Source organism: Pinus tabuliformis, chromosome 2_2 (genome assembly GCF_031772625.1).
Source record: "Pinus tabuliformis cultivar Carrire ecotype Pingquan chromosome 2_2, CPIR1, whole genome shotgun sequence".
NCBI lineage: Eukaryota > Viridiplantae > Streptophyta > Pinopsida > Pinales > Pinaceae > Pinus > Pinus tabuliformis.
In genome coordinates, this window is record NC_142300.1 from 1,088,432,447 (window position 1) to 1,088,504,535 (window position 72,089).

Sequence of the window (72,089 nt, forward strand, 5' to 3'; positions counted from 1 at the left end):
TTGGAGTTGCAACCTAGCACAAATCAGAGACAATACTTTTTATATTTTGTCAGTTGAATTGGTGCACGCACAATACATAGATCACAAGGCTTAACCTTGGATAGGCTTGCATTCGACCCTACTGGAGTACAAGTGCATGGCCTAGTATACACAGCACTATCACGTGTCAGAAACATAGAATCATTGTATTTGCTTAATCCTCTTAAACATAGTAACTTCAAGGTCAAGCAAAAAGTAAATTCTGAAATGCAATGTTTGCAAACCACTGCAAAATGGCAACTAGAATATGACTGTTCATCAATACAATCATTGCAATCCATCTTTATTCTTTCATTCAACACTCGCAATCTTCATGCGCATCTTACTGACATATGCAATGACCATGACACAATGCAATCTGATATCTTGTGCTTACAAGAAACACATATGTTGTTGTCTATGCAAAATGAATACTTCAAAAATTTCAATTGCATCTCAAGTTGCATTAAGCATGAAGTAATGATATTGATAAAGGAAAATATCATTATCCTTGAACATACCCATTTTGAAGACTGCTTTGTAGAAGCATTGTTTGCAAAAATAAAAGTTCACACATTAGAAATTGCAATACTCAATATATATGCATTGCCACATGCAAACCTAAACAATATCCTCAACGTCATTGCAAAATCCTTATACCAGTTAGATCTAAACAATATCATAGTTATACTAGGGGACTTCAATATTGATATGGTGCATTGCAATCAAAAAACAAAGCAGCTAGAAACCTACATGCAAAACTACAATCTTCATTTCCTAGTTGACAAAACTAATAGCATGCACAAATCATTGATTGACCATGTTTGGGCAAATCTAGGCAATATAAAGTATAGAATTTTCGTATTGGATGCATATTGGTCTGACCATGATATAATATCTCTTGTCCTTGACCTATGATATACACATGAAACAGTTTACAAAATTCCAAATTTTGACATTTTTGCAATATCTCATTGCTTTTACCATATCTATTTTACTAAAGCATACTACAATATCTTTTTGTGGTAAACGAAGTGATAACAGCATACATACTATGCATTCTATTCTACATTTACATATATGGCATTCTGTATTGATCAATGCAACTTATGCCAGAGACAGCCTTTTCAATTAACCAACAGAACTATGCTATCATAAATTTGCAGATATGACCTCATCTATTTATGCATGCAGATTCTGCTAGTAAAACCCTTTTCAATTGAACAGAACGACCAAGAAAAAAGAACAACAACATGCAACATAAACAAACACAGTATATTCTTTTTGCCTTTCCTTTTCTATGGATCTTGTCTTCTTGTTCAAGTTTTACTTTTATATGTTCTTTTGGCTTGTACTAAATATGTCTTGCTATTCTATAACATAGCATAAAACTTGAAAAAGGAAATGAAACAATTGAAGAAATAGAATGCATAAGCCAATTAGAAAGCACAAACGAACCACTTGTTTTGCAAAGGTATGTCTATGAGAACTACACAAAAATGGTAATTTGTATTTAGAATATTAATGTCTACTATATATGCATTCTATTTTTATTTTTACATATGTATGGTTCTATGGTTTTAATGTTCTTGTTCAGTTTTTACTTCTACTTTGCACTAAATATATGTTACTATTCTATAACATAGCCTAAATCTTCAGAGACGAAACGAAACAATTGAAGAATTAGAATCCATAACGCAATTAGAAAGGGCAAGCCAACCACTTGTTTTGCAAAGGTATGTCTATGACAACTATACAAATATGCTAATTTGCATTTAGAATAATAATGTTCAGCAAGGTATGTCTATGACAACTATACAAATATGCCAATTTGTATTTAGAATGTTAATGTTTAGTATATATCCATTCTATCTTTACATATGTATGGTTCTATGGTTTTAATGTTCCTTGTTAACTGTTTACTTCTATATGCTCTTTGAAATTGAACTAAATATATGTTCCTATTCTATAACATAGCATAAATCCTGAAAAAGGAAAACAAACAACTGAAGAAATAGACCACATAACTCAATTAGGAAAGGCAAACCAACCACTTGCTTTGAAAAGGTATGTATGGCAACTATACAAATATGCTATTTGCTATTTAAAATATTAATGTTTACTATATATATCTCCTCTTTTTACATATCTATATTTAAATGTATATATGTCAGATTAGGCCACCAAACCCCCCTGAAGCTTCTCAACACCAAAGTGTTTTCCAAAGAACGATCTCCCTTTTTCAACGAAACTGCCAATGTTTGCATTGGCAGTTTTGTTGAAAAAGGGAGATCGTTCTTTGGGAAACACTTTGGCGTTGAGAAGCTTCAGGGGGGTTTGGTGGCCTATCGATGACAGTCATGTTCAGTTTTTGCTAACTTCATTAATATTTTTTGCAAAGCTGTACAAGACAATTGCAAAAGCCAACTCTGGTAAGCAATTGCAAATGATGGAAGAAATAATAGATGTTGACAATTACAAATTCAGATTGCAATGCATTTTGCCTGAGAACATTGATATTGTATTAAAAAGAAATGGTCTTTTTAGACTAAATGCATTTTCATATACTGTAGACACTGTATTAAAAAGAAATGGTCTTTTTAGACTAAATGCATTTTCATATACTGTAGGAGATTGTCTATTTGACTCGTTCGAAATGCTTCTACATTTTCGTTATACTTCAAATGAATTGCGAAATGGGGTAATAGACCACTTTCTTTTTTGCTTAAAGAACAATGACATTGAAGAAATACAGTCATATCAATATGAACTAGCACCTGAGTTCCTATACGAGTGACATGGTGTTAATGATATTGGTACATATCTTCATAAAATGCGTTATTCTGCATCTACAAATATAAAGGAGTCTGAACGAGGTTTATGGGGTGATACCTTTTGCATACGTTGGTTAGCTAAATGGCTAGATGTATCAATTGCATTAATGTTGGAAACCACTTTTATATCAGTTTGAATCTTCTGCTGCATTGTTGACGTTCTGTTTTACTTGGTGGTGCATCAGAAGAAAAACAACTTCAATCAGGGTAAAAGGAGGCTCAAGTTAGCGTGAATCTGAAGTTTGATCGTAGATACAATTTTGTAGCCAGCAATAGCATTGCATATGATAAAACACCTTTCAGCAGCTTGATCTTATTTTGAAATTGTGTTGTTCCCTGCTCACATAAGGCAAGTGCAATCTGCAACTATTTGATGCTTCTTTCTGTTTGCAAGTATTTCAGGTTTTTTTGCAAATACCTTATCCAGACATCTTTGTTTTATTTATGGGTCAAGATATTATTAGATGCAAAATTGAGTTGAGATGTTTTAGGTTACACTTCCATGTTATTTCAGTCTTGCATAATTTGACTACTGTTTTGACTCAACTAGTTTATTTGCATGAGCAAGTGCAGTTGATGATATAAAGTGCAACTCGTCACAGAGCATCATGATGATGTTACATGTGTTTATTCTTTCCCAAATATTTCTGTTAGCTTACCTAAGTTGTCAAATTTTTCCATCGCATGGAGCACTGCATCAAATTCTGTTGGATTCAGATATAGATAGAAATGACTTTTTTGCAATTCTTTATCTTCTAAAACAGAACCGCTCAGAGTTCAACGTGAAAGTACGTTTATTTTCTGCTTCACTTGGTTTTACATATATGTCTCTAAAACTTTCCTACGTGTTAGTCTGGATTCTGTGTGCATTCTGTTTTAGTTTAATTGCATTCATTTGACTCGAGAATAAAAAAAGAAATATCATGACACATAGTTATTTAGAAATAATAAATAGAATGATGCAAGCTTTTAAAATAAGCATGATAAAGAATGTCCAAGCAGTGAGTTTACCTCTACCCATTTCATTTTTTATATCATTTGAAGTGCACTTCACACACAGTGTTGTGTATGCAGAAGCTACCTTTGGAGTACTTCGGCAAGGGGACTTAAAACTTTTTATGAAACCCGTGCCTAAAATTTCTAGTCGGTTCTTTGCATTTAATTGCCTACATCCTCAGCATTATGCAATATTTTCAGCCAATGTTTCTATTAGACCTCATTGAAAAGCACATGCTACAAGCCTTGTTCCAAAAGTTTATGGCTTTGTAGCCTCACACTTTTGATCTCTCCTTCTGCATTCTCATGTTTAGCTAGTTAGCGTGAATCTGAAGTTTGATCGCAGATACAGTTCTGTAACCAGTAATAGGATTGCATATGATAAAGAACGTTTCAGCAACTTGATCTTATTTTGAAATTGTGTTGTCTAATTGGCAGGGGTGATGTACTGACTTCTGATATGAGGCACACAACAGCTGCCAATATTAGAATATTACAAAGAGAACAGCTTCCTCGGTGTGCTTTCAAAACTGATCAATTGGTTGAGGTATGTACAATTCTCACTTTCTAATAAATTGTTTTTGCAAATCAAAACAGATCTCGTCAACATTGCAAAGCTGCAACAAACCATCTTAGGCATGTGTTTTAGTCTTATACAACTTTAGTCAAAAAAGCAACCTTTCGTTCTAGGAGTAATATCAAAGTCAAATATCCATAGATCCATAACAGAATTACAAACTTAAAAAAACATTATGCACCAAAGTAAACATACACATAAATTATACAACCGAAAAACCTTGAATACACTCCATAGCTTGACTCCGGTCGTCTCGTTCCAAATTCCGGTCGAAACCGACATTTACAGAAATTTCCATAAAGCCCATGTAGCTAAGACAAGCCCACAGCATCACGGCCGGCAGAAACCGCATTGTGTTTTCACGACAGACAATACAACAAATACAAACGAAAAATCGCAGAGATTGCAGAGCTAAACAACCAAGTAACAATAATAACCCAAAGGGCGCGAACACGGTCCGATTCATACCAACGTTACACAACGGCTTGGGAGTCACCGGACCACATGCCCTTCACCTCCAACGATGCGAGGCCCCCAATAACACCCCAAAACCTTTCCACCCCCAAAACCAACCTTTCCAACCTCCAAAACCTTGGTTCGACTTAGCTTATATCGCTCATAAAAGCCATGCAGGTAAGAGAAACCCTCAGTATTTAACCAGAATGCCATTAACTTATAATGCTCAAATAGCCATGGACTCTTGAGGGAAACGAAGAGACAATACTGCTGGACCTACGAAGCAGCCAAGACTGCACAGTTAAACAACCAAGTAACAATAATAACCCAAAGGGCACGAACACGGTAAAAACCAAGTCGAGTAACTTTCCAGGATCTCGACGAGGGACAGTTGTCCGCCCACAAGACCACCACAGACGAAAAATCGCACAGACTGCAGAGCTAAACAAGCAAGTAACAATATCCGAGTAACCAGGAACTCCACCACAGATGAAAAATCACACAGACTGCAGAGCTAAACAAGCAAGTAACAATACCAACCCAAAGGCTGCGAAGACAGTAAAACCCAAAGGCCACGAAGACAGTAAAACCCAAGCCGAACTTTCCAGCATCTCGAGGAGGAACAGCTGGTCGCCGATCAGACCACCACAGCGCATGCCGACCACAGCTAAGACAAACCCTCAGTATTCAACCACAATGCCATTAACTTATAATGCTCAAATAACCATGGACTCTTGCATTCTCAAATAACAAGCTCAATTGTTGATGCCTTGCTATGAACACACTTTATTTACTGATCATGTTTTCTTTGTATGGTCAGATTTCTCATGCCAAAGTTAATCTTCTTGAAGTTAGACCAGGAAAATCTGAATCACTGATTGAAATTTCAGGCAATCCACAGCAAACAAGTGCACCAATTTTGTATGTAGTTCTTGATCTCCCTCCGACATTTTCCAACATTAACCAACAATTCGTCTACTGTCCCTCTGTTGCTACTTTTTGATTTTGATTTCTTAGAACAAAAGCAGATTCCTTGATTCAATTAAATTTCTATTTAAGATAATTAACCATAAATCTGTCTGCAAACACGAACCCCTGCAGTACTAACTATATGCTTTGTTTCAAAATTCAGTCAAATCACAATATAAACAGTATTCGCAATTTCTCTGAGTTTGAGGACCCAATTCTTTGTCAACAGACTTCTGCCAGATTTGAAAGGTACACAACATTTGCAAAAATTTTTCAATTGCTACTATCATAGTGCTTTTGCTGATCAGTATTTTTGTACTAATGTCCTTGGCATTGTATATCACCTTTCGCAGTGTGACAGCAGTTGGTCAACTTATCACAAAAACTACAGTTGAAGTTGTAACATATGAACGCACAGTTGCAGCCATTCTAGGAAAGTCTGGAAATGATCTTGTTAAAATTCAGCAGTTAAGCTAGTATAAAGAAGCATAAATATCTGCAAATTCCATGGGATCCCCTTCAACTGAAATTTTTGAAACATGCACACTTGGAATGAAGTGTTGTCATTGCTGACAAAATGACATTGTATTGATAGAATGGCAAAATGTTACAGCACAAATCCTATGTTCTTAAATGATCATCTTGTATCTGAACATTCATCTAGTCGAATGTTGCATTAATTATTAGTTAATAAAAATTGGCATTGGCAGTTTTTATTTTGTCTCTATGGCTCTTGATTCATTATGCTAATGTTTAATGCATTAATTATTAGTTAATAAAAATTGCATTGGCAGTTTTTATTTTGTCTCTATGGCTCTTGATTCATTATGCTAATGTTTAATTAAATTTCAATATCTCTGATCCAATATTTTTTCATTATGCTAATGTTTAATGCATTAATTCTTAGTTAATAAAAATTGCATTGGCAGTTTTTATTTTGTCTCTATGGCTCTTGATTCATTATCCTAATGTTTAATTAAATTTCAATATCTCTGATCTAATATAAAAATATTATTATTAATTATTTTTATTTAATTGTAATATCACACTCTATCTTGCATTGTTTAAATAAATAATGCATTTTATGATTTAAATTACCCATATAATATTAAATATTGCTTATCCATTCATATTTAATTATAACTATTAAATTATTTATAGTTTTAACTAAGTATAAATTTCCTATAATATTTTTATTATTCAGTATTCATAATTTAAAGATTACACTTCCAATCACAAAGAAATAAAATTCCTTGAATAAAAAGATTCCCACATTGAAATGAACTGTTATCTATTTTTTATTTAAAACAGTATTAATTGAATATGACTTTCATAATTTATAACATGTAATATCATTTCTCCCAGTTCTATTAACCTGCAATAATTAGCTTATGCCAAGGCAAGCCTTTCTTGTCACCAGGTATAAAGTTTAATAACATAATAACTTTTAAAAAATCAAGCTGTCAAAACATTATTTCTAACTAATAAAGAGTAATTTGAAGTGTCAAAACATTATTTCTAACTAATAAATAGTTTCTAACTAATAAATAGAGTAATTTGAAGTGTCAAAACATTATTTCTAACTAATAAATAGAGTAATTTGAAGTGGTATAGTCAATCTCCATTCTTTTATTATTTTCAATTATCCCAAATTTCGTCATTCTATATGTCATCATATCTCCTATGCTTATGTTATGCCAAATAAATGAATTATATTAAACTATACTCCCTAATTAAGATAATCACAAAATAGAAAAACAACTATGTTTAATGACATCTGTTTATCTGTGATGTAAGTGCCTTCATTATACTTTGAAAAAATTTCAATAAAAAAACTAACTTGCTTAAATGGAACACAGATATTGCAGAAAGCAAGAGTATACAACACCAAAAGATAATGAATTTTTTCTTGCAGGTCATGATCAATTTACATTTCAACTCGTAGAGTTTAAATGTTTTTTTAATTTTAATCTGTTTATTTTAGTTTTTAATTTATAAAATAAACTTATCAAAATAACTTTGCTATTGTACTTAGATACTATATTTACTAACCCAAAACTATAAAAAAGACCAAAAGTCATGTCGTCTTGCATCACAACAAATTACTAATTAAATGCAACAAATTACTAATTAGAAATTAGATGTAGGGTTTATTTTCTTTGCTAATTAGTAATTGGACAAATTTAAAGTTCTTTGCTAATTAGTAATTGGACAAATTTAAAGTTCACACTAAAGTTATGATAAACAATATTTTTAAATAAATATATCTTTTGTTCTTTTGACCATGGAATAATTCCCCAATCATTGACATTAACCCGAATGGAATCACTTATGTCCAAACATGTTACTAGATATCTAACCTTTCAATTATGGGTTCAAGACTCCATAATTTTTAAATGCTTAAGTTCTTCTTTGACTTTCGACAATCATTTATCTAAATATTGAACACTCTCCACCACGGATTTAATTAACAAATTTATATTTATAATAATGTTTATTTGCTCATTATCATTTTATGAATATTTCCATAATATTCAAATGTAAAAAAATAACAAAATTCTATCTTTTATGCACCATGAATTCATTATTATGCATTTAAATATATTTTATACCCCATGCTTATTAAAATACATAACTTACTTTAACACTCTCTAATTCTTCATACATTATAATGCATTATTATTACCTTTTATAGTTTTTTCCCGTCAAGGTTTCCATGATTCACTCTTAAATTTTATTACATTTTAATTATTAATCTAAACATTTTCTAAATCATGACACATTGGAAAATTACGTCTAAAACTAATCTTACATTTATCACAATTCTTATTTAACAAACGCAAAGTTCATTATATTTCACTCTTTGCATAAAGTCAAAAAGTCCATACAACAATTCGCTTCCAATTCACTAAATCTTAATACAAATAAGTATGCCTACAACACACTAGTAATGCAAACCAGCTCTGATGATAATGCAAATTAAACACATTTTAAATTTCATAATAATAACTCACCAAACTCTTTTATTAACCAGCAGAGACTAGCGCCACAACAGTGGCTCCTTGTTAAATAAAAAAGACACTGTTCTAAATAAATAAAGAACGGTCAAAACTACTCAATAACCATTTCGAGATTTAGTATTTTATTTAAATTGCAAGTACACGTGTTGATACTTGCAAAAGGATTTTGGTATCCGTTCTTCAAATATTTGAAAAGGTTCGAAGTACAATTCAACATACGTCCTCGTAAGCGCAGGGGTTAAATTTATTCGGTAATTATTACTTTATTTATTTATTTATTTTATGGTTAGGTTTGAATATTTTAAAAGATTGTATATTAAGAATGGTATTGAAATAGGTAAAGGGAAGTTTATAGGAGTGGGAAAATGTGGAAAATAATAATAAAATTAACATTAAAACATGTAATAAAAAAAAGTCAAGTAAAAAACTGAAAAATATAAAAAAAAAACAAAATAATTTCAATATTTTTGTAATATTGTAAAAAGTTTGTCATAAATATCATTGATAGTGAATAGTATATCATTGATATCTATAGTGAATAGTATATCACTCATGGTGAGTTGCAGGGAGATAGTGAATAGTATATCACTGATGGTGAATTGCATGGAGCAGCTAGGTCAGACACTACCTGGATTGGACACTTCACCTGTTTATATCGAACTTGAAAATATATCGAATGTATTTTAAATATCTCATTAATCATATAATGTTTATTTTTCTTCAAATACTTTAAATGAAAACCTCTGATGAGTTTTAAGTACTTAAAAGTAAAATATTCATGATAATATTTATAATTATTGATATTTAATAAGTAATAAATATTGATGATGATGATGATTAATGTGACTAAACTTTGGTCTATTGAACCTAAAGAAACAAATTATTTAGTTTGATTTAAGATTTTATTCTTATGCTCAAAAAGCTTGGAGAAATTTTTTTTTGGTGAAACTGATGTGTATTATGATAATATTTAATAATATATATATATATATATATATATATATATATATATTCAATATTTTTTTTGATAAATATTATTTATAATTTTATAAAATTAATTATTTCAGCCATATAAATTAATTAAAAAATTAAATTTAAAAAATTCAAAATATATTTTTAATTTTCAAAATATTTAATTTAATATTTATTTTTTTCAATAAATTTATAAAATCTATTTAAAAATTAATTAAAAATCAATTATTTTTTACTAAAACTAAAAACAAAAACCATATAACTTATCAAAATAAATGTAAAACTATAAATTTTGACATATGAGACATTAAAAAAAATGAAATGATCAATAAAAAAAAATTCAAAAAAATAAAAATTCAATAAAAAATGTGCAAGAAATTGAATATTATTTACGATTCCGAAAAGTGTAATATAAAAAATATCGATATAGTTAAATAAAGATAGTGCTGAAAATCAATTTATATAGGACCTTGTTTCGGAGTCAACTCTTTCTATTGACTCCAATGTGACATGTCATGGAATGTGTTTATGATGCCGGTTAGTCTACTTGCACTCAAAGATATATTTCACATGTGTAAAAAGATTATATATATATATTTATCGGGTTAATCCAAAATTAATTAGAAAAATAAATGAAAAAAATCATTTCATTTATAAATTAAATTAAAATATAAATTAAATTAAATTAAATTTATATTAAACTAATAATAAAATTTCAATTCATCATAATAACATAAAAAGTAAACCATGCCAAATTGGTTGTTGCACAAATAATCTCCCTAAGCAACCCCTCCAGATTTCTCCAATACGAAAAGCAGATAACTTATTCCTATTTTGCATAGCTTTGATGCATGCTTTATTACATGTCCTTCTAAACTTGGTGTTTCCAAATTTTATTCTTATTTTGCATATAGCTTTGATGCATGCTTTATTTCATGTCCTTCTAAACTTGGGTGTTTCCAAATTAAGCAATAACTTCACATAATTTTGACATTCACATATCATCTTCGTTTTCTTCAATCATGAGCCTTGTGGATGTGCAAACACTTTTCAAGGTCTCTGACAATGTAGATTTGGTCGCCTACACTCCCATACGCATCTTGATTCCGGTGCCATGTCCATAAGGCGTGTGTTGAATTTTGTACCTACAAAGCAAATATCCAGAGACATTTGCAGTACATGATAAGTTTCTCCAATTATTAAGAAAAAAGAAAACCATAGAATATAAGTTGGTGGCTATCCAACTATGTATACGGTTGGAATATTTTAATATGGGATCTCATCTCACCTCAAGTATGCCATGACCAAAGCTGGATTCTCTGTAAGCACTCCATTCTGGCTGCCTGTCCCAGCACAACTTGCCCTTAGCTGGACCTGAGGTGTATTTGAAAGGACACACGCCTCCATATGCTGGATGTATTTTTGTGATATTAGGGCAGTATCCAGGCTCATCGGCATGATGCGTGGCAAGCCTCTCTATGTTTCCTCCATCCCCAATAGTTATATAGACAGGCCCACATGGATCTAACCCATACTTGTAAACTCGGTTCATTCTCTCGTATGCATGGACCTAGATTAACATACACAGTTCACAACCTTCAAGAAAATATAAAAGAAAAACTACTAACTGTTATGTGAGATTATGCTGTTACGGAATAAGAAAAAAAATCCCCTCTTACATGTCCTAGGAAAGCAAGGTCCACACCATACTCATAAAGAAGGTCTTCCGTCTGTTGTCTCATGCATTCGAACTCCTGATAATGGCTGTTGTAACTATTATACCAAGGGCTGTGCCATGATGCTATTAGCCATGGAGTAACCCTTCGATCCACTTGCTTCAGATCTCTCTTCAGCCACTTATACTGTTCGCCTGTTAATGTAGAAAGCTAGTGTTGAGAATGGGCGAATGACAATATACATCATAAATTTTGTTTATCACATAGGGAGAGAGAGAGAGATAACTCACTGGTTTTGTTATAATCAGTATATGATGCTAAAATCACAAAGTGCACTACTCCGGCGTTGAACGAGTAATAGAGATTATTGTAAGATCCGGATTCCTTAGATGGGACTGCAAACCTCGCATTGTAAGATGCAAATTGCACGCCTCCACCTTGAGTTTCTATGTCATGATTTCCCGCCATTACCATCATAGGCACGCGTGATACTAGTGGCTCCATGAACCTTGAAACAAATTAAAATCTACTATGAATAACAGACCATAGTTTTTGATGAAACAAAAATGAACGAATTAAAAGTAAGATACCTTCCCCATGCATCCCAACGAGGCTGATACGTTTGATAAAATGGACCATTAGGATGTTGGAAATTTGTGAAAATTCCATAATAGACAGACAAAAAAATGCTCTGTTTCTATACTCTGTTTTAACACAGAAAACCCAGAAAATCGCTTGCTGGAAATGGTGTTTCAGCAACACAGTTTGTTGCTGAAACACGTGTTTCAGCAACACAGTTTTTTTTTCAGTTGCTGTAACTGGTGTTTCAGCAACGCTGCTCGTGGTTTTTCAGCAACGTAAATTTTTGACGTCAGGTATTTTTTTTGGTTACGGTGTAACAGCAACGGGAAGAGATTAAATTGCGTTTATTAAAAGTAAACTAACAGTTACAGGACTTTCATAAAAGATTGTTCTTGAAAAAAAAACTTTCCTCTTGACAGAGGGATTCAACAAGGCTACTTTAGAGACAGTTCAAGACTTAAAAAAAACTTCATGCTGTAAACAGAAAATACATTACTGTGTCTGCACTGCTGTATATTGCAGAAAACAAAATACTCTGTCTCCTTTGAAAAATCAACAGGCTGTTTTTCACTGCTGTGTCTGCACTCTGCATTGCTGTGACTGCACTCCTGTGCATTTACAAAACATGTTGTTGTAACACTCTGTTTCAGCTCAGCACGCTGCTGAAATACGCTGCTGTAACATGCTGCTACATACATAAAAAAACTTCTGCACTGCTGTGCATTACAAAGAGCGCTCTGTCTCTGTTTTTTTCAAAAAAAAAACTTACGCACACTGCTGTGTCTGCATTACATTTTTCAGATTCTACAGAAAACCAAAAAAAACTTCACGCCTTTTTACTTGCCGTAAAAGCAAAACTATACCTGTGAATTAAAATAAAATAAAATTAAAATCCTACCTACATTTACCAACTACAGCAATAAATTACCATCATTCCGTGAGTGACCACCATTCCATAATAAATTGTTGTATAATGACTGATTCAGGAAAAGACTGGAGCTGCGGCTGTTTAATGGCAATTTCATCAATGTAGAGGTATGGCTGTTGATTCATCAGTACAGGAGTATGGCAAAGGACAGGCCCTGCAGTTGAAAATAATATTTCAACACTCCCCTTTAGTTTCAACTGCTGGGTTATCAGTCATACCCAGACATTTCCTCAAAAATTCAAAACTTTTCTGTCCCAAAGGCTTGGTTAGAATGTCTGCAACCTGCTCCTGAGTTTTGCAATGTACTAAGACAATTTCTCCATCATTTACTAACTCTCTGATATAATGAAACCTTGTGTCTATGTGTTTCGTTCTCTTATGAAACACAAAATTTTTGGATAATGCAATAGCAGAACTGTTGTCACAATAAATCACAGTTCCTTTTACCTGCTCTTGGCCTAAGCTCCTTAACATCCTTCTCATCCAGACTGCTTGACATGCTGCTGCTGTAGCTGCCACGTACTCTGCTTCTGCTGTAGACAATGCCACAATTGGCTGTTTCTTGGAAGCCCATGAAATGGCTCCTGAACCCATATGAAAAACATAATCAGAAGTGCTTTTCCGATCATCTACACTTCCAGCCCAATCACTATCAGTGTATCCAACTAAATTTGAACATTCTGAAGTAGTATATAAAATTCCAAACCTTTTGGTACCTTTGACATACCTCAGAATTCTTTTTGCTGCCTGACAATGTGCTTCCTTTGGCCTCTCCATGAATCTGGAAATTAAACTAACAGCATACATTAAATCAGGTCTAGTTGCTGTTAAATACATAAGGCTGCCCACAATGCTTTTATACAAGCTAGGATCAAAATCCTTGCTGCTGTCCTCTCTGCTGAGCTTTAATCCCATCAATGTGGGAGTGATTGCTGCCTTGCATTCTTCCATCTTAAAACTGCCCAAAACTTGATTTACATATCTTGCTTGAGATATAAAAATTCCTTTTTCATTTTGATCTACTTCTATGCATAAGAAGTATCTCAACAAACCCATGTCAGTCATTTCAAATTCATCCTTCATGACTGATTTAAAATTCTTAATAAGATAAATATCATTTCCTGTGAAAATAACATCATCTACATACAAGACAACTATTAAAATTTTACCATCCTTTTCTTTGATGTAGACTGTGGGCTCTCCTTCACTTTTGTCAAATTCATTATCCAATAGATATGAATCTATCCTGTTGTACCATGCTCTTGGCGCTTGCTTCAGCCCATAAAGAGCTTTCTTCAATTTGCATACTTTGTGCTCTTCACCTTTCTTCTCATATCCGAGAGGCTGTTGCACATAGACCTCTTCCATTAACACTCCATTTAGGAATGCTGATTTCACATCCATTTGGTAGACTTTCCATTTGTTTTGTGCTGCTATGGACAGCACTGCTCTCACGGTTTCCATTCTTGCAACCGGTGCGAAAGTCTCCTCATAATCTCTCCCATACTGCTGTTTGTACCCCTTGACGACCAGCCTTGCCTTGTGCCTTTCTATCTTGCCTTCAGCATTGCTCTTGGTCTTATAGACCCATTTCACACCAATGACTTCTTTGCCTTTTGGTAGCTCAACCAAATCCCATGTTTTGTTTCTCTCTATGGAATTCATCTCCTCATCCATAGCTTCTATCCATTTTCTATTTTTAATAGCTTCTTCAAAATGAATAGAATCATCAACATGACAATACAAGGCAAACAAAGAATTCATTCCTTCATCATAAATGTCACTTAGATTTCTAAATTTCTTACCTCTTTCACTTGGTGTGCAAGTGCTTGAAGATGCACTTGAATTTCCTCCTTGTGGTGTGCTTGGCGAAGCACTCTCATTGATCCTCAATGGTGTTCCTTGCTGTCCTTGTGTTGGTGCTGCTGTTTGGGGATTAATTTCAGCCACCTCCTCTTCATCTTCATCATGAGACAAACAGTTTTTAATGTTCACTGTTTTCTCTATGCTTCCATCCCAAGCTTCCTCTTCAATGAATTGAACATCCCTGCTCACAAAAAACTTCTTGGTTGATGGAATGTACAGCCTGTAGGCTTTGGATTCATCACTGTATCCAATGAAGATGCATTTCTCCCCTTTGCTGTCCAACTTCCTCCTTAGCTGATCTGGTATGTGTGCATAGGCCACACACCCAAAAACTCTCATGTGGGTGACTCCTTGCTTTCTCCCACTCCATGCCTCTTCTGGCACTTTGTTCAAGACTGCTTTTGTAGGACACCTGTTCAATATATAAACTGCACAATGTACAGCTTCAGCCCAATACTCATTTGGCAAATGCTTTGCCTTCAACATGCTCCTTGCCATCTCCATGATGGTTATGTTTTTCCTTTCAACAACTCCATTTTGCTGCGGAGTGTACCGAGTTGTGAACTGTTTATGTATTCCATTTTCTCTACAAAATTTTAGGAATTCCTTTGAGATATACTCACCTCCTCTATCAGTTCTCAATACTTTTATGTGCAGCCCACTTTGGTTCTCCACAAGTGCTTTGAAATTTTGGAATTTCTCAAAGACTTCACTTTTGTTCTTGAGGAAATATATCCAAGTCTTTCTTGTAAAATCATCAATGAATGTCAAGAAATATAGGCTGCCAGCTAATGATGGAGCTTGCATTGGTCCACACAAATCTGAGTGGATAATCTCTAAGGGTGTCTTTGCCCTTATGCTCTTCCCTGATGGAAAACTTTCTCTGTGTTGTTTGCCCAATATACAACCTTCACAAAGGCTGTCCGGCTTCTCTATCAATGGTAATCCTCTTACCATTCCTTTTCTGCTCAATAAGTTTAGACCTCCAAAATTTAGATGCCCAAATCTCAAGTGCCATAACCAGTTCTCATCCTTTGGCATGCTTTGGAAGGCCTCTTGGGTGACTGTTGCCATTTCCTTCTTGTTCTTCAAGTCTGCCCTGATCCGGAGAGGGAACATCCTGTTCCTTGTCATCTTCACTTCAGCAATGCATCTTTTGCTGGGTGGGATGTCCATGATGGTGCACACATCATTTACAAAATAAACATTGTAACCCCTTTGGATAAGTTGTCCAACACTCAATAGGTTACATCTCATTCCTGGGACATAGTAGACATCTGCTATGGTTTTCCTTTCTCCTTGCTTTGTAAATATTTTTACCTCCCCTTTTCCCATAACAGACACTTTACTATCGGTTCCTAGTGTGACCTCTGATTTCAAATTTTGATTTAAGGCTGAAAAGAGGGCTATATTCCCTGTCATATGGTTGCTGCAACCTGAGTCTAAAAACCATATGTCCTCACTATGTGTTTTAGCCATGTTACAAGCTAACAAGACATTTTCTTGACTGCTGTTTTCTCTTGTAACATTTGCATTTTGTCTGCTGTTCATATCATGCTGTTTCTTTTTACAATCACTAGCATAATGTCCATACTTTTTGCAATAATAGCATTGAACATTAGATTTATCATACCTTTGTCCTTGAGCATGATATTGTTCTCTTTGTTGGCTGCTGCCTTGACATTGGTTCTGATTTGGATTGCTGCCTCTTCCTTGTGCATTTGATGGGCTATTCCTTCCACCTCTGTTCTGGCTTCTACCTCTTCCTCTTCGGTTTCCTCTTCCTTGACCTCTTCCTCTTCCAAAGGACATCTGGGTCTTGAAGGCTTGCTCAAGGGATGAGTTTTCATTCCTACTCAACCTCTGCTCATGTGTTATCAGTGATGCATGTAGCTCATCAACTGAATAGTTCGAGAGATCCTTTGTCTCTTCAATGGTGGTGACTATGGCATCAAACCTTGAGGGTAAGACCCTCAATATTTTCTCCACTATTCTTCTATCTTCAATTGTTTCTCCATGAGTTCTCATTTGTGTGATTACACCAATCACATGAGTGAAGAATGATTCAATGTTGTCTGACTCCTTCATTTTCAAATTCTCAAAATCCCTTCTCAGCAATTATAGTTTTGCCGTCTTCACTCTCTCCATGCCTTGATAGGCTGTCTTGAAGGTTTGCCATGCTTCATTTGATGTTTTAGCTGCTGCTATCCTTGGAAATATACTCTGGTCTACTGCTAGATGCAAAAATAAAGTGGCCTTTGCATCCTTCTTCCTATTGCTCTTCAGCTGATCTCTCTCTCCCTGAGTTAATGCATTTAACTCATTTTCATCTGCTGGTTCTTCAAAACCATCTTCAACTATTTCCCATAAATCTTGAGAGGCAAACAGAGCTCTCATAGTTATTGACCAGTAGTCATAGTTCTTCCCATTAAACTGTGGGACCTGGGTGTTAAACATACCCATACCAGTGCTTGTGCTAGCCATTCTTTCAATACTTGACTGTGTAAAAAAGATCACTGACTGTCTTCACTTTGCTGGTGAAGTTGCTACAACAATAAATCCTTCCTTCAGCTTCTTTGACACTTCAGAGAGCCTGGACTAGCTCTGATACCATGTTGGAAATTTGTGAAAATTCCATAATAGACAGACAAAAAAAATGCTCTGTTTCTATACTCTGTTTTAACACAGAAAACCCAGAAAATCGCTTGCTGGAAATGGTGTTTCAGCAACACAGTTTGTTGCTGAAACACGTGTTTTAGCAACACAGTTTTTTTTCAGTTGCTGTAACTGGTGTTTCAGCAACGCTGCTCGTGGTGTTTCAGCAACGTAAATTTTTGACGTCAGATATTTTTTTTGGTTACGGTGTAACAGCAACGGGAAGAGATTAAATTGCGTTTATTAAAAGTAAACTAACAGTTACAGGACTTTCATAAAAGATTGTTCTTGAAAAAAAAACTTTCCTCTTGACAGAGGGATTCAACAAGGCTACTTTAGAGACAGTTCAAGACTTAAAAAAAACTTCATGCTGTAAACAGAAAATACATTACTGTGTCTGCACTGTTGTATATTGCAGAAAACAAAATACTCCGTCTCCTCTGAAAAAACAACAGGCTGTTTTTCACTGCTGTGTCTGCACTCTGCATTGCTGTGACTGCACTCCTGTGCATTTACAAAACATGTTGCTGTAACACTCTGTTTCAGCTCAGCACGCTGTTGAAATACGCTGCTGTAACATGCTGCTACATACATAAAAAAACTTCTGCACTGCTGTGCATTACAAAGAGAGCTCTGTCTCTGTTTTTTTCAAAAAAAAAACTTACGCACACTGTTGTGTCTGCATTACATTTTTCAGATTCTACAGAAAACCAAAAAAAACTTCACGCCTTTTTACTTGCCGTAAAAGCAAAACTATACCTGTGAATTAAAATAAAATAAAATTAAAATCCTACCTACATTTACCAACTACAGCAATAAATTACCATCATTCCGTGAGTGACCACCATTCCGTAATAAATTGCTGTATAATGGCTGATTCAGGAAAAGACTGGAGCTGCGGCTGTTTAATGGCAATTTCATCAATGTAGAGGTATGGCTGTTGATTCATCAGTACAGGAGTATGGCAAAGGACAGGCCCTGCAGTTGAAAATAATATTTCAACACTCCCCTTTAGTTTCAACTGCTGGGTTATCAGTCATACCCAGACATTTCCTCAAAAATTCAAAACTTTTCTGTCCCAAAGGCTTGGTTAGAATGTCTGCAACCTGCTCCTGAGTTTTGCAATGTACTAAGACAATTTCTCCATCATTTACTAACTCTCTGATATAATGAAACCTTGTGTCTATGTGTTTCGTTCTCTTATGAAACACAGAATTTTTGGATAATGCAATAGCAGAACTGTTGTCACAATAAATCACAGTTCCTTTTACCTGCTCTTGGCCTAAGCTCCTTAACATCCTTCTCATCCAGACTGCTTGACATGCTGCTGCTGTAGCTGCCACGTACTCTGCTTCTGCTGTAGACAATGCCACAATTGGCTGTTTCTTGGAAGCCCATGAAATGGCTCCTGAACCCATATGAAAAACATAACCGGAAGTGCTTTTCCGATCATCTACACTTCCAGCCCAATCACTATCAGTGTATCCAACTAAATTTGAACATTCTGAAGTAGTATATAAAATTCCAAACCTTTTGGTACCTTTGACATACCTCAGAATTCTTTTTGCTGCCTGCCAATGTGTTTCCTTTGGCCTCTCCATGAATCTGGAAATTAAACTAACAGCATACATTAAATCAGGTCTAGTTGCTGTTAAATACATAAGGCTGCCCACAATGCTTTTATACAAGCTAGGATCAAAATCCTTGCTGCTGTCCTCTCTGCTGAGCTTTAATCCCATCATTGTGGGAGTGATTGCTGCCTTGCATTCTTCCATCTTAAATCTGCCCAAAACTTGATTTACATATCTTGCTTGAGATATAAAAATTCCTTTTTCATTTTGATCTACTTCTATGCCTAAGAAGTATCTCAACAAACCCATGTCAGTCATTTCAAATTCATCCTTCATGACTGATTTAAAATTCTCAATAAGATAAATATCATTTCCTGTGAAAATAACATCATCTACATACAAGACAACTATTAAAATTTTACCATCCTTTTCTTTGATGTAGACTGTGGGCTCTCCTTCACATTTTTCAAATTCATTATCCAATAGATATGAATCTATCCTGCTGTAGCATGCTCTTGGCGCTTGCTTCAGCCCATAAAGAGCTTTCTTCAATTTGCACACTTTGTGCTCTTCACCTTTCTTCTCATATCCGAGAGGCTATTCCACATAGACCTCTTCCATTAACACTCCATTTAGGAATGCTGATTTCACATCCATTTGGTAGACTTTCCATTTGTTTTGTGCTGCTATGGACAGCACTGCTCTCACGGTTTCCATTCTTGCAACCGGTGCGAAAGTCTCCTCATAATCTCTCCCATACTACTGTTTGTACCCCTTGACGACCAGCCTTGCCTTGTGCCTTTCTATCTTGCCTTCAGCATTGCTCTTGGTCTTATAGACCCATTTCACACCAATGACTTCTTTGCCTTTTGGTAGCTCTACCAAATCCCATGTTTTGTTTCTCTCTATGGCATTCATCTCCTCATCCATAGCTTCTATCTATTTTCTATTTTTAATAGCTTCTTCAAAATGAATAGGATCATCAACATGACAATACAAGGCAAACAAAGAATTCATTCCTTCATCATAAATGTCACTTAGATTTCTAAATTTCTTACCTCTTTCACTTGGTGTGCAAGTGCTTGAAGATGCACTTGAATTTCCTCCTTGTGGTGTGCTTGGCGAAGCACTCTCATTGATCCTCAATGGTGTTCCTTGCTGTCCTTGTGTTGGTGCTGCTGTTTGGGGATTAATTTCAGCCACCTCCTCTTCATCTTCATCATGAGACAAACAGTTTTTAATGTTCACTGTTTTCTCTATGCTTCCATCCCAAGCTTCCTCTTCAATGAATTGAACATCCCTGCTCACAAAAAACTTCTTGGTAGATGGAATGTACAGCCTGTAGGCTTTGGATTCATCACTGTATCCAATGAAGATGCATTTCTCCCCTTTGCTGTCCAAATTCCTCCTTAGCTGATCTGGTATGTGTGCATAGGCCACACACCCAAAAACTCTCATGTGGGTGACTCCTTGCTTTCTCCCACTCCATGCCTCTTCTGGCACTTTGTTCAAGACTGCTTTTGTAGGACACCTGTTCAATATATAAACTGCACAATGTACAGCTTCAGCCCAATACTCATTTGGCAAATGCTTTGCCTTCAACATGCTCCTTGCCATCTCCATGATGGTTCTGTTTTTCCTTTCAGCAACTCCATTTTGCTGCGGAGTGTATCGAGTTGTGAATTGTTTATGTATTCCATTTTCTCTACAAAATTTTAGGAATTCATTTGAGATATACTCACCTCCTCTATCAGTTCTCAATACTTTTATGTGCAGCCCGCTTTGGTTCTCCACAAGTGCTTTGAAATTTTGGAATTTCTCAAAGACTTCACTTTTGTTCTTGACGAAATATATCCAAGTCTTTCTTGTAAAATCATCAATGAATGTCAAGAAATATAGGCTGCCAGCTAATGATGGAGCTTGCATTGGTCCACACAAATCTGAGTGGATAATCTCTAAGGGTGTCTTTGCCCTTATGCTCTTCCCTGATGGAAAACTTTCTCTGTGTTGTTTGCCCAATATACAACCTTCACAAAGGCTGTCCGGCTTCTCTATCAATGGTAATCCCTTTACCATTCCTTTTCTGCTCAATAATTTTAGACCACCAGAATTTAGATGCCCAAATCTCAAGTGCCATAACCAGTTCTCATCCTTTGGCACGCTTTGGAAGGCCTCTTGGGTGACTGCTGCCATTTCCTTCTTGTTCTTCAAGTCTGCCCTGATCCGGAGAGGGAACATCCTGTTCCTTGTCATCTTCACTTCAGCAATGCATCTTTTGCTGGGTGGGATGTCCATGATGGTGCACACATCATTTACAAAATAAACATTGTAACCCCTTGGGATAAGTTGTCCAACACTCAATAGGTTACATCTCATTCCTGGGACATAGTAGACATCTGCTATGGTTTTCCTTTCTCCTTGCTTTGTAAATATTTTTACCTCCCCTTTTCCCATAACAGACACTTTACTATCGGTTCCTAGTGTGACCTCTCATTTCAAATTTTGATTTAAGGCTGAAAAGAGGGCTATATTCCCTGTCATATGGTTGCTGCAACCTGAGTCTAAAAACCATATGTCCTCACTATGTGTTTCAGCCATGTTACAAGCTAACAGGACATTTTCTTGACTGTTGTTTTCTCTTGTAACATTTGCATTTTGTCTGCTGTTCATATCATGTTGTTTCTTTCTACAATCACTAGCATAATGTCCATACTTTTTGCAATAATAGCATTGAACATTAGATTTATCATACCTTTGTCCTTGAGCATGATATTGTTCTCTTTGTTGGCTGTTGCCTTGACCTTGGTTCTGATTTGGATTGCTGCCTCTTCCTTGTGCATTTGATGGGCTGTTCCTTCCACCTCTATTCTGGCTTCTACCTCTTCCTCTTCGGTTTCCTCTTCCTTGACCTCTTCCTCTTCCAAAGGACATCTGGGTCTTGAAGGCTTGCTCAAGGGATGATTTTTCATTCCTACTCAACCTCTGCTCATGTGTTATCAGTGATGCATGTAGCTCATCAACTGAATAGTTCAAGAGATCCTTTGTCTCTTCAATGTTGGTGACTATGGCATCAAACCTTGAGGGTAAGACCCTCAATATTTTCTCCACTATTCTTCTATCTTCAATTGTTTCTCCATGAGTTCTCATTTGTGTGATTACACCAATCACATGAGTGAAGAATGATTCAATGTTGTCTGACTCCTTCATTTTCAAATTCTCAAAATCCTTTCTCAGCAATTGTAGTTTTGCCGTCTTCACTCTCTCCATGCCTTGATAGGCTGTCTTGAGGGTTTGCCATGCTTCATTTGATGTTTTAGCTGCTGCTATCCTTGGAAATATACTCTGGTCTACTGCTAGATGCAACAATAAAGTGGCCTTTGCATCCTTCTTCCTATTGCTCTTCAGCTGATCTCTCTCTCCCTGAGTTAATGCATTTAACTCATTTTCATCTGCTGGTTCTTCAAAACCATCTTCAACTATTTCCCATAAATCTTGAGAGGCAAACAGAGCTCTCATAGTTATTGACCAGTAGTCATAGTTCTTCCCATTAAACTGTGGGACCTGGGTGTTAAACATACCCATACCAGTGCTTGTGCTAGCCATTCTTTCAATACTTGACTGTGTAAAAAAGATCACTGACTGTCTTCACTTTGCTGGTGAAGTTGCTACAGCAATAAATCCTTCCTTCAGCTTCTTTGACACTTCAAAGAGTCTGGACTAGCTCTGATACCATGTTGGAAATTTGTGAAAATTCCATAATAGACAGACAAAAAAATGCTCTGTTTCTATACTCTGTTTTAACACAGAAAACCCATAAAATCGCTTGCTGGAAATGGTGTTTCAGCAACACAGTTTGTTGCTGAAACACGTGTTTCAGCAACAAAGTTTTTTTTCAGTTGCTGTAGCTGGTGTTTCAGCAACGCTGCTCGTGGTGTTTCAGCAACGTAAATTTTTGACGTCAGGTATTTTTTTTGGTTACGGTGTAACAGCAACGGGAAGAGATTAAATTGCGTTTATTAAAAGTAAACTAACAGTTACAGGACTTTCATAAAAGATTGTTCTTGAAAAAAAACTTTCCTCTTGACAGAGGGATTCAACAAGGCTACTTTAGAGACAGTTCAAGACTTAAAAAAAACTTCATGCTGTAAACAGAAAATACATTACTGTTTCTGCACTGCTGTATATTGCAGAAAACAAAATACTCTGTCTCCTCTGAAAAATCAACAGGCTGTTTTTCACTGCTGTGTCTGCACTCTGCATTGCTGTGACTGCACTCCTGTGCATTTACAAAACATGTTGCTGTAACACTCTGTTTCAGCTCAGCACGCTGCTGAAATACGCTGCTGTAACATGCTGCTACATACATAAAAAAACTTCTGCACTGCTGTGCATTACAAAGAGAGCTCTGTCTCTGTTTTTTTCAAAAAAAAAACTTACGCACACTGCTGTGTCTGCATTACATTTTTCAGATTCTACAGAAAACCAAAAAAAACTTCACGCCTTTTTACTTGTCGTAAAAGCAAAACTATACCTGTGAATTAAAATAAAATAAAATTAAAATCCTACCTACATTTACCAACTACAGCAATAAATTACCATCATTCCGTGAGTGACCACCATTCCGTAATAAATTGCTGTATAATGACTGATTCAGGAAAAGACTGGAGCTGCGGCTGTTTAATGGCAATTTCATCAATGTAGAGGTATGGTTGTTGATTCATCAGTACAGGAGTATGGCAAAGGACAGGCCCTGCAGTTGAAAATAATATTTCAACACTCCCCTTTAGTTTCAACTGCTGGGTTATCAGTCATACCCAGACATTTCCTCAAAAATTCAAAACTTTTCTGTCCCAAAGGCTTGGTTAGAATGTCTGCAACCTGCTCCTGAGTTTTGCAATGTACTAAGACAATTTCTCCATCATTTACTAACTCTCTGATATAATGAAACCTTGTGTCTATGTGTTTCGTTCTCTTATGAAACACAGAATTTTTGGATAATGCAATAGCAGAACTGTTGTCACAATAAATCACAGTTCCTTTTACCTGCTCTTGGCCTAAGCTCCTTAACATCCTTCTCATCCAGACTGCTTGACATGCTGCTGCTGTAGCTGCCACGTACTCTGCTTCTGCTGTAGACAATGCCACAATTGGCTGTTTCTTGGAAGCCCATGAAATGGCTCCTGAACCCATATGAAAAACATAACCGGAAGTGCTTTTCCGATCATCTACACTTCCAGCCCAATCACTATCAGTGTATCCAACTAAATTTGAACATTCTGAAGTAGTATATAAAATTCCAAACTTTTTGGTACCTTTGACATACCTCAGAATTCTTTTTGCTGCCTGCCAATGTGCTTCCTTTGGCCTCTCCATGAATCTGGAAATTAAACTAACAGCATACATTAAATCAGGTCTAGTTGCTGTTAAATACATAAGGCTGCCCACAATGCTTTTATACAAGCTAGGATCAAAATCCTTGCTGCTGTCCTCTCTGCTGAGCTTTAATCCCATCAATGTGGGAGTGATTGCTGCCTTGCATTCTTCCATCTTAAATCTGCCCAAAACTTGATTTACATATCTTTCTTGAGATATAAAAATTCCTTTTTCATTTTGATCTACTTCTATGCCTAAAAAGTATCTCAACAAACCCATGTCAGTCATTTCAAATTCATCCTTCATGACTGATTTAAAATTCTCAATAAGATAAATATCATTTCCTGTGAAAATAACATCATCTACATACAAGACAACTATTAAAATTTTACCATCCTTTTCTTTGATGTAGACTGTGGGCTCTCCTTCACATTTGTCAAATTCATTATCCAATAGATATGAATCTATCCTGCTGTACCATGCTCTTGGCGCTTGCTTCAGCCCATAAAGAGCTTTCTTCAATTTGCACACTTTGTGCTCTTCACCTTTCTTCTCATATCCGAGAGGCTGTTCCACATAGACCTCTTCCATTAACACTCCATTTAGGAATGCTGATTTCACATCCATTTGGTAGACTTTCCATTTGTTTTGTGCTGCTATGGACAACACTGCTCTCACGGTTTCCATTCTTGCAACCGGTGCGAAAGTCTCCTCATAATCTCTCCCATACTGTTGTTTGTACCCCTTGACGACCAACCTTGCCTTGTGCCTTTCTATCTTGCCTTCAGCATTGCTCTTGGTCTTATAAACCCATTTCACACCAATGACTTCTTTGCCTTTTGGTAGCTCAACCAAATCCCATGTTTTGTTTCTCTCTATGGCATTCATCTCCTCATCCATAGCTTCTATCCATTTTCTATTTTTAATAGCTTCTTCAAAATGAATAGGATCATCAACATGACAATACAAGGCAAACAAAGAATTCATTCCTTCATCATAAATGTCACTTAGATTTCTAAATTTCTTACCTCTTTCACTTGGTGTGCAAGTGCTTGAAGATGCACTTGAATTTCCTCCTTGTGGTGTGTTTGGCGAAGCACTCTCATTGATCCTCAATGGTGTTCCTTGCTGTCCTTGTGTTGGTGCTGCTGTTTGGGGATTAATTTCAGCCACCTCCTCTTCATCTTCATCATGAGACAAACAGTTTTTAATGTTCATTGTTTTCTCTATGCTTCCATCCCAAGCTTCCTCTTCAATGAATTGAACATCCCTGCTCACAAAAAAATTCTTGGTAGATGGAATGTACAGCCTGTAGGCTTTGGATTCATCACTGTATCCAATGAAGATGCATTTCTCCCCTTTGCTGTCCAACTTCCTCCTTAGCTGATCTGGTATGTGTGCATAGGCCACACACCCAAAAACTCTCATGTGGGTGACTCCTTGCTTTCTCCCACTCCATGCCTCTTCTGGCACTTTGTTCAAGACTGCTTTTGTAGGACACCTGTTCAATATATAAACTGCACAATGTACAGCTTCAGCCCAATACTCATTTGGCAAATGCTTTGCCTTCAACATGCTCCTTGCCATCTCCATGATGGTTCTGTTTTTCCTTTCAGCAACTCCATTTTGCTGCGGAGTGTACTGAGTTGTGAACTGTTTATGTATTCCATTTTCTCTACAAAATTTTAGGAATTCATTTGAGATATACTCACCTCCTCTATCAGTTCTCAATACTTTTATGTGCAGCCCGCTTTGGTTCTCCACAAGTGCTTTGAAATTTTGGAATTTCTCAAAGACTTCACTTTTGTTCTTGAGGAAATATATCCAAGTCTTTCTTGTAAAATCATCAATGAATGTCAAGAAATATAGGCTGCCAGCTAATGATGGATCTTGCATTGGTCCACACAAATCTGAGTGGATAATCTCTAAGGGTGTCTTTGCCCTTATGCTCTTCCCTGATGGAAAACTTTCTCTGTGTTGTTTGCCCAATATACAACCTTCACAAAGGCTGTCCGGCTTCTCTATCAATGGTAATCCCTTTACCATTCCTTTTCTGCTCAATAAGTTTAGACCTCCAAAATTTAGATGCCCAAATCTCAAGTGCCATAACCAGTTCTCATCCTTTGGCACGCTTTGGAAGGCCTCTTGGGTGACTGCTGCCATTTCCTTCTTTGTTCTTCAAGTCTGCCCTGATCCGGAGAGGGAACATCCTGTTCCTTGTCATCTTCACTTCAGCAATGCATCTTTTGCTGGGTGGGATGTCCATGATGGTGCACACATCATTTACAAAATAAACATTGTAACCCCTTTGGATAAGTTGTCCAACACTCAATAGGTTACATCTCATTCCTGGGACATAGTAGACATCTGCTATGGTTTTCCTTTCTCCTTGCTTTGTAAATATTTTTACCTCCCCTTTTCCCATAACAGACACTTTACTATCGGTTCCTAGTGTGACCTCTGATTTCAAATTTTGATTTAAGGCTGAAAAGAGGGCTATATTCCCTGTCATACGGTTGCTGCAACCTGAGTCTAAAAACCATATGTCCTCACTATGTGTTTCAGCCATGTTACAAGCTAACAGGACATTTTCTTGACTGCTGTTTTCTCTTGTAACATTTGCATTTTGTCTGCTGTTCATATCATGCTGTTTCTTTCTACAATCACTAGCATAATGTCCATACTTTTTGCAATAATAGCATTGAACATTAGATTTATCATACCTTTGTCCTTGAGCATGATATTGTTCTCTTTGTTGGCTGCTGCCTTGACCTTGATTCTGATTTGGATTGCTGCCTCTTCCTTGTGCATTTGATGGGTTGTTCCTTCCACCTCTGTTCTGGCTTCTACCTCTTCCTCTTCGGTTTCCTCTTCCTTGACCTCTTCCTCTTCCAAAGGACATCTAGGTCTTGAAGGCTTGCTCAAGGGATGAGTTTTCATTCCTACTCAACCTCTGCTCATGTGTTATCAGTGATGCATGTAGCTCATCAACTGAATAGTTCGAGAGATCCTTTGTCTCTTCAATGGTGGTGACTATGGCATCAAACCTTGAGGGTAAGACCCTCAATATTTTCTCCACTATTCTTCTATCTTCAATTGTTTCTCCATGAGTTCTCATTTGTGTGATTACACCAATCACATGAGTGAAGAATGATTCAATGTTGTCTGACTCCTTCATTTTCAAATTCTCAAAATCCTTTCTCAGCAATTGTAGTTTTGCCGTCTTCACTCTCTCCATGCCTTGATAGGCTGTCTTGAGGGTTTGCCATGCTTCATTTGATGTTTTAGCTGCTGCTATCCTTGGAAATATACTCTGGTCTACTGCTAGATGCAACAATAAAGTGGCCTTTGCATCCTTCTTCCTATTGCTCTTCAGCTGATCTCTCTCTCCCTGAGTTAATGCATTTAACTCATTTTCATCTGCTGGTTCTTCAAAACCATCTTCAACTATTTCCCATAAATCTTGAGAGGCAAACAGAGCTCTCATAGTTATTGACCAGTAGTCATAGTTCTTCCCATTAAACTGTGGGACCTGGGTGTTAAACATACCCATACCAGTGCTTGTGCTAGCCATTCTTTCAATACTTGACTGTCTAAAAAAGATCACTGACTGTCTTCACTTTGCTGGTGAAGTTGCTACAGCAATAAATCCTTCCTTCAGCTTCTTTGACACTTCAAAGAGCCTGGACTAGCTCTGATACCATGTTGGAAATTTGTGAAAATTCCATAATAGACAGACAAAAAAAATGCTCTGTTTCTATACTCTGTTTTAACACAGAAAACCCATAAAATCGCTTGCTGGAAATGGTGTTTCAGCAACACAGTTTTTTTTCAGTTGCTGTAACTGGTGTTTCAGCAACGCTGCTCGTTGTGTTTCAGCAACGTAAATTTTTGACGTTAGGTATTTTTTTTTGTTACGGTGTAACAGCAACGGGAAGAGATTAAATTGCGTTTATTAAAAGTAAACTAACAGTTACAGGACTTTCATAAAAGATTGTTCTTGAAAAAAAACTTTCCTCTTGACAGAGGGATTCAACAAGGCTACTTTAGAGACAGTTCAAGACTTAAAAAAAACTTCATGCTGTAAACAGAAAATACATTACTGTGTCTGCACTGCTGTATATTGCAGAAAACAAAATACTCTGTCTCCTCTGAAAAATCAACAGGCTGTTTTTCACTGCTGTGTCTGCACTCTGCATTGCTGTGACTACACTCCTGTGCATTTACAAAACATGTTGCTGTAACACTCTGTTTCAGCTCAGCACGCTGCTGAAATACGCTGTTGTAACATGCTGCTACATACATAAAAAAACTTCTGCACTGCTGTGCATTACAAAGAGAGCTCTGTCTCTGTTTTTTTCAAAAAAAAAACTTACGCACACTGCTGTGTCTGCATTACATTTTTCAGATTCTACAGAAAACCAAAAAAAACTTCACGCCTTTTTACTTGCCGTAAAAGCAAAACTATACCTGTGAATTAAAATAAAATAAAATTAAAATCCTACCTACCTTTACCAACTACAGCAATAAATTACCATCATTCCGTGAGTGACCACCATTCCGTAATAAATTGTTGTATAATGACTGATTCAGGAAAAGACTGGAGCTGCGGCTGTTTAATGGCAATTTCATCAATGTAGAGGTATGGCTGTTGATTCATCAGTATAGGAGTATGGCAAAGGACAGGCCCTACAGTTGAAAATAATATTTCAACACTCCCCTTTAGTTTCAACTGCTGGGTTATCAGTCATACCCAGACATTTCCTCAAAAATTCAAAACTTTTCTGTCCCAAAGGCTTGGTTAGAATGTCTGCAACCTGCTCCTGAGTTTTGCAATGTACTAAGACAATTTCTCCATCATTTACTAACTCTCTGATATAATGAAATCTTGTGTCTATCTGTTTCGTTCTCTTATGAAACACAGAATTTTTGGATAATGCAATAGCAGAACTGTTGTCACAATAAATCACAGTTCCTTTTACCTGCTCTTGGCCTAAGCTCCTTAACATCCTTCTCATCCAGACTGCTTGACATGCTGCTGCTGTAGCTGCCACGTACTCTGCTTCTGCTGTAGACAATGCCACAATTGGCTGTTTCTTGGAAGCCCATGAAATGGCTCCTGAACCCATATGAAAAACATAACCGGAAGTGTTTTTCCGATCATCTACACTTCCAGCCCAATCACTATCAGTGTATCCAACTAAATTTGAACATTCTGAAGTAGTATATAAAATTCCAAACCTTTTGGTACCTTTGACATACCTCAGAATTCTTTTTGCTGCCTGCCAATGTGCTTCCTTTGGCCTCTCCATGAATCTGGAAATTAAACTAACAGCATACATTAAATCAGGTCTAGTTGCTGTTAAATACATAAGGCTGCCCACAATGCTTTTATACAAGCTAGGATCAAAATCCTTGCTGCTGTCCTCTCTGCTGAGCTTTAATCCCATCACTGTGGGAGTGATTGCTGCCTTGCATTCTTCCATCTTAAATCTGCCCAAAACTTGATTTACATATCTTGCTTGAGATATAAAAATTCCTTTTTCATTTTGATCTACTTCTATGCCTAAGAAGTATCTCAACAAACCCATGTCAGTCATTTCAAATTCATCCTTCATGACTGATTTAAAATTCTCAATAAGATAAATATCATTTCCTGTGAAAATAACATCATCTACATACAAGACAACTATTAAAATTTTACCATCCTTTTCTTTGATGTAGACTGTGGGCTCTCCTTCACATTTGTCAAATTCATTATCCAATAGATATGAATCTATCTTGCTGTACCATGCTCTTGGCGCTTGCTTCAGCCCATAAAGAGCTTTCTTCAATTTACACACTTTGTGCTCTTCACCTTTCTTCTCATATCCGAGAGGTTGTTCCACATAGACCTCTTCCATTAAAACTCCATTTAGGAATGCTGATTTCACATCCATTTGGTAGACTTTCCATTTGTTTTGTGCTGCTATGGACAACACTGCTCTCACGGTTTCCATTCTTGCAACCGGTGCGAAAGTCTCCTCATAATCTCTCCCATACTGCTGTTTGTACCCCTTGACAACCAGCCTTGCCTTGTGCCTTTCTATCTTGCCTTCAGCATTGCTCTTGGTCTTATAGACCCATTTCACACCAATGACTTCTTTGCCTTTTGGTAGCTCAACCAAATCCCATGTTTTGTTTCTCTCTATGGCATTCATCTCCTCATCCATAGCTTCTATCCATTTTCTATCTTTAATAGCTTCTTCAAAATGAATAGGATCATCAACATGACAATACAAGGCAAACAAAGAATTCATTCCTTCATCATAAATGTCACTTAGATTTCTAAATTTCTTACCTCTTTCACTTGGTGTGCAAGTGCTTGAAGATGCACTTGAATTTCCTCCTTGTGGTGTGCTTGGAGAAGCACTCTCATTGATCCTCAATGGTGTTCCTTGCTGTCCTTGTGTTGGTGCTGCTGTTTGGGGATTCATTTCAGCCACCTCCTCTTCATCTTCATCATGAGACAAACAGTTTTTAATGTTCACTGTTTTCTCTATGCTTCCATCCCAAGCTTCCTCTTCAATGAATTGAACATCCCTGCTCACAAAAAACTTCTTGGTAGATGGAATGTACAGCCTGTAGGCTTTGGATTCATCACTGTATCCAATGAAGATGCATTTCTCCCCTTTGATGTCCAACTTCCTCCTTAGCTGATCTGGTATGTGTGCATAGGCCACACACCCAAAAACTCTCATGTGGGTGACTCCTTGCTTTCTCCCACTCCATGCCTCTTCTGGCACTTTGTTCAAGACTGCTTTTGTAGGACACCTGTTCAATATATAAACTGCACAATGTACAGCTTCAGCCCAATACTCATTTGGCAAATGCTTTGCCTTCAACATGCTCCTTGCCATCTCCATGATGGTTCTGTTTTTCCTTTCAGCAACTCCATTTTGCTGCGGAGTGTACCGAGTTGTGAATTGTTTATGTATTCCATTTTCTCTACAAAATTTTAGGAATTCATTTGAGATATACTCACCTCCTCTATCAGTTCTCAATACTTTTATGTGCAGCCCGCTTTGGTTCTCCACAAGTGCTTTGAAATTTTGGAATTTCTCAAAGACTTCACTTTTGTTCTTGAGGAAATATATCCAAGTCTTTCTTGTAAAATCATCAATGAATGTCAAGAAATATAGGCTGCCAGCTAATGATGGAGCTTGCATTGGTCCACACAAATCTGAGTGGATAATCTCTAAGGGTGTCTTTGCCCTTATGCTCTTCCCTGATAGAAAACTTTCTTTGTGTTGTTTGCCCAATATACAACTTTCACAAAGGCTGTCCGGCTTCTCTATCAATGGTAATCCCTTTACCATTCCTTTTCTGCTCAATAAGTTTAGACCTCCAAAATTTAGATGCCCAAATCTCAAGTGCCATAACCAGTTCTCATCCTTTGGCATGCTTTGGAAGGCCTCTTGGGTGACTGCTGCCATTTCCTTCTTGTTCTTCAAGTCTGCCCTGATCCGGAGAGGGAACATCCTGTTCCTTGTCATCTTCACTTCAGCAATGCATCTTTTGCTGGGTGGGATGTCCATGATGGTGCACACATCATTTACAAAATAAACATTGTAACCCCTTTGGATAAGTTGTCCAACACTCAGTAGGTTACATCTCATTCCTGGGACATAGTAGACATCTGCTATGGTTTTCCTTTCTCCTTGCTTTGTAAATATTTTTACCTCCCCTTTTCTCATAACAGACACTTTACTATCGGTTCCTAGTGTGACCTCTGATTTCAAATTTTGATTTAAGGCTGAAAAGAGGGCTATATTCCCTGTCATATAGTTGCTGCAACCTGAGTCTAAAAACCATATGTCCTCACTATGTGTTTCAGCCATGTTACAAGCTAACAGGACATTTTCTTGACTGCTGTTTTCTCTTGTAACATTTGCATTTTGTCTCCTGTTCATATCATGTTGCTTCTTTCTACAATCACTAGCATAATCTCCATACTTTTTGCAATAATAGCATTGAACATTAGATTTATCATACCTTTGTCCTTGAGCATGATATTGTTCTCTTTGTTGGCTGCTACCTTGACCTTGGTTCTGATTTGGATTGCTGCCTCTTCCTTGTGCATTTGATGGGCTGTTCCTTCCACCTCTGTTCTGGCTTCTACCTCTTCCTCTTCGGTTTCCTCTTCCTTGACCTCTTCCTCTTCCAAAGGACATCTGGGTCTTGAAGGCTTGCTCAAGGGATGAGTTTTCATTCCTACTCAACCTCTGCTCATTTGTTATCAGTGATGCATGTAGCTCATCAACTGAATAGTTCGAGAGATCCTTTGTCTCTTCAATGGTGGTGACTATGGCATCAAACCTTGAGGGTAAGACCCTCAATATTTTCTCCACTATTCTTCTATCTTCAATTGTTTCTCCATGAGTTCTCATTTGTGTGATTACACCAATCACATGAGTGAAGAATGATTCAATGTTGTCTGACTCCTTCATTTTCAAATTCTCAAAATCCTTTCTCAGCAATTGTAGTTTTGCCGTCTTCACTCTCTCCATGCCTTGATAGGCTGTCTTGAGGGTTTGCCATGCTTCATTTGATGTTTTAGCTGCTGCTATCCTTGGAAATATACTCTAGTCTACTGCTAGATGCAACAATAAAGTGGCCTTTGCATCCTTCTTCCTATTGCTCTTCAGCTGATCTCTCTCTCCCTGAGTTAATGCATTTAACTCATTTTCATCTGCTGGTTCTTCAAAACCATCTTCAACTATTTCCCATAAATCTTGAGAGGCAAACAGAGCTCTCATAGTTATTGACCAGTAGTCATAGTTCTTCCCATTAAACTGTGGGACCTGGGTGTTAAACATACCCATACCAGTGCTTGTGCTAGCCATTCTTTCAATACTTGACTGTGTAAAAAAGATCATTGACTGTCTTCACTTTGCTGGTGAAGTTGCTACAGCAATAAATCCTTCCTTCAGCTTCTTTGACACTTCAAAGAGCCTGGACTAGCTCTGATACCATGTTGGAAATTTGTGAAAATTCCATAATAGACAGACAAAAAAATGCTTTGTTTCTATACTCTGTTTTAACAGAGAAAACCCATAAAATCGCTTGCTGGAAATGGTGTTTCAGCAACACAGTTTGTTGCTGAAACACGTGTTTCAGCAACACAGTTTTTTTTCAGTTGCTGTAACTGGTGTTTCAGCAACGCTGCTCGTGGTGTTTCAGCAACGTAAATTTTTTACGTCAGGTATTTTTTTTGGTTACGGTGTAACAGCAACGGGAAGAGATTAAATTGCGTTTATTAAAAGTAAACTAACAGTTACAGGACTTTCATAAAAGATTGTTCTTGAAAAAAAACTTTCCTCTTGACAGAGGGATTCAACAAGGCTACTTTAGAGACAGTTCAAGACTTAAAAAAAACTTCATGCTGTAAACAGAAAATACATTACTGTGTCTGCACTGCTGTATATTGCAGAAAACAAAATACTCTGTCTCCTCTGAAAAATCAACAGGCTGTTTTTCACTGCTGTGTCTGCACTCTGCATTGCTGTGACTGCACTCCTGTGCATTTACAAAACATGTTGCTGTAACACTCTGTTTCAGCTCAGCACGCTGCTGAAATACGCTGCTGTAACATGCTGCTACATACATAAAAAAACTTCTGCACTGCTGTGCATTACAAAGAGAGCTCTGTCTCTGTTTTTTTCAAAAAAAAAACTTACGCACACTGCTGAGTCTGCATTACATTTTTCAGATTCTACAGAAAACCAAAAAAAACTTCACGCCTTTTTACTTGCCGTAAAAGCAAAACTATACCTGTGAATTAAAATAAAATAAAATTAAAATCCTACCTACATTTACCAACTACAGCAATAAATTCCCATGATTCCATGAGTGACCACCATTCCGTAATAAATTGTTGTATAATGACTGATTCAGGAAAAGACTGGAGCTGCAGCTGTTTAATGGCAATTTCATCAATGTAGAGGTATGGCTGTTGATTCATCAGTACAATGGCAAAGGACAGGCCCTGCAGTTGAAAATAATATTTCAACATAGGAAATGCGCACTTAAAGCATGCCGCAGATTTATCACCAGTGGTAATATAGTTAGTTGCGTAAGACATGTCTCCAACCATGAGAACCATAGAGGGATCATTATGTACAAGATGATTAAATGTTGTGGAAGAATTATAAGTGAGACCCAGATCTCCAGCCACTTCTATGCGACGGAGATAATTATTTGGGCCTGGCGAAGGCAGAGTCACAAATTCGTGCTCTTCGCTTAGTGCAGATAACGATTTGTCTCCACATACATAATAATATCTGGTGTTTGGAAGGAGATCTGCTCAATAATAAATGGTCATTTCGATTAATAATGGATTGCATGCAATGACTACAACCCATTGCAACAATGTCATGTTGAGAAACATAAAAAAACAATTTCATTTTCAGGCAGGACTACTTTTTAAAACTATGGCATGAGAAATGGAAACTCTATTGATGTATGTATCAACGTTTGAACCCACCTTTGAGGAGAACATGGTGGATAATTCCGGAGGTGTAATTTAAAAGGCCTTTGTCTGTATATGTTTGGCTATAGATCACAGATGTCCCTTCAGCTTTAAAGGAGCGTACGCCACTTTTAGCGCTGTAATACACTTCACTCCCCACTGAGGAAGGATCCAATGGCGTTACCTTGGGTCCGATCTGAGCATCACCTGCACAACATTATTAAACCCTTAAAATCAACATTGCTCAACAGGACAATATTTAGGTAGCAATCATTATTTTTTAAGCTATCGAAAGGTATATGAATGAATGAAACTAGGGTTGAGAAACAGACAGACCTGTTACCCAAGAAACCCACATGGAGTTAGGGGTAGTTGACAGCGCAAGCATTATTTGCTCTGGGAAGATAGAAGGAACTCTCTTGACGAGACGAGGGTTGTAGTTAGGCAAATCATCACTTCCGTTGCGCAGATTGGGATCGAGGGGCACAGTCACAGGCTTAAATGGGCCTTGCAAAGTTGTTGGAATGGACAATATTCCTCTCACAAACACAGTTGACATAATACCAAACAAAATGAAAAGCTTCAACCCCATCGTTTCGGTATCTGCTTGCAACCCTGGGCTCTTCCCCATCCATATGATTGTCTTTCTATGCCTGGGGTAGATCTATATATAAACGGAAGCAGGGCGTTTGCAAATTTATTAATCCGTTTTGGCAATTTTATTATGGAGTGCCACGTCTTCCGATGTCGATTCAAATGCCTTCGAACTTATCCACTGGCACGAGCAATTATGCAGTAGGCATTTCTTTGATATCCAAACTAAAAAGGACATTACCCTAGTAGCTGTAGTATGTACATCCTTTTTTATTTTTTTAATGGTTATTAATTTAATTAAGTAATAGTTAAAAATTTAGAAAAAATGGTGCAAAGATTGAATATATCTATATATATATTAAAGGAATTTAGCAACTCTCATATATAATAGTCATAATTGTTGTTAAGTATTATATAATTTCATGTTAATCTAAAAAAATTATTAAGTTATTTTTATTGTTATATTATTATGTGGGCTACAATCTTTCATAGTTTCATTTTATTACAATTATAGGCTTTGTTTTCTATATATACACTAACTAGACCTAGCATTAAGATCATCAAATATCAAATATTGTCTTTTTCATTGTACCCTAGAATCTTTCATAGTATCATTTTATTATAATTATAGGCTTTGTCTCCTATATGCACACTAACGAGATTTAAGATCATCTTGCACACTAACGAGATTAAATATCATCTTGGTCATTGTGTTTATTATAAATGGAGCATTTCCCATAAAAATGGAATGTGATTATTGGTTTCTTATCATTTTTAAGGTGAAAAAATATAAACATTTGATATAATAGCCCGTGATTCTAGGGTTTTTCTACTTCAAATAGGTCATCATGATATATATATATATATATATATATATATCTATCCTAGAGGAAGTCAACAATTTGTTTTGTCTTCCTCTCCGTAAATTGCATCACAATCAAAGAATTTGAACATTAAATCTCTCAATGCATTACAATCACGACATTTAAATCACTAATTTTTCACATATTTCATACTGTTTCAATCAATATTTTTCATTTTATAATTATAAAGTTTTTGTAATCCTAATGATTAATAAAACATGTGAAATTTTAAATTTTAATAATATGGATTTTATTTAAAATGATTTTTTAATAATATTTAAATAAATAAATAAATATATATATATATATATATATATATATATATATATATATATATATATTTATATATATATATTTATTAGATTTTTTATTTTAATAAAAATTATTAATCATAAAAATAAAAATAATTGATTTTATTTTTTATATTGTTTTTTTAATAAAATTTTTAATTTAATTTATATTTATGTATAAGAACGTATAGATTTGTTGATTCGTTTAGTTTTTTCTAATAATGTATTTTTTGTATAGAATCTATAATTTAATTAATATATTTTTATAAAGCTTATATTAATTGGTTTATATGGATTTAGTTTTTATTAAATTATTATTTCAAATTTTATGAGAATATATTGAGAATCAAAAAATTATATATGGAGATAAAATCTATATGAAAGTATATATAAATTTAGCTAACAACATTTAACTATAGACCAATTGTTTTTCAATCTAACACTGAAAATAAGAAAAATAACTGGAACTTAAACCTCCCTAATTAAGATAATAATAATCATAAATACCTAAACTATTTTTTTTTTTTTTAACTATTCATTCCAAAACCACGTGATTTTATTAATAATTAAATTTTCATCAACTGCACATAGTTTATTCTCTCCCCTCTTTAACAATCTTTTGACAGATCTCGTCGTATCCCATTGCCATGCCACTGCAAATACTTTATTCGAATTGTTTTACAATTTTATGATGGATTACCATATTCAAATGTTCTGGCAAAATATATATATATATATAAACGCGCACATATATATAGATATATAGTGCTCCCGATGGTACGTCAAAGGTGGATATTTATGGGGCTAGGGTTTTCTTTGATATCTGATATCTGCGTAATCTCTACGCTGTGAGAAAACACCGACCCGGATTTCTCATAGACATGTGAACAGGGTGGTTGTTTTTCATTTCTTTATTTGCATGCTCTTAACGTGGTTTAAATGTGTTCTACGTGACATCTTTGAATCTTTGAACTTAGAGCGAATAGCGCCCACAGCATAACCCATTGAAGAATAAATATATTGAATATTGTTTATTAGGATTGTATTCATGTATATTATCAAACAAAAAATACAAATTTTAAAATAAATAGGGAACATTAAAACTAGTCAATAACTATCCATTTATCAAATATTTGAAAAAGTTTGAAATACAATTCGGCATACATGCTTGTAATCGCATTGTAAATAGGGATTAACTTTGATTGACAGTTATTCGTATTTTCTTTATTTAATGGTTAGATATTGACTATTTTAAAATGGGTATATAATGTTTATTTAAATTTTAAATTTATTAATTTGATTAATAATATAAAAAGAAAATATTAATCAAAATAATTAATTAATATATATTACTTTACAAAGTTTATGATAAAAGTTTTGAGGTGAGATTTTAAGATAAGTATAAAATTTTCTGGTAATGTTGAGACTCTAGGATAAACATAAATTTTTTCATATTGGTACTTTGGATGTATTAGGAGAAGTTTATCTTTTTGAATATGTGAGGAAAAACTCATCTATGTCTCTACCTATTTTATGCAATGATGTTTTGTGCACATTTAAGTCTAAAGTATAAACACTAAAAGTTCAACTTTAAAGGTTGAGACTCATTTGACATGCTCACTCCTCTAAGTTATTGGTATCCTATATAAAACACTAACTTAAGAGGATAAAGTAATCAAATTTAAGGTTAATTTTAGTTGTTGATAAAATAGTAGAACTAACATTTTTTGTTTTTATAAGTGAAATAGTTATTTTTTTGCTTGATTTTGAGATTTTTTATCTATAATTTTTTTAGTATTGGCATGTTGGTGTTTGATATATGTTTTTATATAATAATATGTTTATTGGTTTTACTAAATAACATATGTATTTCACAGTTAGATATGGAAATATAAAATGTGTAATTCTCACTAACTCATTAGAGAGCTCTATCTTTTTTAATTGTTGGACATTTACTAGTTTTTCAAAATACAATTATGAATTTCTTGGTTGAGCTCAAGTTAAAGGTTAAGACTCATTTGGCATGCTCACTCCTTTGAGCCATTGATATCCTACATAAAACATTAACTTAAGAGGATAAAGCAATCAATTTTAAGGGTAATTTTAGTTGCTAATAGAAATAATAGATCTCACATTTCTTGTTTTTCTAAGTGAAATAATTATTTTTTTTGTTGAGTTTTGAGATATTTTATGTAGTTTTTTTTTCTTGTGACACGCTTTTGTTTGATATATGTTTTTTATAATGATTTATTTATTGGTTTTATTAAATAATATATGTGTTTCCTAATTTGATATGGAAATACACAACGTGTAATTCCCACTAGGTTTGGGTCTTTTACGTGTTACCTTGCTCATTCGAGAGCTTGATCCCTTTTAATTTCTCAACATTTATTAAGTTGTTCAAAATATAATTATGAATTTCTTGGTGGGAGAAGTGTTTATTGAACATTTGTGACCATCATTTTTAACTCTCTTTTGGGACATTTATTAATTTATCTAAAATGCAATTATGAATTTCTTTGTTGGAGAACATCATTATTTTTAATGGTCCTCTATTTGTGAATTCCTCTATCCATTTATTCATTGGATATTTCCATAGATTTACTTGTCTTGTTGGACAAGTATGACAATTTTTTTTAATTTTATTGTATAACGTTTAAGAATTTATTCAAAATGCAATTATGAATTTCTCCACTGAAGAGTTCCATCTTTTTAATTTTCCTCCATTCATGAATTCCTCTACCCTTATTTGAATTTGAAGTAATTGTTATTATTGCTTGAAATTTGAAGAGAATGAATCCTAAACTTGTTCCCTATTTTTTTTTTTGTACCTATTATCAAAATAAAATGATGGAAAGAAGCACGATACAAGATAGTGAATAAATATAAAGAAAGGAGGGGAAACCTAAAAAAATAAAGAAAAGAAAATAAGAAAATGATAAAAAAACTATTTTAAAAATAAATTAATAATTTAACATTATAGGTATTCTAACATAATAGAATGTATTTTAGTATTCAATAAAATAATAATGAGTTATTAATATTAAAATTCTAATAGTATTAATATTAAAAATTTTCTATATTAAAATTTAGACTAAGTCAACATAAAAGTAGTGAATAATGGAATGTAAATATATCTTGTTATTGGGAGTTTCTTTGGAGAATTTTTAGTTGGAAAGGGTATGAAATTATTGTGTCATGAATAACTTGTTTGAGGGTTTGGGTTGAGCCTCCTGTTAAATTTCAAACCTCTGAGGAAGATTAGAATATTCAAAAGTTCTAGCCCAATAGCTAGAATTTTTTATTTTTATTTTTTATTTTTGGGTTAGTTGAGCATTGACCAATATAAGCTGTAATGTTTGAAAAAAAATCAATATTATTTAAAAAATTATTTTCCAAATATTTGATTCGACCATAACTTGAAAGTTTTATTGCATAGTTTGCACAATGCAATGTCATGTATATAATTACATCAATTTTTTATGCCATAATTTTTGGATGTTGTTGCAGTGATTTTCTGTTATATATGTTTCTTCAACACTTTACTAAGTAGGAATAAAACTGTAGAACAACATTTTCTTATGATGTTTGAAGAGGAAACACGTGCATGTGCTCTTAACCATTAATATTAATATATTAAGCCTACTCAAATTCTATTAATATTAAAACTATTAATAATAATTTTGTAATAATATTATTATTAAAATTATAGATATACCTATTCACTTGAGTATTAAATAGTAATAATACCTTATTAAACTATGAAATAATTTTGGTATTAATCTTATTAATATCAATAATATAATTATCTATATAGTACTATGTAATAATATTCATATGAATGAATGAATTATTATATAGGTACCAATAATTTAAATATTAAATATGTTGTTATTGATATTAAAATTAATTAGTATTGTTAGTTAAGTAGTATTAATAAAGGACCAACAAAATCTAAAAATGAAGAATCTAATCTAAAAATATAAATTAATTACAATTGGGGAAATAGTTTTGGTATTAATCTTATTAATATTAATGATATAATTATATATAGTATTATGTAATAATATTCATATGAATGAATGAATTATTATATAGATACCAATAATATAAATATTAAATTGTCATTGATATTAGAATTAATTAGTAGCATTAATAAAAGACCAACAAAATTTGAAAATGAAGAACTTGACCTAAAAAGATAAAGTAATTACAATAAGGGAAAAACTAGACACAAGAAAACAAAAATAAAGTAGTGATGCAAAAGGTAGGGAGGAGGAAAGAACAAATGTCAAAGGGAGGGGGGAGCGGGGTGTGGAGAAAAGAAAGGAGCAACAAGGGAAGAGAAAGAATCAAAGGAAAGAGAAAAACCAAACTAGGGGATAGATCAATGGTTGATGAGATGAGAGATTATAGGGAACTACTCACTATTTATCACATGTTCTCCATCTCAATTGAGATTGTTTAGATTTATTAATAAGTCCGGGTCCTCTTTAAATCTCCTTCTGAAGTAATGGTATTTTTTTGAGATGATCTTAGCGTCTTCAAGATAGATGTGGCATTTAGTATGGACAGAGTATCCTATAAGAGTATAGATGTAGATGTGTTCATTTTGAGGCATGCTCCATATTCCTTTATTCTTATTTAAAAGGATATTATAGTTCCATCAATGTATCACAACCCAGAGGAGCAGTCGATTTTTTAAACTCCCTTGATTTAGTGTTGTTCTATGATATTTTTAACATATTTCATTTTTTTTATAATCATTTCAAATGGTTTGTGTTATGAATATGATTTATATAAAAATAAAATGAATATAAATGAATAAATAATAATGAAGAAGCATGTCTCTAAGAACATGACCATATATGAAAGGACAACTACCTAGATATCTAAGTGGGCCCTCATTGTAATGTTCATTCAATCCTTGTTCTATCATATTATCAATAAAATTATTATTTACAATACATTTGTGTATTCTAAATTGCAAGTACAAACTAGCACACTAGTTGTTTATTGCAGTGGTATCATAGACATTCACTCCTTTGGACGTTACCCACTACACAATCTGTCATTAAATTTTAGGTCCTTAAATCATAGAATTAAGTGAATCTAAAATTGAGTTGTTAAGTGAAATTCAAGGATCATTCCAACAAATTAAAAGAGCTTTAAAAAATCACTGAAATATTTTAAAACATTGGATTCAACACCTACAATAGAAGTTGAACTTCATGTCAAAATCTTTGAAATTATTGAAATACAACACTTGATGATGTAGAAGCTATAGATCGGGTGAAATATAGATATTTAAGATCCTTGAAATTTATAAAAGGTAAAGTGTTGCGCATCGAGAAATTAACTAAATATACATTATTGTTTTGGAAACTTGTGGATAAGGAACATGTTGAGATAAGGAAAAATGAAGACAAAGAAGCAACAAAAGCTTTGAAGCGTGAAGAAAAACTTAGAGAAGAAAAAAGAAAACAATAGAGGCCAAATTTTCTACTCTCATAGACAAATCTCTATAGTCATTTTATTTGGAACAAGGTTATCCAAGCTATTCCATTTTTTCCTCATTTAGGTAAGGTAAATAATATATGGAGACCATTTTGGTGGTTGCACATGCTTTTGTGTTGAATAATTAGGTTGATGGGTATAGCAATTTTTTCCCTAATTTGACTGTTAACCCTTATTGGGGTAGAATGAAAGAATGTCTGATTCTTAGAAAAATATGAACTCTAAGCAACTTTATCAAAGGGAACGAAGTTGGTACATACTCATTACAAGTTACCAGCTAGTAGTAGCTAATGAGAAGAACCTCAAGGGATTTAAATGGAATTATATGATTTTAGATGAAGCTTAAGCCATTAAAAGTGCATATATTTTATGATGAAAACAAATGAGTTTCAATTGTTGAAAGCGCCTCTTACCTAGTGGAACTCCTATTCAAAATAACATGGTAGAACTTTAGGCATTGCTTCATTTTATCATGCCAACATTATTTAATAGACATGAGCAATTCAATGAATGGTTCTCAAAAGACATAGAGAATCACACAACATGGGGGTGCATTGAAAAAACACTAGCTGAATAGAATACTTTTGATTTTTAAACCTTTCATGTTGCGAGGAAAAAAAAAATATGTGATTACAAAAATGACAAAAAAAGGAAGTTACTATGAGTTGTACTTTAAACTTCTGTCAACAAGAATTTTATGCAACCATCAAGAATAAGATCACCATGGCTGAACTATTTGCTAGCATTCAAGGTCATAGCAATGTTTGTAACCTCATCCACATTGTTATGCAACTACAAAAGGTATGCAATCATCTAAAGTTATTTGAAGGAAATAAAAGTTGGACATTCTCACATTTTTGTGAATTTCTAGATGATTTAACTGAAGAGATATTAGCATGGATGCCAGTGGATTATCTATGTAGATTCTCTATTGCCTACAAAAAATGGAAAACATTATTTTCTTCTACTAGATTTATTACTACACAATGACTTGAGATGCCTCATAACAAAAATCCATTGTTGTTAGTAGGTGTCGTGGATTAGCATTGTGGTTGTTTCGCATATTATTCCTTCACACTGGGTTAGAAGAGTTTCAATAACCTTCATATCTGTTACACGTATTTTCTCAGACTTCGTTTCATTATAATGATAGAAAATAGGGCACTGAATTCAGACATCTTTTATCCATATAGGTTGATTCCAGGAGGAATTTTGTTGAAAAAAATTCTCTTTGAAATCCCTTAGATGATGAGGACACTAATTACCAAAAATCTGACAATGGAAAAGTACCTTTGACATAAACGATATTGAGCCTGACCTAAAAGAATGTTTTTTAGATCAAGAAAGATTCATGTTCGAAGACTATGTGAATTCAGTGGTTCGTTGGATCGTTGACAATATTCGTACCCCTCGGGATTCGAAAGAAATTTGGAAGATTATAAATATTCTTTGCCTCAATTCTATGTACAACCCTATCAACACATCCTTGTTGTGATCTTTGAATGCATTTGGCAGGCTTATTGGAGCATTGAGAAGGCATTTTAACATGAGGGGTCTCTAAAACAAATTAGAAATCTCATACAACAGTTGTACTATTCCATCCACCATAAAAATACATGACGGTACCAATATAAGAACTTAACAAATTATAAAGTTCTTTATAAAATGATTATAATTTAACCTTACTAAATTATAAAGTTATATTATAGTAAATTTGATAAAGTTACTATAAAATAATAATAATAATAATAATTAATGTTAGATATGAGATTTTTGTGATTCATGTAGTAGAGAAATTCCTTTCAAATTAATCACATCATTAGGATTCGGTTGACGTTTTGAAGCAACTAATGTGGTTCATCCTCAAGACATGAACCACACTAGTTGGTTCGAAATGTCAACCAAATCCTAATACTGTGATTAATCTGAAAGGCATTTCTCTAATAATAATTAATATTTATATAATAATATATAAATAGAAATAAATTGGATAGGGCTAGTAGTACCACTTACATTTACCGAAAATGACTTGAGAAAGGTAAAGAAAATTGTTAGTAATTAAGGTAAAGAAAATTGTTAGCGATTAAGCTTTGAGGTCAAATATTTTTGAATAGAGGGGAAATGTTATGAATACACTTTATATAAAACTAAAATAAACATAAATGAACAAATAATAATCATAAATATAATTAATTAATGATTAGTTAATAAAGAAACATGTCTCTAAGGACATGACGGTATATGAAAGAGAAACTGCCTAGATATATAAGCAGGCCCTCATTGTAACATTCATTCAATCATTGTTCTATCATCTTATCAATAAAAATATTATTTACAATATATTTTTGTATTCTGAGTACAAACAAACACACTACTTGTGTTGGAAATAATACTAAGGGGGGGTGGGTGAATCAGTATTATCAGATCAATAAAACTTTTTCATTTCCATACTTAGATACATATACGCTACTTCATTCAAAGGAACACACATGTATACGCAACAGTGTCTAAAGCAACTAGCGTATATCCAAAATACTTATGATTCAGTTAATCCATTAAATGTTGATCTTTAGTTAGTGCATCAGAACTTCATTAACCATACGAACAGTAAGCAGGTGCAGTAAAACAGAACAGATCATCACACACAAGAAGCACACATGAACAACATGATATAAGGTGGAAACCCAATGTGGGTGAAAACCACCTGCTGCAAGTCGTCTCTATCTTCTTTCAATAAGATACTTCATTTTACAATATTGTGTACTGGTGTCGTCCTTTACCAGTACGCAGGCTTCTACCTACATAGGACTACAACCCTCTCTCATTTTCCAGACTCTCCTGGATGGGAGCTACAACCCCCTTAGCTCTTGTACTAGCTGATCCATTTACTAGTACGTAGGTGCCTGCCTACTGAATGCTCCAATCTTCACTTGTTCTCTAGCTGCTACTAGAAGGGAGCTTCTACCCCCTTTTCTCTTGTACTAGTTGATGTACTAGTACGTAGGCACCGACCTATAATCTCCTTTCACCCACTAAGGACCACATTTCATACATTTTCAGACTGGATACTCCTGAAGCACAACACTATAATCTGAAGGCCACGTTTCATCAAATTTTCATACTGGACCCATAAATATCATTGAAGCACAAATCAATACTAGCATCATCAATCTCTGAATCACTAAAACACTGAAACCTTGTCAACAACACAGTCACCAGAACACAGAGCAGACAATAGAACTCTGCAACAACAATCAGAACCAACTGTACCATCAAAATCATGCATCAGAGTGCATACGCTACTTGGAAGTGCCGAACGTGCGTGTATACGCAACTTCACCAAAGCGAACCAGCGTATATGTCATTAATTACTTCATAACTTTGTTGCACTTCCTGACTTCAGACATAACCAGATCATTACATATACAAGGATAATATATGTGTTAGCACCTAGATCTAGTCCATCAGATCACAAAAATATGAGTAATTATGATCCTGATCCAATATTAGTTCTCATCCATCAATACTGAAGCTAAACACAATCAACCAAACAAGATATGCAGAATACTGACACCTTTAAACTGTCATCAGAACCCTTCAACAACCAGAACCACCTGTAACTTCAAATATCATAGCTCAATTTGTATACGCTACTACAATGAACCAAACCTCCATACATACGCACTTACACCAAAGCCAACCCACGTACAAATCTATCAATATTCAACCATGACTTGTGGCTATTACAAACTTAAATCATACTTAGTTCAGAGCATTACATGCATCAATATGCAGATGAAGAATAAGAATAATCAACCATATAGAGATAGTTCATTTCAAACCATTTGATCCCAATCTACCCTTAGATCTTGTTCACCATCAACCGAATAGATTCCTCCATAGCTCAGTTCAAGCAATGCATCATCAACCCATAACCTATATACTGGATCTCATACTTCGTTAGATCTTCAAGACTTTTCAATTCACTTGCCTAATGATCTTCTTCTCCTTTTATACTCTTAGGCCTTGCTCAATACCATGGTCCAAAACCATAACAAACCAATACCATGGACCCAATACTTGGGGTCAACACATCTGACGAGATACTATGGTCCAAAACCATAGGTTCAAATACCAAGGACTAACTACCATGGACCAAAAGTAAGTTCTTCAACATATACGCGCTTTTACTTGCATGAAAGTGTGTGTATACGCATACGCGCCTTTGTAACGTCTAACACGTGTGTATACACGGCTTAGTCACGATGAACCTACGTATATATATTTTCTCTTCATTCTTGTAGTCTGATCATCAAATCCTTGTTGCTGACCTGTTGCACTATGATCTGTCATTTGTGTGATTTGCCATCAAGGACAACACTTGTCTCATAATGCCAACAATCTCCCCCTTTGGACTTGATGGCAAAGCTAACTTGTCACACTTAGAACTATCATCTGATTCCTTTGAGCTTGTCCCGCATCTCATGCATTCAATCACATCTGATATCTCTTCTGAAGATTCACCTAGTTATAACTGAGTGAGATGTTCTTCTATGAGTGGGTTTCCATCAAGTACAACACATGCATCATAATGCCAACAATCGCCCCCTTTGGACTTGATGGCAACAACACCAAATCACTCTCCCCCTTTGACATCAAGGGCAAAGGGCGGACCAAGATATTCCCTTTCTTTGATAAACATCCCGCAGACCATACTCCCCCTGAGTACCTGCCGGAATCTCCGAATGAGCTCCCCCTTTGTATATGCCAAGATGTACCAATATTACCATGCTCCCTCTGAGTACATGCTGAAGTTTCTGCTTTGCTGAAGTGTACCATTCATGCTCCCCCTGACTGTAAGCAAGGTCTGCAAAAAGATGTTCTACAATAAAGAACATGACTTTATACATCATAAGTGACCTTCCTAGCACTAAGGACTCATACATGCATCCATCTCCCAATTAAATGGGGATATACCAAAAGTTTACACAAGAGTATAACATCATTCATCCCAGGCATAGTGGGGAAACCAACATAGGCCGTTACATGACCTTGATAAAAGAAATACATGACTGAGATATTTCATCATCCTTCTTATGCATAGAGGGGTTACAAATTACATCATGTGACCAGAAGAGATTTCATCAAATGACTACAATAGATAGAGACACACTATTACATCATGAGTCTTGATATGACCTTTACATGAGACCAAATATCTAAATAAGACCATGATAGTCATACACAATGCATGATCTACTCCATAAGCATCTGTCAACAACATCTAGACCAGCAATCATGTTCTCCCTCTGTACCTGTTCCATCTGTGCTAGATGGTCTCTGTCAGACTCTTCTCATCCTGAGTTTGGCCTACTGATTTCCTTCATATTGACATATACGCGATTGTATCCACAGAAACAAGCGTATATACACGGATCCTCCTCATGAAACTCACGTACAACCACTTCCAGATCAGCAACCTGTAAATGTCTTGTAACAAGGTATGTTTGCATATAGATATCAACTCATAATCATTCACATTATATCATATGTGAAAAACACCATAGCCATTTCATCAAGATCTGCATGATCCAAGTATCATCACATGGGATCATTTGCATCAATCATATGTAAGTATCAACCTATCAACATATAGGTAAGAACTCATCATCATCATGTCTCCAACAATGCCACCTTCAGAAATCATTCATGTATCCAGCACTATGTATCTTGAGTTTCAAGATCTTTTGTCAAGGCTTCTTTATATCATCAACAATCCTCATCCATATGAGCACCAAGAACTGATAGGAATCCTCCATCATAACCGATCTTTATGCATATGACGACAGCAACATATGAGTGACTCCTCATCAAGTAATGAAGATGTGTATTCAAGCTTTGTACTTCTCCTTATCCTTAAGAAGATCACTATGTAAGCAACATATATGCGCCATCTAAGAATCAATCCACAAATATGATCTGAACATCAACTATGTAACCCCAATAATCATATGAGATTTTAACATGGACAACTCATAACCACATCATAGCAAGATATATCATTTAGCCATATAAGCATCATCACTAAGGACTTATTAACCATAATGCCAACAATGAATTATTAAAGGCATATGCTCCCCCTCAACCTGTGGCATCTGTTTACTGTTAGATCTGATCATGCATAAATCAGCAATAAGCATTAAGACATCATTAGGATCAAAACACTTTACAAGTATCAGGACATTTCCACACATCCTCAGCTGATTGTAACCATTTTCAAACAGAGCAAATAATTGACCGAAACATAACAAATCCTTTTCCTAAACCTGTCCCTACTGCATTTCTTCAGACCAACATATATGCGACTGTGCAATATCCAACTCGTGTATATACGCGACTTCCCTTTAAGAAACTAGCGTATGAGATTCAGGACACTGAAGTTTTACATTTTCAGCTCCCTCTGATTCTGTTATGTCTGTATGTTGTGCTGTGCTGCATCTTCCTGACTGTACTTCCTTTTTCTTCCATATCTTCAAGCGTGATGATGACGATTTCTCCTTTTGGTATGGTACCCATACTTTGTTCCTGCATTCCTTAGCTATATGTCCAAGCTTGTTACATGTGTAACATCTTACATGTCTCATATTTCTTCTATAGCAATCAATAGCTCTGTGACCAAACATATTGCAAGCAAAGCAATATCCATTAAAGTACCTTGAATGTGATGATCTTTCTGCATGATGGTCTGAAACCTTCTTCTTCTACATCTGGCTGCAACATGTCCAAGATTATGACATACATAAGATTCAACATTATTCATAGGAGGAGTAAAAGATTTTCTTTGAAGAATTTCTTTCCTTGGTTGATGATGAGATTGACCTTTCATCTCCTTATTGAGCATTTCAAATTTTGCAGTCGAGTCCCTTGTCTTACTTTGTGAACTAGATTCACCTTCAATAGATTCATGAAAACCGAGACCAGTTTTGATAGCAGGATACCTTTTACTATTAAGAATATCATCCAAGACTTTAGTACTATCTTGAAATCGTAACAGTTTATCCTTTTCTTCTAATTTATCTTTTAGAATATTTACCTCAACTTGATGTTGCTCTTCCTTTTCAAGATACTGCTTCTTCACGTTTTCTTCAGCATTTCTTTCTTCTTCCAACTGACGTCTTAGTTCAAGAACTTCATTTTCATGAGCTTGGAGTAGTTATTTATTTTTCTTCTTTGATTCTTCAAGATCTTCTTTTAGTGAGCGGATCGTGGCTTCAAGACTTTCATAGTAACTGGATCTATCTCTGAGTTTCTTGATGGTTGTGCTTCTTTCATTGACTTCATCTCTTAGTGATGTTACTTCATCCTGCAACTTTTGATATTTGTCCTTGAATAACTTCCTTACCTTGTTTCCTTCCTCTAGTTGAGCTTTTAGTTTGGCAGCTTCTTCTTTGAAGACACATTCCCTTTTGTTCAATAGATCTTTTTTGATCTCTAATTTTGTCTATAAGCCTTTTAATTCTTGCTCTATTTGATATCTTTCTTGCTCACCCATAAAAGCAAATTCAGTTGCTTCGCTATCACTTTCATCTTTTCCAAATGGATAGATAGCTGGAACATCAGAGGATAACAAATTCATACCTGATAGTTCATCTTCATTCTGAAATGATTCTGAATCTGAAGTGCTTCTTCCACATAATCCCCAATCGATTCTCCCACTGTCATAGTTCTTCTGAGATGTATTCTTCTGCTTAGGTGCTTTCTTCTTAAGCTTCTTTCCCATTGTTCCACGGATCTCCTTCAAGCGATCAAGCTTCTACAAAAGGACCTGCTCTGATTCCAATTGTTGGAAATAATACTGAGAGGGTGGGGGGTGAATCAGTATTATCAGATCAATAAAACTTTTTCATTTCCATACTTAGATACATATACGTTACTTCATTCAAAGGAACACGCGTGTATACGCAACTGTGTCTAAATCAACTAGCGTATATCCAAAATACTTATGATTCAGTTAATCCATTAAATGTTGATCTTTAGTTAGTGCATCAGAACTTCATTAACCATATGAACAGTAAGCAGGTGTAGTAAAACAGAACAGATCATCACACACAAGAAGCACACATGAACACCATGATATAAGGTGGAAACCCAATGTGGGTGAAAACCACCTGCTGCAAGTCGTCTCTATCTTCTTTCAATAAGATACTTCATTTTACAATATTTTGTACTGGTGCAATCCTTTACCAGTATGAAAGCTTCTACCTGCACAGGGCTACACCCCTCTCTCGTTTTCCAGACTCTCCTGGATGGGAGCTACAACCCCCTTAGCTCTTGTACTAGCTGATCCATTTACTAGTACGTAGGTGCCTGCCTACTGAATGCTCCAATCTTCACTTGTTCTCTAGCTGCTACTAGAAGGGAGCTTCTACCCCCTTCGCTCTTGTATTAGTTGATGTACTAGTTTGTAGGCGCCGGCCTACAATCTCCTTTCACCCCCTAGGGACCACATTTCATACATTTTCAGACTGGATACTCCTGAAGCACAACACTATAATCTGAAGGCCACGTTTCATCAAATTTTCATACTGGACCCATAAATATCATTGAAGCACAAATCAATACTAGCATCATCAATCTCTGAATCACTGAAACACTGAAACCCTGTCAACAACACAGTCACCAGAACACAGAGCAGACAACAGAACTCTACAACAATAATCAGAACCAACTGTACCATCAAAATCATGCATCAGAGTGCATACGCTACTTGGAAGTGCTGAACGTGCGTGTATACGCAACTTCACCAAAGCGAACCAGTGTATATGTCATTAATTACTTCTTCATAACTTCGCTGCACTTCCTGACTTCAGACCTAACCAGATCATTACATATACAAGGATAATATATGTGTTATCACCCAGATCTAGTCCAACAGATCACATAAATATGTGTCATTATGATCCTGATCCAATATTAGTTCTCATCCATCAATACTGAAGCTAAACACAATCAACCAAACAAGATATGCAGAATATTGACACCTTTAAACTGTCATCAGAACCCTTCAACAACGAGAACCACCTGTAACTTTAAATATCATAGCTCAAATTGTATACCCTACTACAATGAACCAAACCTGCGTACCTACGCGCTAACACCAAAGCCAACCCGCGTACAGATCTATCAATATTCAACCATGACTTGCGGCTATTACAAACTTAAATCATACTTAGTTCAGAACATTACATGCGTCAGTATGCAGATCAAGAATAAGCATAATAAACCATATAGATATATTTCATTTCAAACCATTTGATCCTGATCTACCCTTAGATCTTGTTCACCATCAACCGAAGAGATTCCTCCATAGCTCAGTTCAAGCATTGCATCATCAACACATAACCTGCATACTAGATCTCATACTTTGTCAGATCTTCAAGACTTTTCAATTCACTTGCCTAATGATCTTCTTCTCCTTTTATAGTCTTAGGTCTTGCTCAATACCATGGTCCAAAACCATAACAAACCAATACCATGGACCCAATACTTGGGGTCAACACATCTGACGAGATACTATGGTCCAAAACCATAGGTTCAAATACCAAGGACTAACTACCACGGACCAAAAGTAAGTTCTTCAACATATACGCGCTTTTACTTGCATGAAAGTGTGTGTATACGCATACGCGCCTTTGTAACGTCTAACACACGTGTATACGCGGCTTAGTCACGATGAACCTACATATATATATTTTCTCTTCATTCTTGTAGTCTGATCATCAAATCCTTGCTACTGACCTGTTGCACTATGATCTGTCATCTGTGTGATTTTCCATCAAGGACAACACTTGTCTCATAATGCCAACAAGTTGTTTGCTACAGTTTGAACATGAAAAACAATATTTTATTTCCTAATAACCTTAGTGATTTTATTAGTTACACCACAGGTGTATGGAAGGTATTCTTTCATGTTAGAATATAGTGAGGTTATTGAGTTTCGAGGAGGTTCTCCCATATTTTTTTCTCTCCTCATGGCTTCACTATTGCCTTTGTTATTGTAGCCAATTGTCAATTCTTGTTCTACTAGAAATGTGACTCAACTACTAGAACACCGTCAGCAAAGGGAGGACACCCAATCATGAGTCCCAATTAGACCCAATTCCATTTGGCTTGTTAACCTTCGACCGATATGTGGGCTCAGTTGCCACTTAGAAGCTAAAGAAACACCATTAATTAGGTGTTCAATTTATTATTGACAATGTTCTTCACTACTAATGAGCTTATGTTTAAATTTATTGGTTGAGAATTGTGGGACAATTAATTATTGGACTGAATACGCATGAGCTAGCATAACCAAATTTCTTCATTTAGATATAATTATGTTGGAAATACAGGGGGGATGAATCAAAATTTCTTTCAGCTACTCCAGTTAATATTTTATCACAAGTTAAACCATAACACAATAAGTAGAATAAGAAAATAATGTTGTTAATGAAGATAGACAGGACTCCAATCCTCTTTTACAAGATTTCATGTTCCAACTTGTACAACAAAATTTAGGACTTCTTCAAGGCAACAACCTTCAACAGGGACTCGAATCCTCAAACACATATTCAAGAACCAACCAAGTCTCAATGAGGACATCAACCCTCTTAGGCTCCAACCTAAACAAATACTTCAAATCAACTTCTCCAAGATGTTTCCAAAAACCTTTCCAAAGTCTATTCCAAATACACCTCCAATGATGCTCAATAAAGTCTTTAAGGTCTTCTTCAAGGCTACTACAAATGGTCCCCAAGATATTCTAAAGGGTTCTTCAAACTCTGTTTCAAATATGTTCCAAAACAATTCTCCAAACAATCCTTCAATAATGCTCCAAAAGATAATTCAAATGTCTTCAAGAATGCTCAAGAGGGATCTTCCAAATTATGCTATAAAGGGCATCGAGGTTCCTCCAACAAGTTTTTCTAAAGTAGGCTTCAATATGGTTCTCCAAGGTTTATTAGTAGTTTGTTCCAAGACACTCTTCAAAAATAGCTTCAGTGATCCATCAAGTCTGCTCTAAGAGATGGTTGAATTCTACTCCAAGAGAGTATTCAAAAGAGATCCAATGTCAACTAAAAATTTCAGAAAATTATACCCAAAACATAGGTTTGAAACCTTCTTTTTTCTTTTGTCATAGGAGGCCAAAACTTTGTCTCAAACTATGATAACATAGGCCACAAGAGTGGCCAAAATTTTAGCATCAGGGTTGAATTTTTTAGGCCTCAAAGTTTGTTTTTCCACAGGTTTGAAATTTATGAAAAGGTGTCAAATTATGGTCTACTAAAATCCTAAAATACACCAAAATGATGAGTCGTAGAGAGGAAAAAAGTCATCCAATTCTTGGCCAAATTTAGTACTAAATATGTGCTAGAGTTAACTTGATTTTATTCCTCCAAGAATAACTCAAAAGGATACTTGAAAATCTGATCAAAGGTGTTACCAAAACCCATAACCCAGAACCCAAAAAAATAAAAATAACTCCCAAGTTCTTCTTCTTAAATTGACATAGGGTTCATGAGACATGAACATAAGAATATTCTATTAGAGACCCAAACTTGTCTCTTTCTTTCTTGGATAAGTTGGTAGTTGAATTGGAGGAAAGTTTCTTCTTATTTCCACTTGTTCAATTATACATTGAACTGACATGTATGTTGGGGAGAGGGCCAACTTGTTCTTAAGTAATTACACTTGACAGAGGTCAAAACAAATGGCTTCTAACTTAAAACATAAATTTCTCCTCAATGGAGAGGAGTTAGGACAAATGTAAATGCTCATTGGAAAGGGATTAAATTACTATTTAAGTCTATGGCATCCTTATCTCATCAATCCATATTTTGATATCAATAAAAGAATATTATTTCAACAATATCCCCCCTTATTAATGGCAATGATCTCCTCATATGCTACTCCCCCTATCATCATGATACTCTCCCTATCATGATGTTTCTCCCCATGTCATGTTCTCCCCCTTTGACATCCATAGAAAAGGTATTCTCTAATTGTATGCAAGAGTGATGATCCCCATCTTTTGATAAATATATTCAAATGCTTCTCGAGGTAGGAGTTTTGTGAAGATGTCTACAATATGTTCCTTAGTTTTTACATACTCCATCTTCATGTTATCTTCTACAACCTTTTCTTGGAGAAATCGATACTTGATTGGAATATGTTTTGTTTTTGAATGCATGATTATATTTTTTGAGAGATTGGTAGCACCAGTGTTGTCATAGTAGATGGTGATAGGATAATTAGTTTTTATTTGACATCCTTCAATGCTTTCTTCATCCATAGGATTTTTGTACAACAATTTACTACTACTATATACTCATCTTCAACGTTAGATATATATATATATATATATATATATATATATATGATTTTTTCTTGCTTAGCAAGATACAAGAGAGTTTCCTAAGAAGAATGCATTTCCACATGTGCTCTTTCTGTCATTAATGCTTCCTGACAATTATGCATCAATATATTTTTTCAAGGTAAGATTTATGCTTTTAGGGTACCATAGTCCAAAATTAGGAGTCCCCTTTAGATATATAAATATTCTTTTACTACTTACATGTGTGATTCCGTAGGTTATGAATAGAATCTTCCCACCATTCCTACTACCTTCATGATTTTTAGTTGTGAATTTGTCATATATATAAGCCCTCTAATCATTAATCTATAGATATTTACATCTACTGTAGGGGATTCATCGTCCTTACTCAACTTGTACCTGTAATTTTATGTGTGCTTATAATAGCACATTCTTCCATCCCAAATCATTTAAGCATCTCCTTAAGGTACTTTGTTTATGTTATGAACATTCCAACATTGGTTTGAGTTACTTTAAGTCCAAGAAAGAAAGAAAACTCTCCAATCATTGACATTAATTGGGAAAATGTGTGACTCATCTCATCATTGTTGTTGCCAAAAATTAGATCATCCACGTATACCAATGTGATCAGTGAATTGTCTTTGACTATTTTCATGTAAGGATTACTTCTTTCAACTCCTTTATTTAACCCTTGTTGTTGAATATATTGATCCAATTTAACATACTAAGCTCTTGAAGCTTGTTTTAATCCATATAGGGCCTTCTTCAATTTGCATATGAAGTCCTTATTTTCTAACAAGTCAAACCCTTTTTCTTACTCCATTTATACTTCTTATTTTAAGTCACCAATCAAAAAGGATGAGTTTACATCCATCTAATAGTCTTTGAATCCTTTTGAACATGAAAATCTAAAAACATCCTTATGGCCTCTAATCTATTAATTGGAGGAAAAGTATCTTCAAAGTAAATTCCTTCAATTTGAGTGTATCCCTTACACATCAATATTTCTTGTTTATGATGAATTTTCCATTTTCATCCATGTTTTCTTATATACCCACTTGGTTCCTATGATATTATTATCCTTTGGGCAAAGTACAAGTTCCCATGTTCCATTATTTTTTATTTGGTTCATCTCCTCTTCCATTGCTTTTATCCATTGTGGATTGTCACTTGCTTGTGCAAATTTATTTGGTTCTATATGAGATAAGAAAGTGATATCATTCTTCTTTGGTGTGTTTTTCATATTTCTCCAAGTTTGTATTCCTCCCTCCACATCTCCAATGATTTGGTGTTCCTGGTGATGATTTTGTACAAACTTTAAGGTTATATTTTATGGTGTTTGAGATGATTCCTCGTTTTAATTTTCCATCTCATTCTCTTCTTTTGCAACACCTTCCTCTAGATATGAAAATATAGGGTCTTCTTCACTGGTTTGGAAAACTTATTTTTCAAGAAGATCCTTATCTAAATTTACATCAATGATTTCAACTATCTTCCATAAATGATTGTTGTAGAATTTGTAGATCTTGCTTCTTAATGAGTATCTAAGGAAAAATACTTCATCAACACGTGAGTCAAATTCTCCTAGTAAATCATCATTTATCTTCATAAAGATTTTTCTTCCAAATATTTTGAAGTGTTTCATAGAGGAAAGTCTTCCTTTCCATAGTTCATATGGAGTGTTATCATTATTTACTCAGATTTGAGCTATATTCATGATGTAGAGTGTTGTCCCAATGGCCTCCCTCTAGAATTTAGCCTATAATTTAGATTCCAACAACATTTTTCTTGAAATCTCTTGTACAAATATATTCTTTCTTTCGACTACTCCATTTTGTTATGGAGTTCTAGTAATAGAAATTTCCCTCTTGCTTCCATTTTTTTATTGAATTCTCTTGAGGTAAACTCTCCACCTCTGTTTGTTCTTAAGTTATTGATCTTCATCTCACTTTCATTTCGACTGCTACTATCAAAATTTAAAAAAAATATGGTTATTTTGACTTATATCTTATGAAAAATACCCACATCATTCTAGTATAATCACCTATAAATAATATAAGATACCTTTCCCGTTATAGAGTTGAAGTAATAGTTGGACTACACATATCTAAATGAATGATTTCTAGAGGCATTGATGTTGATAATTCCTTTGATTTGAAGTTGATCATGGTTTTCTTTCCATGTTAACATGGTACTCAAATAACATTCGATGGCTCTGAGTGATGAGGCTCATCAATAGGTATATTTTAAGGGTCATGATGCCATCCTCTAGCTATAGAACTATCTCTTTCTCTCTCTCTCTCTCTCTCACACACACACACACACACACACACACAGATATATATATATCTATATATATATATATATATATATATATATATATATATATATATATATATATATATATATATTGTTATATTATACTTAGTGACAAGTGTAAAAGATGTTTGCTATGTCATGTGGCCTAATATGTTTTAATTGTAGGAAATGGAACATTTTTGAGATGATTTCTATGTAAGGGCTTGGAGTAGACAACAAGAAGAGATTCTATCTGGTTGTCCACCTCTTTAACTCCTTCAATCAACCCAAGATTAAAATACTCTCTCTCAGCAGCTCAAGGTCATTGATATCCAAGCAACACAAGGTCATTGGAAGCCAAGCAAGTGCGGTTAATGAGGAACAAGATCCACTCTTCTCGAGTTGTGGGAGACAAATATGCCTATTTTCTAGGGAGCTGCTAGTGGCTACCCTCATGTATAAATAAGCATGTAAAAGAGCTCATTAGGATTCGAGTTTTGTTTTCAACTAGGTAGCTATTGAGCTCAAGTATCTAGCACTTTTATCTTTGACTATTATGTGATGTATTAGACATTAATTCAATGATAATGAGAAGATGTGTATTGGTTCATCACTAAGTTAGTTCTAGAGGGTTGAGGATCTTCGATTTGGACCCAACGCCAGTGGCTTAGGTCCCTCTTGTGTATTTGTATCTCTTTTTACTTTAGAGTACTTATTAGTTTCTTGCATTTCATTAGATAATAATCCATCAAAAATATGTGATTGCAACCTCTACCTCATCTCTCTCATGGGAGCATAAATAGAAGAATTTACAACCGCAATCCAAAATTATTATGTTTATGATTTCTTGGAAGAAGATTTGTGTTAGTCATCTTGTTTTTTAAATTATTGTTGTATCTTAGGAGTTGATTTATTGATTAGATTATATTTTTGGCATCAGTTAGATATAATTTAAATTCAACTCATATTTTCCACTACTAGTTATTTCATTTTGTCAATGATAAATTGGTATATCCATGTGATGATTGCAAGGTTGTTTGGATCTGTAGGAAATGGCACCTTCACCACCTCATTCTTGGACTTCCTCACCTTCTCTTATGAATCCCAAATTCTATCCTACCAGTTCTATTCATGATATCATTTTCCTAGATCATTGAGAGTATCTCTCCTAGTTAAAAACAAGCCTTCAAAAGGCTATGAGCTTGTCTAGTGGTTTTGGCCACCCTTCACTCATCTACCACAACCTCCATCCACTTTTCCATACCATGAACCCATCTTTTCCGCCTCCTAAACCTTCTCTGCAACCTTCTTGTAGCATTACAGGCCTTCCTGTAGAAATACAGAGCACCTGTAATAGCCTCCTGTAGCAACATGTTTCCTCACTAGTTTGGACCTTTGCTACAATTTGGACTTAGTTTAGAAGGATGTTGAGCCCCAGATGAGACTCCATGATCAAGGGCAGCTCCTAGGCGACTCCAAACCCTCATTTTCCTTCACTGCAAAATAGAATAGTGTTGGTTTCCTTATCATGGATTTAGAACAAATAGAACAATGATTTATATGCAAAAGTGAGCTAGTTAGATTATCCAGAGAATATTGAGTTATGGTTTGGTGGGTTAGCTTCTTGTCTGCAAGTATATTTGATAACTAGATGGTTGATTGCAAGATAATGTAGTTTCCTTTATGCAGGTAGTGTAGCTATTGTCTTTTCATGATTTGATTTAATAGAATTTGCAAGTTTAAGTTAGAAACATTTCAATTTTCGTAGTTAGAGGTAGCTTCTAAATTGCACCTTCATTAGCTAGTTTTCATTCTAATTCAGTAGGAGGAATGGTCTTGGAGAACTATTAATCAAATGTCCTAGGTGAGGATGTCATGGGTAGAATCATGTTTACTGTGAATATAGCACTATCGCATTGAAGTTTGTATGAACCTTGAGTTGATAAATAGAGTTGAGAGTCCCTTGGGAGTTGCAAAACTCTTGGTGCAATAGCAGGGCTCACCACTTTTTGGCGATGTTTTCGGGGGTATCTAGGTAGATGTTATTTCTTCTTAAGCATTGTTTTATCTTTTTCATACAGTTTCAAATAAGTATCATAAAAGAAAAAGAGAAAAAACTTTTCATGCCTCGTAGGAGTAGAGATACTCAAGGAAAATTCTTACCAAACACCCCAACACCCTCAAGTAGTCAAAATTCGCTCTTTTTTGGTGACTAACAGCTTCCCTCTTTGACTATAGGGGAGTTAGAAGACCCTCTAGGTGAGAAACCTAAAATCTTTGAAGAACCTATTGGGGAAGAAGAAGAACTCATTTCACCTACCCAACCTATGGCTGAAAAGATGAGCAATAAGTTTTTCCCTATAAGAGAGACTAATGGAGAGGATAGAATGAAGAATATAAGCCCTACTACCGTTCCACACTTCCATGGCTTAACCTATGAGGATCCTAATGCCTTCATGTTTGAGTTTTTTTTGTCTGTAGGAACTACGACTATGCCTCTAATGACCAAAAGCTAAAGTTATTCCCCTCTACCCTTAAGGATGTAGCCTTTTTGGTTTATGGGTATGCCTAGGGGTAACATCAATACTTGGCCTCAAATGAAACAAGCCTTTAATGACAAGTACAAGGACTAATGTAGGACCAAAAAAAACAAGGAAGAAATATTTAGAATGAATCTTGGACTCGATGAATCCCTAGAAGATTATGAGGAGAGATTTCAAGTCAGTTATAGGAGGGCTAGATGCACCCTTGATCCTGTATCACTCAAACTAGTGATTCTCCAAGGGATGAGTGAAGACACGTTCGATACCCTCAACATGTTGTCTCGAGGATATATCTATCAGTTATCCTATGATGACATTAAACATGTGTTCAAGAATCATTTTAGGGATGCTAGAAAGAAGGGTAGGGCTAGTCAAGGCTTGGCCAATCGCTCTCCTTCTACAAAATCCATCAAGAATGAGATTGGGAACATCTTGGAGGACTTTTAAAGTGAAATTCTACATACCTTTTCTTTGCAAATGGATATCGTGCAGATTAAGAGGAAACGAGAGGAAGGAGAGAGATCCATAACTAGTTTCTACCCTAAATGCACTAGAAGTCACCCCAGAAATGAATTCCCATTAAATGTCATAGAGGTCTTCTCAATCTGTGAAGAAAACCATGCCACGGATAAATGCCCTCCTTCTCCTAGTTTAAAATTTCTATACCAAGGGGCAGAGGGTGGGGTTGAGCAACTCTACCTTATAAATCAAAGGGGGTCTCAAAAACCTCGACCATACCAACAAGGCATGTAAGGTGTATCATACTCTTATTACCATCCCAACTTGAATGCACCCTTTCCACTCTGGTACACTTCCACTCATCCATCATGGTCCACACCTCCCTCTTAGCCTTATGCTTCACAATATCCTCCCAAACGTATCATATGCTCCCCAACCTCCTCAATGGAACAACCCATCACAAGGTTGGAGGCCTCAACTCAACTAACCTCATGCTTTACTGCCTCCACCTTAGCCTCAACCAAAAATCACTCATCCTACTCCACCCAAGCAACCTCAGTTTCCTGCTCAACCCAATCTGAACCTGAATAACAAGCAAGCATAGTAGGTCTACAGTAGAGAGACATCTTCCCCTGCCTATGCTATGGAGATCCAAGAGATCAAACTTAGGTCTGGAAGAGTGCTTCCAGATAACCATCCACCATCTCCACCTAAATAATTTAAAGAGGAAAAGGAAGAGAGTAAACCTCAAGTAAATCCACCTCCTTTTCCTAAGATATTGATCCACCCTAGCCAATGCACCCCAGAAGAGATTGAACTTCTAGGAGAATTGAAGATTTTTTGTGCTAAAATTCCACTTCTCTAGGCTATTAAGGATATTCCCATCTATAATAATCTTATTAATGAGAAATTTTTCAAACACCCTGGGAGAATAAAAGGAGACACCCCCACCATCAATTTTATTAATTAATTATCTCAATTGATGTTGGGGAGAGTGAGTTGTCCAAACTATTTAGACCTTGGAAGTCTAGTAGTGGATGTTCACATTGATGGCATCATTATCCCTCATACCCTAATTGATCTTGGGGCTGCCATCAATGTGATGACTAAAGAAACCATGTTGAAGCTAAACCTCCAATGAGCTTTGAGAAAGACCACTACAATGTTGTAACTTGAAGATAGACCTACACTAGCTCCTGAGGGAGTTGTTGAGAATGTCATGGTCTCCATTGACTCTTGGGAGTATCCTACTGACATCTTGGTTCTCCACCAAAAAACAAGTTCAATGGCTTTCATCTCATCTTAGGAAGTCCATGGTTAGCCATTGTTGATGCTTACATTAGTTGCAAGGCTGGGAACATGACCTTTAAGAATGGACATTTTTCTAAACAATTAGTATTGTATCCTCCTGCTTTTCCATCCCTTGAGCATGAATTACCCTTGTGGATAGAAGAGGAGGAAGAGGATGGAGTGTATCATACAACATCCTACCCAGTTTGTACTCTACATCTTGTTATAGGTGGGGGGAAACCTGATGAAGGTGACCTCATTGACTAGATACTTTAGAACCAATTCCCCAATACCATGCCTCTTGATGAGCTAGTGAAAGAATTTGAGAGTAGTCCTTGGTTTGAGTTATGCTCAGTTGAGAATTTGTATAAATTGGCCCATCTAGAATGTCGAATATTAACTCCTCTCTCTCAATCAACCAGGAAGAGCAATTTTGCAAGATGTTGAAAGAACACTTAGATGCCTTTGCTTGGAACTATAAAGAAATGAAAGGGGTGCATCTCTCAGTTTGTACTCATCACATCTATATCAAGGAGGGATGCAAACTTGTGCACTAACCTTAGAGGAGAATGAATCCAACCCTCAAGGACATAGTAAAGGAAGATTAACAAAGGTTATTGGATGCAAGGTTCATATACCCCATCTCCGATAGTGAGTGGGTGTCCCCTCTAGTCATAGTCCCAAATAAGACTGGGAAGTGGAGGATTTGTGTGGTTTACAGAGAACTGAACAAGGCCAAAAAGAAAGACAATTTCCCTTTACCTTTCATTAACCAAGTTTTAGATGGTCTTGCATGGAAGAAGTTATTCCCTTTCCTGGATGGGTTTAGTGGTTGAAATCATATGTAGGCCTTGAGGACTATGACAAGACTACATTCACATGTCTTTGGGGTACCTTTTCTTATAGGGTCCTCCCCTTCAGTATATGCAATGCCCCTGCCACTTTTCAAAGGGCAGTTCTAAGCATCTTTATTGAGTTTTTACATGACTCTCTCGATATCTACATGGATGATTTCAATTCCTATGGGTGTGACTTCCTAGAGGCTCTCTCTAATCTGGGTAAAGTCCTAAGAAAATGCATTGAAATGAACCTCTTGCTGAATCCTAAGAAATGTGAATTCTTAATGAATGTAGGGACTATCCTTGGCCATTCAATATCTTAGGAAGGGATACAAGTGGACCTAAATAAGTTTTCCATCAAAAAAAGGGTCCCCACTCCTCAAAATCAGAGAAATGTCAGGAGTTTTTTGAGCTTAGCTGGATATTTTAGGAGGATTATCAAGTATTTCAGTAAAGTGGCTTCACCATTATTTGGATTGTTGACCAAGGACTTAGAATTGTGTTGGACAAGTAGCTTCCAAGAGGCCCTTGAGATATTAAAAGAGAAATTGACCATTGTACCCATACTTAGGGGTCCCAATTGGGCGCTCCCTTTCCATATCTATATTGATGCATCAGACAAAGTTGTGGGGGAAACCTTAAGGAAAATAGATGATAAGTTACCCTATGCCATTTATTTCATTAGTAAAAATATGTTTAAGGATGAATTGAACTGCAGTGTCACTGAAAAAAGCTCTTAGCTATTTTACACTCCTTAAACAAATTTAGGTATTACATCACTGGTACCAAACTTTTGTGCATACTGATCATGAAAATATTAAATATTTGATGAATATTCCCGATGTTAATGCTAGAATCATTATATGGTTTCTATTGTTACAACAATTTGATTTGACTATCATTGACAAGACAGGAAAAGAAAATGTAGTTGCAGTTTTTTTACGTAGAGTTACTTTTCCTACAGGTGACGAAGTGATGGTGGATGATCTGCTTCCATATAAGAACTTATTTTCTATCTAAGTTCTCTCTCCCTGATTTTCTGACATAGCCAAATACCGATTTGATGGGAGATTTCCTCAAAATATGTCATCCATGGAGGAGCAGAATTGTAAGGAAAAGTGCCCCTTTCACTTAGACTGGGAGAAATATTTTCAAACTGGGACTAGATCAAATTTTAAGGAGATGTGTCACGGAAGATAAATTCATTGACATCCTCCCAGCCTGCCATGATGGGCCCTGTGGGGGTCATTTTTTATCCAAGAGAAAAACTTTTAAAACATTATAATTTGGCTACTATTGGCTCACTCTCCATCAAGATGCAAGAAGTTATACCAGTAGATGTGATAAGTGCCAGAGGATGGGGAAACCCACTCCTAGGGATGAAATGCCTCTACAACCTCAAGTGGCCTTATATTCATTTGACAAGTGGAGCATGGATTTCACTGGGCCAATTGATCCACAATCAGGGTAGAAAACGTAAATCATTGTGTTCATTGATTATTTGACAAAGTTGGCTGAGACAAAGGCTATGAAAGAAACAACAAAGGAGAAAGTGGTTGAGTTCTTAAGGGAAAATATTTTCTATGAGTTTGGGTATCTAAGGGAGATAGACACTGATCAGGGGGATCAATTCACATCACATTTGATTGAGAATCTCTTGAGGAAGCATAATATCAAACACAAAACATCTACTGCCTATCACCCCCAAGAAAATGGGCAAGTAGAGGTTACAAATAGGGAATTGGAGAGCATCCTCACCAAGGTTGTGAGCAGCGGCAGGAGAGATTGGGCAGACAGATTAGTGGAGGCCACTTGGGCCTGTAACACCACTCAGAAGACAAATACTGGGTCCACTCCATATGATTTGGTTTATGGGAAGAAAGCTATTCTTTCTGTTGAGTTTGAATATAACACTTTGAGAATGGAAACCAAATTGGACTTAGATGTCATAAATACAAACCAAGAAAGGTTGCTCTAATTGAATGGTTTGGATGAGTTCAAAATTCATTCCCTCCTCCACATTGAAGTTATATAATTGCAAAGGAATATACAACATGATAATCATATCAAGGAAAAGGTTTTTCAAGAAAGGGATTGGGCATTATTATATGGTTCTAGGTCAAAGGATTTTAAAGGGAAAATGATGAAAAGATGGCTCAGCCCATACCTGATAGAAAAATGTCATAAAAAGGGAACTGTTTAAATTAGGACCATTGATGAGGAAGGTATCCCCTTGCTTATCAAAGGCTACAGGCTGAAGCTATATGGGAAACCTATGTCTAAGGCAGAATTCCTCAGTACAATCAATAGAGAAGTCAATGTGATTGGGAGTGTCATAGCTTCCAATCCACAACACTCTTCGATATTTTTGTCGAAAATAAAGAAAAAAGGAAGAAAAAGGAAAAATCCCTAGATGAAAGCCTTTATGAGGCATCTAAGGCAAACTCCTGGGTTGAAAACCCCTCTCAGGTAGCCAAGGAGAAAAAAGAGAAGATATTAGAAGAAATTTCAGCCTAAGCATGAGATCCTAAGGAAAATATTAAAATAATAGTAATATAATAAAATAAGAGTTGAGAATTTTGGACGGAAAAGAAGAAAATTACTTTTTTTTTAAATGTATATTTGGCGTATCTCCTTATAGGTTTACTCAAATTTCGTGTGTAGACACTTGTTGGATGCAAAATTAAATTCCACATCCAACGATTACCCATTATGCATACATTTGAAAAGACCTACATTAATACAAATTGAACATAAATCAAAGACATATATCTTCATTTTTTATCAATGTCGGTCTTCTCCAAAGTATGCATAATGGGTACTCATTGGATACGGAATTTAATTTCGCATTCAACGAATATCTAAACTTGAAATTTGAGTAAACTTATAAGGAGATAAGCCAAAAATACATTTAAAAAAAAAAAAGAAAAAAAAGTAGTTTTTCTTCTTTTCCCTCCAAAATACTTACATGTACCTCTTTTTAAATTTAAAGGACTTTGATTGGTTAACATATTATGACATGGAAATTACGTGAAATTTTCCTGGGCACTTTTAAGCTAAAATTTCCTCTAATGAAAAATAATAAAGATCCCTAGGTGAAAACCTCTCTTGAGGCACCTAGCGAAGGCATACAGGTCGAAAACCTCCTTTGAGGCAGCCTGTGTGTCTCAGAAAAAATAGATTAAAAAAAGACAAGAAGAGGATTTATACCATGTTTGCTAACCTTTTTTTCCATGTTACAGGATTATATATAGTGGCATAGTTCATGGTTATAAGGCCAAAATTCTCAAAGATTTCTTTCATTCTTCCATCCATGCACTTCCTATCCATCATATCCACTCACATGAGAACCTCTCTCCACCATTCCATCAACCTAAAATTTTAGTTTCACCTCCTCGCTGGACTGCTACAAGAAGGACCTATAATTGCTACAAGAAGATCCTATGGTGCTACAAGGTTGTTTTGAAAAGATATAAGAGGAATATTTGAGGACAAGGATAGCCCAAAATGGACCTTATGACCTTGAAAATGATTAAGAATGTTCCCCTATCATGGTTCATCACCCATCTATCACTCATCCAGCTCATTTCACAAAAAAAATCACTTAATTCCTCAACTCTGTCTTACCCCTATTAAAAATTAAAAAAAAAAAACACAAAAGCCATTATCTTCATTTCTACAAGTCTACACTACTCCCTCATGTTCCTAGAATTGTCCTCAGAACTTGTTACAAATTCTCTCATTGCCCCTGTGCGGATTAAAGACCCCAAAGGAAAAGGAACAGACTGCTACAGGAAAAAAACCTCCTCATGTAGGAGCCTGTGCACACATCACAGAAAGAATTGATCTTTTTTTTTCTCATCGGTAGGGGGTGATGGAAACTTATGATATCACTTTGAAGCAACCATATCAATCCTAGGTGGAATTTCCACCAACATTTGCAGCTTAAAAATCAATTAGTTACCTACACACATAACAAACACAACAGTCAAGTATCATGAGGAGAAATGAAGGGAGATACAGGAAATAAGCCAACAAGTCAACTCCCTTGATGCTAATGATATGGTCCAGCTCCAGCATGAAAATCCTTGCAGCACTTTGATCATGAGGTAGGCACAGGTATGAAAAAATATTACCTCTTCCCTATGTATGAATAACAAAAATGTGCAAATGTCGAGAGGGGATGTTTTAATAAGCCGAAGGTGGCCAGTTAACTTGGCCACCCTCAACTAGTAAACTAAAAGTGAAGGTAAGCACTCATGAAACATGGAGATGTCACATCAGCTGAGTTCAAATCACAAGTAGTGGGTGGTGTTTACGAGAAAAGGATAAATAATTACTCAGGGTGGGGAAAATGGTCCAAAATAGGAAACCCCGTGTGACTTCCAGGTCACCACAACACTCCAAGCCTAAACCCAAAAATGGTAGATCATGTACCTAGGATCGGGTTCTTTTGCATACTCGCTCATTTCAAAAATAGTTAGGTAGAGGAAAAGCTCAGGGTGCCATCGATAAGTTTCAAACACCATTCTGTAATTGCTGCATGAAGGAGCTACATGCAAGCCTACAACTGCTACAAGAGGGTTGCGAGAATTCTATAGGAAGGTTGATAAGGTGGAGAAGAGCCACAAAGGTTTGAATTGATCTCTGAATTACCACCTTCGTCCCAGACTACTTGACAAGAAGAAAGTGCCACCATCTCCTTCATTCATATAGCATATTGCATGCAAATTTTGCTTGAATTCTATAGGCATTGGTAGTCTAATTGTGAAATTAAAAGGTATTTTTGAGTAGTAGAGTGATGGGAATGTAGGAAATTGTCACTAAGAAGGAATTTTTAACTCATTGTTGCCATTGAATTACACACTAAATCTATAAAAGAAGTATATCTCCCTAACTTAATTAAGAACATAGAGAAGAGATGGGGGAGCATTTAATAGGAAGGAGCCCTTAGATACCAAGAGAATCCACCTACACCCTCGTGTGGTAATAAATATTGATATTGATATGTGTATTAAGATTATATATATATATATATATATATATATATATAGTTATTTGAGTTATATAAATTAATAAAAAAAAAAATTAAAATTTAAAAAATTTCAAAATATATCTTTTATTTTCAAAATATTAAATTTAATATATATTTTTTTTCAATAAAATTTATAAGATTATCATTTTAGACATTAAAGGCATTCAGAACATTAAAAAAAATATTATATAAATAATATTGATATTAAACATGATTAAGATATCGAATAATTATTTATCTAATAATATTATTATAATTAAATAATTTTATCAAATATCAAATTAGTCCTTGTCCCCATCTCTTGGTCCAGTCCAGTTGGCTACTCGATTTTAGTTGTTTCATGGTCAAATGTAACCTTTGGTCCAATCTAGTTATCCAGTCCAATATAGCCATTTCGTAGTCAAACGTAGCTATTGGAAGATCTATTTTCCCTATTTAACATGCAACCATGATCTGATTCTTCAACTTGTCTTGACGATGAACCGCAGTCGTTGGTTCGAAACACATTGACAAATGTATTATTGTGTGATTTACGGTAAAAAATCTTTTTATAAAAATTGATATGGATCATAAAAGCTTCACTTCAACAATTTATAAAATCTATTTAAAAATGAATTAAAAATCTATTTTTTTATTAAAAACAATAACAATATAACTTATCAAAACAAATATAAAAATATAATTTTTTATTTTCACATATCAAAAAAACATTTAAAAAAATGAAAATTAAATTGAATATTATTTACTATACCTAATAGTGTAATATAAAAAATATCGATATACTTAAATAAAAATAGTGTTGAAAATCAATTTATATAGAAATTCAATATAAAAATGTATAGGACCTTGTTTCGGAGTCCCCTCTTTCTATTAACTCCAATGTGACATGTCATGGATTGTGCTTATGAGGCTGGTTAGTCTACTTGCACTCAAAAATATATTACAAATATAAATATATATATAAATATAAATATAAATATATATATAATTAAAAAATAAATAAAAAAATCATTCTATCTATAAATTAAATTCAACTTATAATAAGATTTCAATTCATCATAATAACATAAGGTAAACAATCCCAAATTGGTTATTGCACTCCAAATAACCTCCCTAAGCAACCCCTCCAGATTTCTCCGATACGAAAAGCAGATCACGTATTCCTATTTTGCATAGCCTTGATGCATGCTTTATTACATGTCATTCTAAACTTGGTGTTTCCAAATTTTAATCCTATTTTGCATATAGCTTTGATGCATGCTTTATTACATGTCCTTCTAAACTTGGGTGTTTCCAAATTAAACAATAACTTCACATAAGTTTGACATTCACATATCATCTTCATTTTCTTCAATCATGAGCCTTGTGGATGTGCGAACACTTTTCAAGGTTTCTGACAATGTAGATAGGTCTCTGACAATGTAGATTTGGTCGCCTAGGCTCCCATACGCATCTTGATTCCGGTGCCATGTCCATAAGGCGTGTGGTGAATTTTGTACCTACGAAGCAAAAATCCAGAGACATTTGCAGTACATGATAAGGTTCTCCAATTATTAAGAAAAAAGAAAACCGTAGAATATAAGTTGGTGGCTATCCACTTAATAAAGAAAACCGTAGAATATAAGTTGGTGGCTATCCAACTATGTATACGGTTGGAATTGATATTTTAATATGGGATGTCAGGTCTCACCTCAAGTATGCCATGACCAAAGCTGGATTCTCTGTAAGCACTCCATTCTGGCTACCTGGCCCAGCACAACTTGCCCTTAGCTGGACCTGAGGTGTATTTGAAAGGACACACGCCTCCATATGCTGGATGTATTTTTGTGATATTAGGGCAGTATCCAGGCTCATCGGCATGATGCGTGGCAAGCCTCTCTATGATTCCTCCATCCCCAATAGTTATATAGACAGGCTCACATGCATCTAACCCATACTTGTAAACCCGGTTCATTCTCTCGTATGCATGGACCTAGATTAACATACACAGTTCACCACCTTCAAGAAAATATAAAGGAGAAACTACTAACTGTTATATGAGATTATGCTGTTACGTAATAAGAATAAAATCCCCTCTTACATGTCCTAGGAAAGCAAGGTCCACACCATAGTCGTAAAGAAGGTCTTCCATCTGTTGTCTCATGCATTCGAACTCCTGATAATGGCTGTTGTAACTATTATACCAAGGGCTGTGCCATATACTATTATCCATGGAGTAACCCTTCGATCCACTTGCTTCAGATCTCTCTTCAGCCACTTATACTGTTCGCCTGTTAATGTAGAAAGCTAGTGTTGAGAATCAGCGAATGACAATATACATCATAAATTTAGTTTATCATATAGGGAGAGAGAGATAACTCACTGGTTCTGTTATAATCGGTATATGATGCTAAAATCACAAAGTGCACTCCTCCGGCGTTGAACGAGTAATAGAGATTATTGTAAGATCCGAATTCCTTAGATTGGACTGCAAACCTCGCATTGCAAGATGCAAATTGCACGCCTCCACCTTGACTTTCTATGCCATGATTTCCCGCCATTACCATCATAGGCACGCGTGATACTAGTGGCTCCATGAACCTTGAAACAAATTAAAATCTACTATGAATAACAGACCATAGTTTTTGATGAAACAAAAATTAAATTAAAGGTGACATACCTTCCCCATGCATCCCAACAAGGCTGATACGTTTGATAAAATGGACCATTAGGAAATGCGCACTTAAAGCATGTTGAAAATATAATTTCAAACTGTTGTGCAGCCCATTTCATTCAGAAAACAGCTGAGCCTTATCGCACTGCTTTTCACGAGCAGGTGGTATTCTCCGAGGGGTAGCGATACAATCACCATTTGACACGTCTCCACAATCTTTTTTAAAAACCACTTTTTTCTAGTAACACAAATCTCGTTTGGTTTGTCTCAGCGTCAGTGGTGCGATTGAAAGGATGGTGGATGTCCGTTGATTGAAGCCAAAGCTGCGTACAGTGCAGCACATGCTTGCGTGAAGTTTTATGTTTGACCACCAGTTCTCCACGTAAAGTAATTAATAGAATTTACTACGGATAGTAAATGTTGGTAGAATTTTAAATTTTAATGTTTTTTTATTTTTATGGAAGTATGGGCGTAGGTAAAAGTATTGTTATGTTTTCTTAATTGTATTATTGTATATGCAATGAAGCTTTTCGTTGTTGAACCAGTAATGTAGGAGTTTCGTTGTTGAACCAGTAATGCAGCACGCAGCAGCGTGAGTGAGAGTATTCCTGTTTGTTGAAACAAGGGGATACACACAACAGCGTGAGTGAGAGTATTCTTGTTTGTTGAAACAAAAGGGGATACTCACAGCAGTGCGAATGTTTTTTTTGCAAGTATATTTATATATGAAATGCAAAATACACAGCAGTGAAAAAGTAATTTCTCTCTTTGTAATGCACAGCGGTGCAGAGATAGTTTTGGTTGTTGAATATGAAATGTAATATGCCACAGTGAATGAAAATCTTTTTACACACAACAGTGTGAAATGTGTAAGCAGAGACAGAGCCTTTTATGAACAGCAGTGTTTTTATTTTCAGAAGAAACAGAGTATTTGTTTTGTTGCAGAGACAGAGTAAATTTTAAAGAAGAGACAGTGAAAGTTTTGGAACTGCATTTGAAGCAGTCTCTGGTTGTAATCCCTCTGAGAGAGGAATATTTTTTTTTGTAACAGCAGTTATTTTTAATGAATACAAGTGTTCTTTGTGCATGAGTAAATCTCTATCTTCACCAAACAATTTTTTTTTGGGTTTCTTGGGTTAAAACAGAGCATCATTCTCTGTTAAGTTCATTTTGTTTAAAATTACCTGAAAGCGTCCAAGAGTGGTATCAGAGCTTGTCCAGGCTATTTGAAGGTGTCAAAGAAACTGAAGGAAGGTTACTTGCTGCAGCAGCTTCTCCAGCAGAGTGAAGACTCAGTGAAGTCAATTATTTTGAAAAGTGCAAGAATGGCTGGCTCCAGCACCAGCACTAGCATAGGTATCTTTAATACTCAGCTCCCACAGTTTAATGGGAAAAACTATGACTATTGGGCAATAACTATGAAAGCTTTGTTTGCTTCCCAAGACCTATGGTAATTTGTTGAGGATGGATTTGAAGAACCAGCAGATGAAGATGAGTTTAATAGATTAACTCAGGCAGAGAAAGATCTGTTGAAGATCTATAAGAAGAAGGACTCAAAAGCCCTCGTATTTTTGTATCAAGCAGTGCATGAGAGTGTGTTTCCAAGGATAGCAGCAGCCAAGACATCCAAAGAAGCATGGCAAACTCTCAAGACAGCCTATCAAGGCATGGAGAAAGTGAAGACAACAAAACTATAGTTGCTGAGGAGAGATTTTGAGAATCTTTGCATGAAGGAGTCAGACAATATTGACTCATTCTTCACACATGTGATTGGTCGAGTCACACAGATAAGGTCTCATGGAGAGATTCTTGAAGAAAGGAGGATTGTGGATAAATTGTTGAGGGTCCTACCCTCAAAGTTCAATGTGATTGTCACCACCATAGAAGAGACAAAGGATCTCACAGACTTTTCAGTTGATGAACTACATGCATCACTGATAACACATGAGTAGAGGCTGAGTAGAAATGAAAACTCATTTCTAGAGCAAGCCTTCAAGACCCAGATGTCCTTTGGAAGAGGAAGAGGTCAAGGCAGAGGAAACAAGAGAGGAAGAGGCAGAAGCCAAAACAGAGGTGGAAGAAATAGTGCAACAAATGCTCAAGGAAGAGGCAGCAATCCAAATCAGAACCAAGGCCAAGGCAGTAGCCAACAAAGTGGACAACATCATGCTCAAGGACAAAGGTATGAAAAATCCAATGTCCAATGTTATTATTGTAAAAAATATGGGCATTATGCAAATGAATGTAGGAAGAAGCAGCATGATATGAGTAATAGAACTAGTGCAAACTTCACTAGAGAAAATATCAGCCAAAACAATTTGTTTTTAGC

The 72,089-nt window shown here is 35.4% G+C and overlaps 1 protein-coding gene and 1 pseudogene across 1 annotated transcript; both read right to left on the reverse strand.

Moving 5' to 3' along the window:
- Positions 1 to 10,858: 10,858 nt before the first annotated feature.
- Positions 10,859 to 37,848, reverse strand: LOC149197182 (purple acid phosphatase 23-like). The gene is made up of 9 exons (XM_089408596.1): positions 37,805 to 37,848; positions 35,340 to 35,554; positions 35,019 to 35,210; positions 34,552 to 34,834; positions 12,109 to 12,162; positions 11,809 to 12,026; positions 11,522 to 11,712; positions 11,131 to 11,412; positions 10,859 to 10,987 (listed from the first exon to the last, which is right to left on the reverse strand). The coding sequence occupies exons 1-9, from the start codon at positions 37,846 to 37,848 to the stop codon at positions 10,859 to 10,861; spliced, it is 1,608 nt and encodes a 535-aa protein (XP_089264722.1).
- A 30,587-nt stretch (positions 37,849 to 68,435) lies between these two features.
- LOC149197183 (purple acid phosphatase 23-like) overlaps positions 68,436 to 72,089 on the reverse strand; it is an 8,505-nt pseudogene continuing 4,851 nt past the window's right edge.

Coding starts and splice junctions, on each gene's coding strand:
- LOC149197182 (XM_089408596.1), bottom strand. CDS start 37,848: ATGTTCCCTATTTATTTTAAAATTTGTATTTTTTGTTTGATAAT. Junction 12,163..34,551: donor GCATGCTTTAAGTGCGCATT/TCCTATGTTGAA, acceptor AAATTTCCAACA/TCCTAATGGTCCATTTTATC. Junction 11,413..11,521: donor ACCTTGCTTTCCTAGGACAT/GTAAGAGGGGAT, acceptor ATGTTAATCTAG/GTCCATGCATACGAGAGAAT.